Source organism: Apodemus sylvaticus, chromosome 22 (genome assembly GCF_947179515.1).
Source record: "Apodemus sylvaticus chromosome 22, mApoSyl1.1, whole genome shotgun sequence".
Lineage (NCBI taxonomy): Eukaryota > Metazoa > Chordata > Mammalia > Rodentia > Muridae > Apodemus > Apodemus sylvaticus.
The window spans coordinates 33,494,235-33,565,130 of NC_067493.1; the positions used below are offsets into that span (position 1 = coordinate 33,494,235).

The window sequence follows — 70,896 nt, forward strand, 5'->3', positions numbered from 1 at the left end:
GGGGGGAGGGCCCCTTGTGGGTGGTGCCATGGTTAAAAAACTGAAAACACTCTACAATAGAAATACTACTCGTAGCCCATCTCACCCAGCCCCTTACCACAAACTTCTCCAGCTCCTGGGGCTCCCCTCCCCCAGCTTCCCCTTCCTGTATGTGCTCCCTCAGTCCTCTCTGCCTCATCCCTCTCTCTTGGTCGTCTTTGCCGCATCTCTCTTGGCCGGCATCTCTTTCTCCCGATCTCTCTCCTCTCCTGTCCACGTCTAACCTGCTGGCCATATCCAGTTCAGTTTCTCTGCTCCGGACTCTTCCAGAGGCCTCTGGCTGTACTCTCTCTTATCTACAATAAAAGCCTTCCCCACAAGCACGTCTTGTAGCAGTCATGTCCTCTGTTCATACACTGCGGACCCAAACTCAGTCCCCGCACTGGCACAGTCAGCTCTTTATCCACTTTGGGATCTTCCGAGACCCTTGTTTGTTTTTTGTCTGTGTTCTGTTTGTTTGGTTTTGTCATTTGTTTGTTTGTTTGTTTTTTGAGACTGTGACCTCATGTAGCCATGAGTAGTCTAGAATTCTCTATGTAGCCAAGAATGACCCTAATTCCCAGTCTTCCTGTTTGGACCTCTGAAGCACTGGGCTCCTAGGTATCTGCCACCACACGCAGCAGGAATGTGGCATTAAACAGCCTGGTGGGCTTACTGGCCACCAGACTGCTGGGGCTTCACTGGCTCCGTGGCAGGTGGGGGAGTCTGTAAAAGTTAGTCTGCATTCTTTACTCTCTCCCACTGCAAGATGGCGATGACCAGGATGCTAATAATGCTGATGTCACCTGGCAGGCATGAGAGTCAGTGACATCATACAAGTGAAGATGTAGCCCAGGGCCCGGTGAGTCAGAGTTAATTATTGCTTATTTGTTATCCACCTTGGTTCAACCATCACTAGGGTTCAGTCATCCCTATCCCTCAGGGTGGACCTGACAAACCAGGCTGCTTTCAAAGTTGTAGTAACCCTGCTGCCTGTGATTCTCCTGACTGGGAAATGGGCCACACCCTCAGCCCCTCACTGGGGATTCTAGGCAGGGGCTCTACCACTGAGCCAAGCCCCAGCCCCTCCCTGGGGAATTCTAGACAGGGGCTCTACCACTGAGCCACGCCCCCAGCCCCTCACTGGGGGATTCTAGGCAGGGGCTCTACCACTGAGCTACGCCCCCAGCCCCTCACTGGGGGATTCTAGGCAGGGGCTCTACCACTGAGCCACGCCCCCAGCCCCTCCCTGGGGGATTCTAGGCAGGGGCTCTACCACTGAGCCAAGCCCCAGCCCCTCCCTGGGGGATTCTAGGCAGGGGCTCTACCACTGAGCCACACCCCCAGCCCCTCACTGGGGGATTCTAGGCAGCATTATACTGTTGAGCTATATCATCATTGGTCATTTTACTTTTTAAAGAAGTGAATTTACTATTAATAATTATTTACGGGTGTGCATGATGGAGCTGGGGGAGGTGTGTGCGCCTTGGCACCTATGTGGAAGCCAGATGATAGCTTTGTGGTGCTGGTTCTCTCTCCTTCCACTCTATCGGTTTTGGGAAATGGAATGTAGGTTGTCAGGCAATGTAGCATGTTCTCTTCTTTACAGACTAATTTATTTTTACTTATGTGTATATATGTGTGTGTGTAAGTATACCACGTGCTGAGGAGAATAGAAGGCTCCAGGTCCCCCGGAACTGGGCTTTAGATGGTTGTGAGCCCCCAGGTGGGTAGAAACCAAAACCTTGGTCCTCTGCAAGAGCAGCCAGTGCTCTTAACCGCCAGCCATCTCTCCAGCCCCTGCACCAAGTGATTTCTTTTCCCACTGAGTCATCTCACCAGCTTCCATTGTAGTTTTGGAGATAGAGGTCTCACTAAATTGTTTAGGCAGCTTTGAATTCACTCTACAGCACCCACTGGCCTTGACTCGCTGTTTCTCTGACTCGGCCTTATGAAGTGTGGATTAGAGGTCTGACTGCTCCAACAGCTGAGCTCAGTTTCCTTTTCTGTTATAGTTTTATTATGTGTATGTGTGTGTGTGTGTGTGTGTGTGTGTGTGTGTGTGTGTGTCTGTGTCTGTGTGTGTCTGTGTGTTCTGTGGCTACGTGCACTTGCACAAGCATTGTGGGTATACTGGCTGGTTTTGCGTCAACTTGACACAGGCTGGAGTTATCACAGAGAAAGGAACCTCCTTTGAGGAAGTACCTCCATGAGATCCAGCTGTAAGGCATTTTCTCAATTAGTGATCAAGGGGAGAGGGCCCATTGTGGGCTGATAGATAGTCTTGGGTTCTATAAGAAAGTAAGTTGATCAAGCCAGGGGAAGCAAGCTGGTAAGGAACATCCCTCCATGGCCTCTGCATCAGCTCCTGCTTCCTGACCTGCTTGAGTCCCAGTCCTGACTTACTTTGGTGATGAACAGTACTGTGGAAATGTAAGCTGAAGAAACCCTTTCCTCCCCAACTTGCTTCTTGGTCATGATGTTTTGTGCAGGAATAGAAACCCTAACTAGGACAGTGGGGGTCAGAGACCAACTGGTGGAAGTTGGTTTTCTCCATGAGAACCAATTCTGATAAGACCTGGGCATTAAACAGATTGTCATTCTTGACAGCTAGTGGCTTTACTGGCTGAGCCAGCCCTCTAGTTTCCTTTTGAGAGAAAACGGAGTTTCATATATACTGGGATACAGCTGGGTCACTAGTCTGGGGTCACCTCAGAAAGCCTTTTGAGTTACCAGCGGTCTCTTAGGAACCAAGTGAAGCACTCAGGGCCTCTCTGTTCCCTCCCTTGCTGGGTCATAACTGGGAACTCCTGCCTAACCCATCTCCTCAGGTGTGTTTTAGGAAGCCCAGGCCTTTGTTCCCAGCCTCACCCATGCCCAGCTCCATAAATCTGTGGTGAGGTCAGAAGCCTGGGAGGATGCTCACTGGCCCCTGCCTGCCTACCTTAGCCCAGACTGCAGTCCAAGGTGCCCCACCCTAGCTGGTGCTGTCTAATATGATCATGGACGCTTTTAAATGTGACCCTGCTGGGCCCAGCCTTGCTTGGGAGGTGGGGGCTGTCAGCTCTTTGTAGACACAAGCTTCCTTCATCTTGCTTTAAAGCAGGGCAAGGAGAAGTTATTATGATTGATGCCCTAACCAAGAGGGGTTGTGCAATGCGGGGCCGGCACCCCAGACACTCTGCGTGCTCCACCCATCTTTTTTTTTTTTTTTTTTTGTAAATTTTGAGACTGGGTCTCATTTAGCCCAGGCTGGCTCATCTTGAATAATGTCAGAGACTATTCTTTTCTTTCTTTCTTTCTTCCTTTCTTTCTTTTTTCTTTTCTTTTTTCTTTTCTTTTCTTTTTTTTGGTTTTGGTTTTGGTTTTTCAAGACAGGGTTTCTCTGTGTGGTCCTGGCTGTCCTGGAACTTACTCTATAGACCAGGCTGGCCTCGAACTCAGAAATCTGCCTACCTCTGCCTCCTAAGTGCTGGGATTACAGGCGTGCGCCACCACGCCCAGCAGACTATTCTTAGATCTTCTTACTGTTCCTTTGTATGCGCTGGGATTACAGGCATGAGACACCACAGCCAGCTTTCTGTTTTTCAGGAGAGAAATGGTTCCCACCAGTTGTCCCCTGACCATGGCACACACACACACACACACCCACGTGCGCACACACAAGAAAAAAATGTCAAAGCGAAAGCAAAACTTGGAACTGTTAGTGGGCACATGTGTGATTTATACATGACAGCCCGGTGTGGAGCCCGTGAGTCAGTTCTCTCCATCCACAGTTTGGTTTGGTTTGTGTGTATATGTGTGTAGGGGGAGGGGTTGTAGATTTTGGAATTTTGTTTATTGCTTGTTTTGGAGACAGCATCTCCCTATGTAGCCATGTATGGCCAGGAATTTGTTATGCAGAGCAGGCTGGACTGGAACTCACAGAGACTGGTTGGCCTCTGCCTCCTGAGAGCTGGGATCAAAGGCATGTGCCCCCACGCTGGGCTTTTCCCCCTTGACTTTGAGGCTGGTTTCACCTTCCCTGACTCTTCTGTCTGTCTACCCTTTCTATTTTGCTGTAGGAGTCTGGGAATACAGAGTATACCATACATCTGTCTTTTACAAAATTATTTTATATGGATTGGTGTTTTGTCTGCATGAATGTCTGGGTGAGGGTGTTAGATCCCCCGGAAGTAGAGTTGCAAACCGTTGTGAGCTATCATGTGGGTGCTGGAAATTAAACCCGAGTCCTCGGAAAGAGCAGCCAGTGCTCTTAACTGCTAAGCCATCTCTCCAGCCCTAATTAAAATAAATAAATGAGTTTATGTGTGTGTATGTATGCCTGTGTGAGTTCATATGCACCATGCATGTATGGGTGCCTGAGGGTGTTGGATACTGGGAATTGAACCCAGGTCCTTTGGAAGAGCAGCAAGTACTTTCCCCCTCCCCTACCCCAGAGACAGGGTTTCTCTGTGTAGCCCAGGCTGGCCTTGAACTCAGAAATCTGCCTGCCTCTGCCTTCCGAGTGCTGGGATTAAAGGCGTGCACTAGCACTGCCCAGCTCTAGCAAGTACTCTTAACAGCTGATGATCTCCCCACTCTTCTGTTTTCTCTTTTGAGACGGAGTCTCCACACATAGCCCAGGCTAGCCTGGACTTCACTGTGTACCGTAGGCTGGCGTCTAACGTGGTAACCTCTCTGCCTCAGTCTCCTCACTACTGGTCTGACTAGTGTTCATCCAAAGTGTCTGACTTTGAGCTCCTTTTCAGCAGACTGACCTGCCCGTCACAAGGGCGGGGCCCTGGTAGCTCTCTGGAGTCTGAGACAAGAAGCAGGTGGGGGAGAAACTGGGTTTTGGGGTCAGACAGGCAGGGCTGGGCTTGAAACTTGGTACTGGTCCGATAGCCTCTTAAACCTACATTTCATGATCTGAAAACCAGGGCTAATTCATCTGCCTATTAAAACATTCTTTTAAGTCCATTTATTTGTGTCTGTGGTGCGGGGCACGCATGCCATGCTCCATGTTTCGATGCCAGGGGACAACTTGCCAGAGTCGGTCTCTCCTCTGATCATGTGAGTCCCTGGGATTGAACCCGGGTCATCTGGCTTGGCGGCAAGAGCCTCTACCCAATAGTTCTTATTTGCTTATCTTACATAGTTGTGCTGGGTCCCGAATGCCATGAAGTGTTGTCCGGTGGGCTGGCATCTCTCTCGGTGGCCTTCAAGTTTTTATTTCCATTTTGTTCTGTTTGTTTATTTGAGACAGGGTCTCACTCTGTGGCTCTAGCTGACCTGGAACTCACGATGTAGACTAGACTAGACTGGTCTTGAACTTGTGACGTCTTTCTGCCTCTACGTTCCAAGTGCGGACCACCATACCCAGTTTGTGGTCTTTCATTTCCGGCATTGAGGCTTGTGTGCGTTTTCTGACATATTAAAATAGCCTCTAAGGTCATCGTGTCTCAGACGTGCGCTGGGGCCGGAGGCACAGGACCTGCTCTTCTCCCTACTCTGGAGGCTGAGGCAGCTGAGGAAAGCAAAGGCCTGCTGGGCTACAGAATGAGATCGCATCCCAAAATAAAAAGCAAGAAAAGGGGGCTGTGCTTATCTCTGCAGCTATGAGAACTTGTCACTCTTCCGGGGGGCCCTGGGTTCAAATCCCAGCCCCTGACTCTAGCTCTAAGAGATTCAAGTCCTTTTCTGGATTTACATGCCTGTGTGCCCAGACATGCAGGCAGGCAAAAAACACCCAGGCACATAAAAATAAGAAAGGAAAAAAAAAAAAAAAGTCAAAAGATGGCACAGGGGGTATGGCTCAGTGGTTAGAACACCTTTGTATTGTCATGGAGTCTTGGGTTCAATTCCCAGCACTGAAAAACAAAACAAAACAAAAAGAGGATGGGAGACAGAGAGGGAAGGAAGGGAGGGTAGAAGAGAGAAGAGGAAGGTATAGGGGGAGCGTGGTCCAAGCCTTCAATTGGGAGCCAGAAGCAGGCAGGCAGCAGATCTCCCTGAGTCTGAGATTAACCTGCTCTACATAAGGAGTTCAAGGCCCACCAGAGATATATGAAGGAGTGGGGGTAGGCAGCAGAGGAGTGGGGAGGGGAAAAAGAAAAAGGAGCAAGGTCATCATCTAGAGATTTCCCTGAACTCCTCGGCTAACAGGCCATAGCCCCGCCTTTCACTGCAGAGTCTGGGGTTTCCTCCGTGGCAGGGCCCCTCCTCCTCTCTGTCCCCTCGATGTCTGCAGTGCTCTGAGAGGTGAGTGCCTCCTCCCTTTGCAAAAGTGCGAGTTTTTGGCCATGCCAGCCACACCCTTGACAGGCCTCTGCCAGCTGCACCCCCTCCAGCCCCTCCCTTTCTGGCTCAGCCTCAGAGAACAGTCTGGAGTCTTCCCGGAGCTGCCAGGCACGGAGGCCCGACAGCTGATGGATTGCACCAGTCACCGGCTTGACCGGGTCCCAGAAATAATGCACAGTCACCGGTCTAGCACACTGGGCTTGGGGGTATCCGGGGTCCCTCCCAGAACATCTTAACGTGTCTCCCCGGGAGTCCGGTTTCCCCGCTGGCCCGAAGGTCATCTACCCCCATCATTACTGAAGGGGACCAAGGGAGGGGCCAGGTGACAGGACTGGGGAGCCATTCTCCATCCCCAGCTGATCTTGGCTGTAGCGCAGAGAGAATCTGTCTAGCTAGGGAGTCTGGGGACCTGAATGCTTTTGACCTTGGCCAGAGGCCAGCGAATGTGACTCATTTTCTCCATCTGCACAATGAGACTGTTGGACTGGATGTTCTGGAAGTCTCCAGGGCTGTGAATCAAGTTTCTCCTCTGCCATTGCCTCCCCCGCCCCCTGTGCTGTCTGCTTCTTCACTGCTCTGAAAGGCTGAAGGACTGGAGTTATGTATCCAGGCCGCGCCTGACCAAACTTTCCCTAGGCCTGTCTTTACACTCTCTTGTCAAGTTCAATTCTAGCAAAACGGTGCTAAGTGAGTCTTGTGGGGGCCGTGAAAATGGCTTAGTAGGTAGAGGCGCTTGCTGCTAAGCCTGGCGATCTGGGTTCGAGTCCTGGGGCTCACAAAGTGAAAGGAGATAGCAGAGAAGTTGTTTTCTGACTTTCATGCATGTGTCATAGTTTATGTGGTAAACCCACAGGCTGGCACACGAATATATGTCACAAGAAGAATCTAGAATCCTTCTAGTTTGGTTTAGCTCAAATCCTCTTCCTCGTCCTGGTGTTTCTCCTCCTCTTCCTTCATGCTAGCCTTGAACTCCTTACGTAGCTAAGGATAAGCTTGAATTTCTGGACCTCCTGCCTCTACCTCCTGAGTGCCAGATTGATTACAGGCACATCCTGTCATGTCCCTCTCCTCCTCCTCTTCTTTTGCTTTTTCAAAATGGAGTTTCTTTATATAGCCCCGGCTGTCCTGGAACTCACTGTGTAGACCCTGCTGGCTGTGGAACTCACAGAGATCGGCCTGCTTCTGCTTCCTGAGTGCTGGGATTAAAGGTCTGAGCTGCCACACCTGGTACCCTTCTTTTTTTTTTTTTTTTTTTAAGTATTTTATGTGTATGAGTGTCTTCTTGCCTGCGCATGTGTAAGTGCGCTGTGTTTGTTTCATGCTGGAAGAACATATTTGCACCCTGAAAATTGGAACTACAGACATTTGTGTGCCACCATATGGGTCCTGGGAACCAAATCCTCTGCAAGAGCATGGGCTCTTAACCTGTGAGTGACCTCTCTACCCTCCACACCCGGCTTTGAAATAGGGTCTCTTGTAGTCCAGGTTAGCCTAGCCTGGACTGCAACTCTGTAGCTGAAGATGTACATCTCCATACCTGGTGACCTCGGCGTTTTAGTCGTGACCCCACTCGGGATGGCAGGTGCTACACCCAGTTTTACATGGTGTTGGAGATCAAACCCAGGACATCATGTGTGCTGGTCAAGTCCTCTGTCCACTCAGACATAGCTCCCATCCTTCTGCCCTCAAGTCTCTTCTGAAACCTTTCCCGTACTTTAGTCCTAACCCTGCTCCTTGGCCCAATTGTCTGAACAGCAAAGTTTACCCCGCCCCGCCCCCACTGTGATCCTCTGTGTCCACGTGACAGCGTGTTATTTCACAGATGGCATGATCTGAGGCTGTGTCCGACTTCCTCTGCCAAAGCACGCATACATATAAAATAAAATAAAATAAATCTTTCAAAATAATAAACAGGGGGGTTGGAGAGATGGCTCAGCAGTTAAGGGCACTGACTGTTCTCCTACAGTTCTGGGGTTCAAATCCCAGCACTCACATGGGAGCTCATTACTGTCTGTAATTCCAAGATTTCACATTCACATGGACATAAATGCAGGCAAAACACGTGACATAAAGATAAATTAACTAAAAAATAATTATCTACCCTGGTATTGGTGGTGGTGAAACATGCCTTTAATCTCAGCACTTGGGGGGCAGAGGCAGAACCCTGTGAGTTCTAGACCAGCCAAGTCTATATTACCAGTTCCAGGCCAGACAGGGTTACCTATTGAGACACTGTTTTAAAAAATCCAAACAATGTTAAACATTATTCTCTGTAAGGTCCAGAGAAGAAAGGTATGGTAGGAGCTCCCCAAACCCATGAGGCCATAGTCGAGTCTTGAGATAGGTTTAGGTGTCACCCAAGATAGTTCTAAAAAGTAGCCAGGGAGAAGTAGGGGCCCAGAGCCTGGGGCATCTCATTTGGGGGGCATGCTGGGTATATGGTGGCTAGAGCCAAGTTTATTAAATAAATACACTTGTTTTTTGTTTGTTTTCAGACAAGATCTCTCTGTGTCCCACTGGTTGTCCCGGAACTTGCTCCATAGACTAGGCTGGCCTCAAACTCAGAGATCTACCCGCCTCTGCTTCCTGAGTGCTGGGACTAAAGCCACTACCGCCCAGCTGGACACATGTTTTGATGACAGACACAGGCTTGGGAGGGGTGGGGTCCACTTCTGGAAGTACCTCATAGAGGCAAGGATTAGGGATAGCAGTGGGCAGGACCTGATTTATGTGTTACATGGGCTTGGGGGCTTTCATTGTAGGAACTGATTAAAGACACAAGGGAGATAGCTTCATTGGTCAAATGCTAGTCCTGCAAATATGAAGACCTAAGTTCAATTCCTAGTACCCATTCGAAAAGAAGCCAGGCATGACGATGTATGCTTGTAATTCCAGCAGTAAGAAGATGGAGACAGAAGAATTCCTGGGCCTTGTAGGCCAGCCACCTTAGGCTCTGGGCCAGTGAGAGACTGTCTCTTAAAAAAACAGCCGGGCAGTGGTGGTGCACGCCTGTAATCCCAGCACTCTGGGAGGCAGAGGCAGGCAGATTTCTGAGTTCGAGGCCAGCCTGGTCTACAGAGTGAGTTCCAGGACAGCCAGGGCTATCCAGAGAAACCCTGTCTCGAAAAAAAAAACAAATCCAAAACCAAACAAACAAAAAACCCCAACCCAAAGAGGATGTCACCTGAAGAACAACACCCATGATTGTCCTCTAGTCTCCACAGGCACATAGATGTGCACTTGCACACACACACACACACACACACACACGCCTATTCTCTGTTCTCTTGCTGTCGTGTGTTGGGATAGAAACCATGGAGGTGCTTCATGTGAGTCCCATCTGATAAAGATTGACCAATAGAGGAGTTGAGTAGCTACACCCCCAATCCGGAAGAGCTCGTTCCAGGCTCCAGAGCCGCGAGTGCCAAATGCCCGACATCCTGGGGAAGGACGGCCCCGCCCACTCTCCAGGCAACGGGGGCAGGGATCCATATTTCCTGTTTTCGCTCGGTGATCTCGGTCCGCAAGGAATAGAGCAGATGGCAGGCTGAACCTGAGTCCCCGGGCGCGGGCTTTACCTTGCAAATAGCCAAGGAAGTTCAGAGGGCTGGGAGCCTCCGGTGGGGAGGTACCCCCTAAACCACCTTTCCGCCACTCTGTCTCCCTCTAGTGTCTGCTCACTGCCAACAGCCTTATCATTGATTCAGGGCTTCTGGAATTGCTGGGGAGGGGAGACAGGGTTGTTTTGCTTTTGTCTTTCATTCCTTTACCCATTCAATAAACGTTTCAAAGGTATCTTTCCCTTAAGTGCTGGGATTAAAGGCATGTGCCATCACCACCCAGCTGTAATTCATGTTAAAAGATAGCCTTGCAATGTAAACCCCAAATTGGCCTCCAACACCTCCTGTCTCTCTGCCTTCAGAGATTATAGGTCTGCACCACCACGCCCACGATGAGAGAGAGGGCCTTGAATCGCTTCAGAGTGTGCGCACAGGGCCTGTTCTGCTGAGAGGCCGGCTCTTCCACAGTTCCAGGAAACACTTGACTCAACACCAGGTTACAGTCTTGGGCAGTCGGCTCCCTGGCTAAGCACCTGCTGAGGACCTGAGTTCGGATCGCCTGCACCCACTTAAAAGCCTTGGCGAGTGGCAGACATAGCCTTAGTGCTGGGGGTGGGATGGGGTGGGGCGTGCGCAGAGACAGGAGGAGCCTAGGAACTCACGGTCAGTTAGCCCAGCCAATTGGTGAGCTCGAGTCCGTGGGAGAGACCATGACTCAGAGTGGAAAAGCTTAACTAGAGGAAAGACATTTAATGTTGGTCTTTGTCACACACACACACACACACACACAAGCATGGCAATACAATGTACATATGCACTACACACACCACACACATCACACATACACCCTACCCCCACTATACACTACACACACTACACACCCCCACACACACCACACACACAGAAGTTAAAACCCACCACTTTGAGACAAAAAGGGGGCACCCAGGAGGAAGAGGAACAGGATGACAAAACTCAGGAAGGCATGGTGGCCTGTGATTGAAACCCCAGTAATCAGGAGACTGAGGCAGGAAGATTACCGAGAGTTCTAGTCTATAGTCTGGTCTACCAGGCTAGACAGGGTTACATAGTGAGACCCTGTCTCGAATAAACAAAACAAACATGGGCTAGAAGGATGGTAAAGGTGCTTACCTCACAAGCCTGGGGGTCAGAGTTGGGTCTTATACAAATGTGGGAGAGCGCGGACGCCACACAGTTGACCCCTGACCTCCACACACATGTGGTGGCACATGCATCCTCACACATCTTGCACGCGTACACACAATAATTTGGGTGTGTGTGAGAGAGACGGGGTTCCTCTGTGTAGCCGTGGCTATTAGGATTCTGTCTAAGCTCCACCCCACAGTTACCTGGATTACTATAAAAGGGGCTACCCAGCCCCTCCTCCCACATTTTCATCTCTTGCCTCTGTTTTTTAGAGAAGCTGACTTTTTTTTTTCCTGAGACAGGATTTCTCTGTCTAGCCCTGGCTGTCCTGAATCTTCCCTCTCTTATTCTCTCACTCTCCTAACCTCTTCCTTGCCCCCTCTCTCCACGTGGTCATGGCCGGCCTCTGCTTCTCTACTCTCTCCTTCTCTCTGCCTTTCCCTCTTAACTCCCCTCCCCATGCCCTGAATAAACGCTATTCTATATTATACTGGTGTTTGTCTGGTCCTTTGGGGGGAAGGGATGCCTTGGCACGGGCCCCCTGAGGCACCCCTTCCCCCACACCACTGTAGAGCATATCCTCACACCTCTTTCTCTCTCTCTTTTTTTTTTTCCTCTTTCTCTTTTTATGATCACAACACTGGCTGTTCTGGAATTTGCTCTGTAGAACCAGGTCAGCCTTGAACTCACAGAGATCTGTCTGCCTCTGCCTCCAGAGTGCTGGGGTTAAAGGTGTGCACCACCGCCCTGCATCAAACAATAATTTTTTTTTTTTTTTTTTTTTTTTTTTTGCTTTTTTTGGATTTGGTTTTTTGAGACAGGGTTTCTCTGTGTAGCCCTGGCTGTCCTGGAACTCACTCTGTAGACCAGGCTGGCCTCGAACTCAGAAATCCGCCTGCCTCTGCCTCCCAAGTGCTGGGATTACAGGCGTGTGCCACCACCGCCCGGCCACACACAATAATTTTAACAAGTAGCCCACAAACCCTCCATGCTGGAAGGACATGTTCTTGGCCCCATCTTTCTCCCCACTTGAACCTCAGAGGCTGGTGGCCGGACATGAGGGACCTGGTTCCCTTGTGCCACCCACCTCTCCTCCCTGGACCCCTCAGGAGGAATGAGAGCCCCGCTCAGTCCTCCCTGCTCCCTGATGGTTACAGTCACAGAGACCCAGTTGCAGCCTGTCACCCGGGCACCTAGTGTATTTATTACAGTCCAAATGTTTTCCCGCACTGCGGAGAAAGAGGGAAGGGGAAACAGAGAAGGTGGGAACCCGGATCAGACCCCAGACTCCTCCCCCCACCAGAGCCCAGGGCATCTGCCCTATTGGGCCAAGGAAGACTTCGAGATCCCTGAGGGCCCCAGCAGGGGGTGGGCGGGGCTGGGTGCCGCAGAAGAGGCTGGAGGGGGGGAACCACCTCATCCCCATCGCGTTCCAGCTGAGGGCTTTGGCTGGAACCTACCACCCCAGTTCTGAAAGCCTTGACCAAACCTGCCCCATCAAAGCCTGGTAAGGAGGCCATCCTTGGGCAGGCCCCGAAGTGCACCGCGTGTTAGTGAGCTTGTGACCGTGAGCTATCATTTGGCCCATAACCCAGACAGCAGCCTGGACCTGTCTCCCAGGAGCCCTTGACCTGTTTGATCATCTGACTGCATCGCTTGGGCTCATCCTAAAGAGAAATGCCGCTGCTTTTCTACCCGTGTTCTTTCTTGTCTTCTGACCTGAATTCCCAGTCTCTCACTTTTGAGACAGGTTCGCTTGCACCCCCAGGTTGGATTCGAACTCACTATGTAGCCTAAGATGACCTTGAACTTCCGGTCCTCCTGCCTCTACCTCCAGAGTGCTGGGATTACAGGCATGCGCTAGCATGCTCGGTTTTATGCTTTGTTGGGATGGAACCCAGGACTTCATGCATGCTAGGCGAGTGCTCTACCACCTGAGCTAGGTCCTCAGACCCTGAACTCCTCCCTCTGACTTCAGGGTTAGATACAGATGTGGCATGTGCCACCTCTTGTGCTGATGGAGGTCTGGAGGGTGTGGCCTTGATGTGAGGGCCAAGGGAGAGAGGAGACGGGGGCCAAGTGTGAACTTCTCCTGCCTGGCAGTGCGCCAGGAGTTAGGTGGTCCTTCCTTCTCTTTTAGGTCTTGCTTGATTTGTCATTTTCAGATCCACCCCGTGGGAAACAGAGAAAGAGGGAGGGGAAGGTCCCACGCTTGGCACCTTCCAAGCTGTGCAGGGGTCCACTGAGCTCAGGTGAGGTGACAGCCAACGGTGGACTCTTGTGCCTTACACAGGCAATGGGCCCCCCCCCAGGCTGGTAAGCTGGCCTCAAGCAGAAGAGGGGTGTGACGATCTGATCCCTGTGTTCGCAAAGGCTCTTTGTTCCCTGGGCGTGGTGGGTGGGCAGGGCGTGGGGATGGGCACACTTCAGGGGCCGGACAATTTGATTCCTCCTCGTGGGTGGGTCACCCACCCTAGAAGAAGCTCCTCCCTAGTCCCACTTGCCCGCGTGCTGCCCCACCCCCACCCCGGGACCCCTGTAGCAGTATGGGGGGGGGCGCGTACAGACCCCTCTTTCCCAGGTCTCAGGGCCCCAGCCTCTCCTCGTTCCAGGGCCTTCCAACCCTAGATGGGTCCGTCTGGGCTTAGAAGCCCCCACTCTCAGAGCTGCTCCGGCTGTGGTAGCTGGGACTGCGGCTCCTGGAGGCGCTGCAGGAGCGGCTGCGAGTCCCGTGACTGCGGCTGCTGTAGCTTCCATGGCTGTGGCCAGGGCTTGGGCTCCTGCTGTGGCTTCGGCTCGAGTAGTCCGTGCTCAAGCAACTCGAGGAAGAGGAGGGGCTGGGCCGGTAGTAGGGGATGGGACGCTTCCGGGCACTGTAGGAGAGAAAATGCAGATCCTAGCCCATCCAGAGCCCCAAGCTCCGCCCATCCAGAGCCCCAAGCTCCGCCCATCCGTGGCCCTCGTTCTGGCCCCAGTCCCCATCCAGTAGTGGCCAGGGCTTCCTGACTAAGTTCCCCCTGAGTCTTGGCCTCAGGGACAACCCCAATTCCAAATTGTGTGTCCTTTGCCAAATTCATATTGTTTTGTTTTTCCTTGTCTGCTTGCAGGGCAAAAAGCCCAAGTTCTTTATTGATCTGAGTGCGTGTTAAATATTTTCTGAATAAGTGAAGTTTATTGTGGATGTGTGTTTCCGTTTCTCCCGTTCGTCATGCTGGGAAGAGAGGAAAGTGCCTCACAAATGCTTCGTCCACCCGAGGACCTTCCGGAAGAGCAGTCAGTGCTCTTAGCCACTGAGCCATCTCTCCAGCCCCTCATTTTTACTTTCTTAGGAAGGGTTTGATACAGCTCGGGCTGGCTTCAAACTCACTATGTAGCCAAGGCTGGTCCTGAACTCCTGATTCTCTGCCTCCTGAGTGCTATAATCACAGGCATGTGCCACCAGACTTGTTTCCCCCTCTTTTCTTCTTTCCTTTGTTCCCTCCTTCCTTTTCTTCTTGCCTTATTTTAGACAGTGTCACTGTGAAGCTCAGACTAGCCTGTAGCTCTCAGCCTCTTACCTCAGCTTCTGAGTTCTGGGGTCACAGACGTGTGCCCTTAATGCCCAGAATGAATGAAACTAATTTATTTTTTGAGACAGAGTTTCATATATCCCAGGCTAGCCTTGAATCTACAGTGTAGCAGAGGATATCCTTGAACTTCCTATCCTTCTGTCTTTACCTTCCCAAGTGTTGGGACTGCGGGGTTATGTCATCAGTCTGTGGATGAGGACCCTGTGACAGCATGTTTGCGGAATACTGGGTTCTATGCATGTTCTACACACATTCTCATAACGGGGACACATCCATAGACCTTTGAAGGAAGCTTTTAAATAGGAACGACTCATTGAAAAGCTCAACAATAGCTTCTTTCCTTGCAAATGTTAGTAAACATGGCCAAGTCCTATTTCTCTGCCTCCCGCAGCCCTTCTCTGATGAGAATATTTAGATTTTTTTTTTTGCTTTTTTATTTTTTTGTTTGTCTATTTTTTGTTTTTGTTTTTTTTAAAACAGGGTTTCTCCGTGTAGCCTAGGCTGGCTTTGAACTTGGGAGATAGATACACCTAACTCTGCTTCTCAAGTGCTGGGATTCAAGGCCTGTGCCACCAGTGCCTGGCTCTGTGTGTGTGTGTGTAAATTATTATTATTTTTTTTTCTAGACAGGGTTTCCAAGGTTTCTTTCTCTGTAGCCCTGGCTGTCTTGGAATTCTGCAGACCAGGCTGAGAAGACTTAGACTTTTACAATTACTCAAAGGGAACAAGGAGGAGACCCCTGGCCACTGTTGTCTCTGTCCCAGCCTGTCCCCACCTCCCGCCTCCATCCCAGCCCTTCACTCAGCTACCTCCCGCTGGCCCAGAGTTAGTTTGAAGGCAGGAGGCTGTGATCCAGAGGAAAGAAAAGACAGTGGTTAAGGGGGCTCTAATGCCCCGCCACAAGGGTTAATTCTGAGGAGGAAAACCAGCTGTGCATTAGTAGTAGTAGGGGGAGGCAGCCTGGGACAGAGAGGCTGAGGTGGGTGCCCAGCTGGAAGACGTGAAATTCTGCCCATCTTAGGACCCTCGGGGTAGAACTGAACGTATCCGGGATGCTGTCTCTAGTGTGGTGGTCTGACCTTTGGCTCTGAGTAGAAGAGGCAGCCATATTGCTTTCTTGGAGACTCAGATTTTCAAGAACTAATGGGATGGTTCTTGACCTGTGTGGGCCACGACCTCTTTGGGACCTCGTATCAGATATTTTCATTATGATTCATAACAGTAGCAAAATAGTAGTTATGAATTAGCAACGAAAGAAAATAATTTTTATGGTGGGAAAAGGTCACATGAGGAACTGTATTAAAGCGATGCAAGAACCACTGCACTAAGGAGACTTAATTTGAGAAGAGTGTCTTGGAGTTAAAAAGATTCTTATGTATTTCAGCTAATTAGACACCTCTGGCCACTGAGGGCCAGAGAGGTACATTCAGTCTCCCACAGGTGCCTCAGCAGGGCAAAGCTGGCCTCAGAACTCGGCCAAAGGCAATCTAGTTATACTGGGGTAATCCTGGGCCTCAGAGTAATTTTTGATTTGTTGGCAGTAGGGCCTCACACATACTAGGCAGATGCTCTACCGTGGAGCTAGGACCCCAGTCACTGACCATGTGATTCTAGGCAGGGGCTCTACCACTGAGCCACACCCCTAGCCCCTCATGTGGGGGGGGGATTCTAGGCAGGACCTCTACCACTGAGCCACGCCCCCAGCCCCTCCCTGAGGGATTCTAGGCAGGACCTCTACCACTGAGCCACGCCCCCAGCCCCTCCCTGAGGGATTCTAGGCAGGACCTCTACCACTGAGTCACGCCCCCAGCCCCTCCCTGGGGGATTCTAGACAAACATCCTATCAATCTTTTTATTTTGAGGCAAGGTCTTGCTAAGTTCCTCAGGCTCACCTTGAATCTCCACTCTCCTCCCTCGCTGCCCCCATCCTACCTAGTAGATGGGACGAGAGGCCTGAGTCACCAGTCCCAGCTTTCGGGTGATTTCATCGGCTGACCCAGACCCGTCTAGTCCCCTATCACCTCAGCCACAGGCCTCATTCTGCATGGGGTTCCTCAGACAGCTGCCCCAGACACTAGTATGCTGTCCCCTCCGCCAATGCCCCAGGATGTTGGGAGGTTAGTGAGAAAAGGAGACACAGAGAGAAAGCTGACCACCACCAGACTAGCTCACATGAGTATCACTTGGGTTGCCTGTGGAGCCCGGTCCACACGGCCCCCAGGCTGGCCACAGGCCACGCAGCAGGAGGTTCCTTGAGATGAAGGAGAAAAGTACATTGTATCATTGAGGGTGTGACAGACACGGGGAGGGAAGGAGGGGCTTCAGATGGATGACAGGAATCTTCCAGAGCAGGACTCCACGCCTGTGGCTGGCCACCCCGCGACACATGTCCAGACCAGCTCCAATCGAGGGCACCTCTTCCCTCCCAAGGTTGTCACTTCTGTCTCTGATGCTCTGGTACCCTCGTCTCTCCCCAGGTCTTCCGATGACCCCTGGGTCCTGTAGTTTCTCTTCACCCAACCCATCCATCTCTCCTCCCTTCCCCCCTTGACAAAACCCTCCTCTTTGCTCCGTATCAGAATCAGCCCATTCTAGAAGGGCCCCAAGCCTGTGAACCTTGACTCCCTGACATCTCTGGCTACCAGTTAGAGCCGGTAGCCCTAGTGTCTTCTCACACCCGGTCCCCTTTGTACCTGGTGATGCGTCTTGGCTCCATGAAACTGGGCGAGTCCCGGCGCCGCTTTCGGATGGGAGAGTAGCTGCGGGAGCGACGCCGGGCGCGGGCGGCCTCAGCCTCGGCATGCCTCGCTCGGCCTTCGCTGTCCTTGTCCCTGTGGGACCCATCATGGTGAGGGAGGGACCTCCGCCATCTGGGCCCTAAGTCCGGGTTCTTTGCCATCCGCCCGCCCCCACTACACTACTCCGCTTGGGTCACTTACCGGCCAAGAGGTTTCTTGGGCGACGGTGAGAGGCTGGGGCTGCGGGTCCTTTTGTCTGGGGAGCGAGAGCGGGATTTGGAGGGCGAGCGGCTGGAGCTCCAGGACCCCGGATGGGGACCCGGACTGCGCGATGAGCTGTTGCCCTCTGGGCCGCCCCGTCGGCCGTGGACGCCGGGGGAAGGCGAGGTGCTTGCTGGCCGCGCGCGCGGGGGTCGCTCCTTTGCCCTAGAGGAAGGAACGCAGGGAAGGGTTCAGTGGTGTGGGTTCAGAAGAGACACAGGTCATGTGGATGGCAGTAGAGATCCATGTGCCCACCCCAGAGGAAGTGGGGCGTCAAAGGACAATTTGGGGGACTCTCTGTAGGATTGTGAGCAAGGGAAGGGGACTTCTTTGGAAGTGATGGAAGGACGGGGCTGCATGTGGAGTGATAAGGGGCCCGTATGTGGGGTGACCAATGAGGTCTCTGGGGGTGATCAGTGACCACTATTTGGGGTGCTCCTTCCTGTGCAGTGTAGGCAGGAGGCTGCTCACCGTTTCCCGTGTCCGCTGTGACCTCGATCGGAGCCCGGCTCTGGCCCGGGGCCCGGGGCGCCGCCGCCGGAGTCGCTGCTGGAGTGCGCCCCGCTGAGCGAGCGCGACGAGCCCCTGGGCGGCGCGGGCTTGGCACGCCGGCGCCCCCTGCGGCGGGGCGCGTTGGCCGAGGACCGCGATCGCCTCCTCCGCCGCCGCCGGCGCCGGCGCCTGGCTGTCCCTCCCGCCGCTCGACCCCCGCGGCCCTGCGAGGACGGCGCGGAGCGGGGACTCTGGCTGTCCTTCCCACGCGCGGGCGGCGTGGGCGCGGCGGCCGCCTTGTCACAGGCCCGGGGCGAGCTGGGCTTCTGACGGGGAGAGAGGCAGAGAAGGGCACGGAGGGGCGGAGAGGGGGCGAGAGAGGCCGGGAGGGATGCAGAAGGGACCGGAGCAGAGCAGAGAGGGTTGCGGGTGCGTTGGACAGACGCCGGAGGGCGGGAGAGAAGCAGAAGAGGGACAGGGAGGGTGCAAGCGGGGTGGGGAGGTTGGAGAGAAAAAGAGGAGGGGTGGGGGGGGGAAGTGAGAGGGCAGTGGGGTGGGGGGAGAAAAGGAGAGAGGGCTTTCACCGGGCCTAGGCCGCGGGCTGCAGCCCCGGAGCATCGCACACACGGTTCCCGCGCCTGCCCTGCCTCTACCTCTCCTGAGTGTTCACCTTCTGGCCTCAACATAGCAGACCATGCAAGGTTCTCGGCATGCATAACACAAGAGGGGCGGAGCGGTGGGGATGGAGGCTGCAGGGGAGGGGGGAGCGCCAAGGATGGGGCACCAGAGGGATTGGCATTGTCCCCGCATGGGGGACAGACGTTTTCCCCCCAGTAGAGAGAAGAGAGAGGTACAACACTGGTAGGTCAAGCCAGGGCCAGCCCACCAGGGCCAGGCTCCCCCCACCAGGGTAAAGGGCACGGGGTGGGGGGTAGGTTGTCACACGGCACACAGATGGGGGAGGGGGCAAGATAATTGAACTCAAAATTCAACCGAAGAAAAGGAGTCAAAACAGAAATCAAAAAAAAGAAAACCAAAATGATAGTAATAATAATAATAATATTAACGGAAACAAAAATACCACAAATATCATTATATACCCAAATCAAAATGATCTGCTGGGGAACCTGACTTTATTGTTATTATTTTCTTTCTGTTAATATTTGGCTTTGTTTTGGCGACCCTGCCGAGAGCTTGGGGATGTTCAGTAGCTGACCGACTGTCTTTCTGTTTCTCTCTTTTCTTTTTCTTTTCTTTTTTCATTTCATTTCATTTCTTTTCTTTTTTTTTTTAACGTTCTGATTTTTTTTTTTTAAGTCCCTCTTGGTTAACGTCCACTTACCAATAAAGTGGCACTTCCTCCTTTAGTAGGTAAGTTGTGTAAGAGAAGGGAAAAGCGTGGTAGTGTAAGTTCATCATTAGAGTCACAAAAATGCAAGAGAGATAGAGAGAGAGAGAGAAAAACGCAACCACCCCCTCTAGGCCCGAGAGGAGGCCGAGTCACCTCTAGCGACCAGCGAATGTCCGGCTTCATGGCCGTTGGACCTCAGCCGCGCCGCCGTTGGCTGACATCTAAGTAGGGCTGTTAATTGATTTCTTTTCCAAGAGTGAGTTAGGACCAGAAAGGGAACCTGACACCATCCGAGGTCCTTGCTGGGAACTAGCCTGCTTCTACCTCAGCACCACGGACAAGCCCTGGACAAGTCAATATCCCCAGTCTAGGCCTCAGTTTCCCCATCTGCACCACAAGGGTTTTGGCTTTTGCTTCCAATGTCTCTTCCGGGGTGAATAGTCCAGAATTCTCTGGTTGTGCCCTCCCCAGACTCCCCACCCCTCCCTTCACAGAAGAACCCCCCTCCTGACTTTGCACCCCAACCTTGCAAGAGCCAGTGTTACTTACTATTCTCGCCACTATACAGTTTACAGGTCTGTCCCTGACACTGCCACGATCAGTAACCTCAGGTTTGCTTGTTCGCAACAGAGTCTCAACATGTAGCAATGGCTAGGCTAGAGATCCATCTGCTTCTGCTTCCCAGGGCTGGGATTAAAGGCATGCAGAAGCGTGCCAGTGCAGATTCTTTTATTCTTTCTTTTTTTTTTTCTTTGTTTTTTTTTGTTTGTTTGTTTGTTTGTTTGATTTTTTAAGACAGGATTTCTCTGCACATCCCTGGCTGTCCTGGAATTTGCTCTGTAGACCAGGCTGCCCTTGAACTCAAGAGATCCACCTGCCTCTGCTTCCTCAATCCTGAGACTCAAGGCGTGTGCCACCACCGCCACCACCACCACCCAGGTCTTTTCTTTTGCTTGACAGCCTCTCAGGTACTACAGGCTGGCTTGGAATCTAGAATTCAATATGCAGCCCAAGATGACCTTCGACTCAGGATCCTACAGATGTCACCTCTTAAATGCTGGGATTCCAAAAGCACCTCACTATGCCCAGCATGTTTTGTTTTTAGACACGGTCTTACTATCTATAGCCTTAAACTTGAACTCCTTTTGCCTCTGTCTCCTGAATGCTGCGATTACAGGCTTGCCTGCCACCATTGTTGGGCGCAATCTCAATTTTTAGCATAACACGGGACACTAAATCCTTAATGCTATTGGCTGAGGAAGGAAGAATTGGCTTTACTAAGGGCCAATCAGGGAGTCCCAGGTGCCAGAAGGGAGTCTGAGGAGAGTTTGTTCAGGTTTTCTTGCTTTCGCTGAAAAGGAAGCATGATCTCCTTGGCCTGGCTTTGGATATTTCTGGCAGACGGGATGAGGGGCCCAGACCTCTCTTCAGGGCTCCATAGAGCCTCACAAAGAGCTAGAGCCAGGAAGTAGGCCTCATGGACGGAATGGACAGCTGCTCTGTGATTGGTTGTGGTTGGCTGAAGGAATCAGTGAACACTAGCCATGACTGCTGAATACGGTGTGGGAGTCAATGAGCCACGAAGACTTCTCCCTCGAGAGCCGGTCTTTCTTCCACAGCAGTGGCAGGCATAGGTGGCCAGAGTGGGTATGATCTGGTTGTCACCTGTCCCACTAAAGCAATATTTACATCCTGATTAGCTTAGGCTATGGGAACTGGAGGCTGATTTTTTTTTTTTAAGACAAGGTCTCTTGTAGCTGAACTCTGAATTCTTGATCTAGTTGAACTTCTGATTCTTCTGCCTCTGCCATCCGAGTGCTGGGACTAGAGGTATTTTTATGCAGTGCTTCGGATCAAACCCAGGGCTTTATGCATGCATACTAGGCAAGGACTCTAGACTCTACTGACTACCGAGCTACATCCCTGGTCCCATTTTAAAAAAATTCAGACAGGGTCTCATGTAGCCAAGGCTGGCCTTTCTCAGATACTCTATGTAACCAAAGATGACCTTGAACTCCAGAGAATTCCTGTATCTGCTTTGTGTGCCCAGCTTGAGGCTGGCTGTTGTAAAGACACTTTCATTCTTAAAAGGTATCTCCAGAAGAACCCTCAGCGTTTTCCCCAACCCCAGCAGGCAAATAACGTCTTACGGTCCCAGGTCTGTACCAGGGCTCTCTCACTGAATTTCCTTCTAGGGGAAAAATGAGAGCCAGGTCTCTATGATCTTCAAATGCATCCTATGCCTGGGGTGGTCAGCTTGTCAATGAAACAGAGATATCAGGTGAAGGGAGCTTTAGGAACAGATGCACGGTAACTCTCAGCCCAGCGTCACCATGGTCCCCTCCTCTAAGGCTACACTGGTCAGGGGAGGAAGCAGGACCAGGGGTGATGCATTGCATGCTGGGATTGGGACCAGATCGGAATCAGAGCTAGATAGAGACCTGACTCAAGGCAAGGAGCAGGGTCAGGGAGGAGGACCGAGCCCACAATGTTCCCTGCTATAGACAGGCAGGCCCCCTTTCTCCCCTTATCAGTACTACAGCTTGAACCCAGGACCTCATGGATGCTAGGCAAGCTGTTCTATCAGTGAGTTACAGTCCCAGCTCCCTCCTCTCCTCGTCACTTTTTAACAGGGTTCCATGTAGTTCAGTTAGGACTCAATATACAGTCAAGGTTGACCCTGAACATTTTAAGCGTTTGTTTTTGTTTTTAACTAAAATAGGTGGTTGCTTACCCCCATAACAGCTATACCACCATTGCATCGATCGATCGACACATCTTGCCAGATATTGGACTTCTCTTCTTCCTGTCTCACGTCCGCGAGCACCAGGATTACAGATGAGAGCCAGCACGCCCGGTTTATGAGTTGTTTGACTTATAACCCAATGCTTTACGCGTGGGAGGCCAACACTGGCAACTGAGCTAACCATCCCCAGTCCCACACAGATCCATCTCCACTTCCCTTGGCTTGGGGGTGGGGTATTAGGAACAGAAAGGATCTGACTGGATGGCTGAATGCCCCTAAGGTGCTTCTGTCCCCAGCCATTGAGGTCCAAGCCAAGATAGGTGGCTTCCTACCTTCCTACTCTGTCTTGAAGTCTCAGCAGTGTGTTTCCTTCTGAGCCTGACCTCACCCAAGTCCAAGAAGAACGCCTTGAGGGGATTTAAGTTGGTTATGAGAACTTAGAGCTAAGTCTCATACTTGGTGGGCCCTGCTTTCCCGCTGATAAAATAGGGATGAGCAGAATCTTGGTTGGATTGGCCCACGAAGGGATTGGCCTGTATGCTGGCCCCCAGCCTAAAAGGATCAGAGCAGGGGGTGAAGGCCTGGGGGTCAGATGGAGAGGAGTCCCTGCAGCCCAGGATGGCAGAAGATGGGAAGAAGGTGCTGTCAGGGAATCCTTGGGGGAAGTCGGCCACTCATCCCTCCAGAAGCTGTGAAGAACAGGTCACCATGATCCTGCTAGAGGCTGCACCCCATCCTCAGCCTGGCTGGGCCTCCTCCTCCTCCTTCCTAGGGGTTGAGTGAAATCCAGGGCTTATGGGATTTCTCTTTTCTTTCCTCCCTCCCTCCCTCCCTCCCTTCCTTCTTTTTCTCTCTCTTTTGTGTATGTGTTCCTGTGTGTTCCTGTGTGTGTGTGTGTGTGTGTGTGTGTGTGTGTATGTGTTCCTGTGTGTGCAGGTGTGTGTGTGTGTGTGTGTGAATGTGGAGGCCAGCTATCAGTTTTAGGTGTTTTTCTCCAGGAGCCAGACATTCTTTTTAAGTTATATTTTTTAGCAGCTATATATTTTAAATTACATTTATTTATTTAGTTTGTGTGTGTTTGTGCATGTGCATGCACATGTGCACACACTTGAGAGCGCTCAGAAAACAACTTGAGGAACCTGGTTTTCTCTTTGTACTTTGCGAGTTCCAGGAACTGGACCGAGGCCACCGGGCCTGGTGGCAAGCACCTTTACCCACCGAGCTAGTCTGAGGATCCAGGGTTAGTCAATTAAGCTAGGCTGGCTGGCCAGCAGGCCCCAGGCGTCTTTTTGCCTTTGTCTTCCCAGACCTACGATGAGAAGCACAGGCCACCATCTTTGGCTTTCTAATGTGGGTTCTAGGGCTTGAACCGAGGTCCTCTTGCAAACACTTAACACACTAAGTTACTTTCTCCACTCTGCTAGTGACATCCTTTTCCCCCTTGTATAGGAAAAATTTGAGGATCAAGGGCAATAAACAAGCACGAAGAAAGGAGACAGTGGGAGCAAAGGGGACAGGGGACAGAGGCAAGGACACACCTGGAGTGACTTGCCTTTGTGTCATCTCCGCACCCCAGGACCGCTGCCTGCTTGCCTCTAACCCGCTGTCTCCCCTGGAAGTCCGGAAGGGCTGAGTCTCCAAGTCCTCCTCAGGCTGAGGCTCCTCCCACTTTCAGACTCCCAGCCCTTAACCCCCTTGCGAAGAACCACAGTGTCACCTCCCTGCCCGCAAACACCAGTCAAGATAGGTAGAGCATTCTGAGACGTGAGCTGGCCTGACCCTTCTTGGAAAAAACACGGGAGAAGTATCTAACCCTTCCTTTTCCAAAGCTGAAGATGGAGAGTCAGCAAGACCTCGCAGTGGCTACTGCGCAGGGGTTCATACTTCTGTGGTGACTTCCGGGCGGGACCCGAAGCTGATGGGAGAAGGAGAGGATGCTGGTACCCTAAGGACCTGCTTCCGACTGCCATTTTCCACACAGCTAGTTGAGAACTGGAGTGACCATTACAAGTCTCATGTGAAATCATGCTCCTGCTACCTCGAGTCACTCTGGCTATGAGCGATTGCCTCTTCTGGGAACATTCTGCAACAAGGGATACCACTGAATGCTCAAATTCAGACATTCGGCAGAAGAAGGAACACTGGGGACTTGGAGTTCTGGGGGTAAGTAAGCTAAGATTTTATACCGTTCCGAAAATTACCCCAGAGTCTTGGCCAAGTAGGTTCTTAAGGTCTAGTGCCCGACCCCTGGCCGGCTCCAGAGCCTCTGAAGTGACTCTATCATCACATGTTAGTTACAGAGCTACGGCTCTCTGTGGTACTGATGCCTGTTAGTATTCCAGAACCCTGAAGGTTGTACCTCTGAGCTCTATTTTGCTACTATACAAGGACTTGGTCCAAGTCTAGAGTTCATTCCACCTGGTACAGTCAGCCCCAAAGGGTGCCGTGGGACTTAACTTTGAATTTGACCCTCAAGGTTCTCTCATCCCATTCTTCTACTGCTTACAGTCTAGGCGGGCGCTAGAGGACTGACTGGAGTGTGTGTGACCAAAGCTCTTAGCTAGAAGCTGGCAAGGATGAAGATTAGGGGTTCTGCAACCACCCTGGTTCTGCAACCACCCTGGACAGTAGCAACCAAATCGGCCCCACTGCAAGCACAGAGTACAGGAAGAGACAGGAAGATTAGATGCTAGACCACAGACAAGTGCATTCAGCGAACAATGAGAATGGGGGGGAGTGAAGTGGGGCTTGGAGATGAGGGGGAGTGAAGTGGGGCTTGGGGATGAGGGGGAGTGAAGGGGGCTTGGGGAGAGGATCAGGAGGTGGAGAGGAAGAAGCAGAGACAGCTGAGATGGGAAGGAGAGAGGATGACCCTGTGAAGTCATCAGGGTTAAGGATGGAGAATGAAGGGAACCAAACCGTAGCCCAGGGGACAGTTCAAGTGGCTCAGTTTGGAGAAAGGGTGAGTGAAAGGTTAGTTCAAGAGAGAGAGAGAGGAAAGAGAAAAATAATCAACTTAAAACAAAGTGGAGGGAGCAAGGGAGGGAGGGAGGGAGAGAGAAAGAGAGAGAGAGGGAGAGGGAGAGGAGCAGAGAGAGGCAGAGAGAGAGGAACAGAGAGAGGCAGAGAAAGAGAGGGGGAGCAGAGAGAGGCAGAGAGAGAGAGGCAAAGAGAGAGGAGCAGAGAGAGGAGTAGAGAGAGAGAGAGAGAGAGAGAGAGAGAGAGACTGAGATTCAAACTAAGCAGAGTAGCCCTACTTATGTGAGTGGAGAGCCAGGGCGCAAGTGCACAGCTGGGCGGGGCACCTACCTTCTCAGTGGTCAGGGACAGGGATGCAACAATAAAAAGGAAAAAAAAAGGTCTCTGCACAGGGAGTGCAGGACACCAGTGACTCCAAAATGGCTTCTCCTCTGAGCCAGTGGAGGGGGAGACAGCCTGCCCAGTGGCTTCTGGGTGTCACCTCAAGGAATGGAAAGGGCCACTTGCCAGCCAACTGTTAGAGTCATTATTCATTCATTTATTTAAAAAACTTTAACCACAGGGCCCCACAGCCAAGCTTTCCTTAATTCTTTATATAACAAACTCCCCAGAGGGCGTGCATGCAGCAGCGAATAAATGCAGAAAACTACAGGGTGGACAGGGAAGGGGCAGGCGGCTTGGGAGAGAGGCCCAGATCTGGAGGAGGTAGATGGAAAGGGAAAACGGGCACAGAGAGATGGGGCATAGAGAGAGGAAGGATACAGGAAGGCCAGACAAAGAGAGGGAGGCTGGACAGGTGAGGCCCATGGGGAGGATGCAGGGGCAGGGGATGAGGACTGCATATTTAAAAGGAAAAACAACTACAGGCTCCATTTGGAAGATGATCTTGCCTCTCAGATCAGCCCCATGGCTGCCCTGAAATTTTATTTTATTTATCTGCCTTTTTTTTTTTTTGAGACAGAGCCTCACATAGCATAGACTAGCCTTGAACTCGCTATGTCGTTGTGGCTGGCCTTGAATACCTGATTCTCCAAGTGTGCACCACAATAGCAGCTTTCCTGTGGCGCTAGGGATCCAGTCTTAGTACGCTTGTGCGTACTAGGCAGACATGGCCAACTAAGCCCCATTCATAACTCTCTTCCTCCCCCCCCTCACATAGTAGGTCAGCGCCCCACTGCTGAGCTGCATCCTAAGATATCTTTTTACTTTTTGATTTTCTTTCTTTCTTAGACCAAGTTAGTGCAAGTGAGCTTGGCTGGTCTTGGTTTTATGATCCTCTTTCTTTGTATTACAGGTGGACACCACTGGGCCTTGCTCTACCTTTCAGAGACACCAATGGCTTGTCCCCAGACTAGAACAGTGCTTTTCTCTAGCTTAGAATGCCTAGCTTGGAAAACTTTACCTGAGTTAAATTTGCAGTGACCTTTAGTCTCTCTCTCTCTCTGTCTCTCTGTCTCTGTCTCTGTCTCTCTCTCTCTCTGTCTCTCTCTCTCTCTCTCTCTCTGTCTCTCTCTCTCTCTTTCTCCAGTGTTTCTCTGTGTAACCTGGCTATTCTGAAACTTTCTCCATAGACCAGGCCAGCCTTCAACTCAGAGATCAGACTGCTTCTACCGAGTCCTGGGATTAAAGGCCTGACACTGGCTTCCCTGCTTGCCAACAGCACCCAATAAGTAACACAGGAAAAGTCAGTCTCCTTCTCTGTGTGGTCCCTAATTTCTTGCAAGGTCCTCTGTGAACTCAGAAACACCAGTATTGTTTGTTCATTTAAAATGTGAGATAATTTCAGTTCCCTGGGATTAGCAAGAGCGATAATTGCCCCTCCTTATTTAGGAAGGTATATTGGTATGGTTGCTATTTTTTATTTGGAGTTGTGTTCCCTTTTAAATTCTGTTCACAAGAAAGGAAAGAATATAAAGATATGGGCATGACTAATGTAGACTTGAAGTTAAAACACCATCTCTGCATTAGAAGAAAGGTTTCCACAGTAACAGACACAAAAGCAAAGTTCTAGAACACAGAAGAGAGAGAGAAAAGGAAAAACAAAACCCAAAACAAACCCAGAAAGATAGCTCGTATTTCCGTATATTACAAATTGTTTTTTTAAATAAAGAAAAAGTAAATACAAACAAAAAACCAAAATAACAGGAAAAAAAAAGATATAAACTCCCCCACCCTCGACTAAACAAGATATGGAATTATAGTATTACCACGTTTCAAATGGGAGGCTAAAAAACAAACAAAGACATAGGTGGGGTTAAAAATGTTGAGCTTCTGCTTTTTCCATATCTTTCTTTCTCTCTCTTTTTTCTTAAAGATAGTGTCTTAATACTCCCAGTATTTATGCCCAAAGACATTTGAAAATATCTTTTGAAACAGTGAAGGCACCATTGACCCCTCCTCTCTTCATCTCACCTTTCTGGGTATGGAAGAACCAGTCTCTCTAACATCCCCACCCCCACCCCAAGGCTCTTTTTTTTTTTTTTTTTTTTTTGAATAGAGGATCCAAAGGTAGGTTGGAGACCCAGATGGTCTCAGACTGTGCAGGAGGCAAGAGTGAGGAATAAGAGACTGAACTATGATTTGTGATAAAAGTAAACAATGTTCTCAGAAAACTCCTGTGACCATGTGAAAACTGGGTCTTGTTTTGGGCAGGAGATACAAAGTACTGCCTAGACCAAATGCTGACTCAAGCCATTTGATACAAGCCATCTAGGTACTGTTGCCATTTTGTCAGTGCTGCAGGCATCTGGTTACTGTAGCCATTTTGTTTACACATGCACAGTACCCTTGCAAGGGGTTGTGGGCATGGAAGTTGCTCAGATTTCCAAGATCCCACAAAAGGGATCAGAAATGGGATGAGACCTGGTTTGAAAAAAAAAATCATAAAACAAAACAAAACTGTGTTTTGGGCTATCTCAGGTCTTTTGTGCTTTAGAAGTTTGGGGGTGGCCACGCTACTCTGCAGGTTACCTCACCAGTTCCAGTCCCTGCTGGGCTGCGATACCCCTTTGTTCCCTCTCCCATACCCAAGACAGAACCAAGGGACGTGTGTCTTCACAACTGGTGGCCTAGCCACAGCCTTAGGAGACGGGCCAAGAACCTGGCATTCTTTCCTGGTAGGACAGCCTAGAGTCAGGTTCATCCACAGAAATCCTGAGAACGAAAGCTTTGTGCCTGTTTCCCATTCGCCTTCCTCTCTGACACCACAGGAGGAAGAGTATTCCAGAAAAGGGAGGGAGTGAAAGAAAACAACCAAAACCAAAAAATCAAAATGAAACTGACATGTACAGGTTCCTGTTTGCTGCAGAGACCTTAAGTGTGGGGAGGGGCAGTCTGCTGCATTGATCTCGGGTAATGCATGGCTGCTGTGCTATCCTACCCCGTGTTCCTGAACACACCCAGAGGCCCCGTCAGCATTGCAGCACCCTCTCCCTTAGAGGCCTCAGCCTCACGCTCTGATCGACAGACAGATGGGGGTCCATAGACCCTTGTGCGGACCATGTTGGGAGGAAAAGGTCTAGTGTTTTCTTTGGGCTCCTACGATCACATCACCTGCTTGCAGATGTAGAGGGGATTGTGTCCCTCCTGACGATGGGTGGGCACAGTTTATGGTGAGGGTAATAATGGTAGGAGTGTTATAGTTGTCTCAGTCGTGATAATCCTGGGAAGAGAGGCTCGCAAGTTGGAGACACTGGTCCAAGGTGGACAATGCTGGGACCAAGTACAAAAGAAGCTCATAGCAGGGTCCCGAGAAAAGTGGGAAGGGTTAATGGGAGGGGCTAAGGGGAGGGAAGGACTCAGTGAAGGGGTGAGGGCTTGGGTGTCATGTGACGCCCGCTGGAGTTTGAGTCATTTCTCTCTAGTTCCTGGTTGATGTGTTTACAGTCTGCGCCTGCTCGCTGAAGGCAAGAAACCTCGGTTCATTCCCCAGCAGCATATCTGGACTATCTCTACGGTCAGGCCTTATCTGACCTTCACTTTGCCAAGCCAAAAGTAGCCCAGGCCTGCAGGTGCTCACGCACCCCCAATCCCTCACCAGACCACCAGGCCCAGGTGGGAACAACATCCAATCGACATCCAGCCGAGCAAGGCACCCGACACTCCTTGCGGAGCACAGATCAGAGGGGAAGGGAACAGGGAGAACAGGGTCACCTGGAGACCCATCACGGCCCCGCCCCTTCAGCTACCATGCCCCACCCTGCACCGCGCAGTGCAGTCCGCGCACGCAAGCGGAGTGACGAACCCTCCGAAAAGCCAAGCGTACGTACATCGGGCGGGCTGTGCGCCGAGCCGGGGCGACCCCCGTGCGCTCCGCTTCGCTGCCTGCTGCCTCCGTTCTGCTGGGGCGACCCCCATCCGCTACCGCCCGATGGGGACGGCGACCGGCTCCCGCTGGATCGCTGGCTGCCTGTCTTCCGCCCGTCATCTCGATGCTTGGCGCTCAGCCTGGGGGAGCGGAGGGATGGGGCGGGGAGCCGGCGTGGGACGCCCCCTCTGCAACTGACCTGGTTCCCAACTCGCGCTTTCTAGGCGGCGAGAGCACCCTGTGCGAGCCAATCCTGCACTACCTTGATTTCCCATTCAAGTTCTTGCTCTAGATGGTCACCAACTTGCTTCTGGCTAATGAACTTTGGTTCTGGGCACTGCCCTCCGCATCCCAACCCTTAGGGATGGGACGCAACAATCCTCTCCACTCCAAGTTGATACACACACACACACACACACACACACACACGTAATAGATCTTTTTGAAGATGATCTCATATAGCCCAGGTTGGCCTTCAATTCCACATCTAGTGTAGGATGACCTTGAGCTTCTGTTCCTTCTGCCTCCATCTCTGAAGTGCTGGGATTGCAGGCATGCACTAGAACCACAGTTGTTCTGGGGGAGGGGTGTCAAACTCAGAGCTTTGTGCACACTAGGCAAGCACTGTACCAGCCCGCCCTGAAGCATTGCCTCTGAGCCCACTCCGAGGGAAGGCTTCAGCCTACCTGCTGGGAGATCCCGAATCACTGTAGTGTGAGGACAGCGAGGGGCTGTGGGAGCTGACGCTGCTATGGTGGTGCGACCTTCGGCCTGGAGACTCAGTGTGAGGCCTGGAGTGGGCAAGAGGAGACAGCTTGATGGAAGTGTCATTTGCCTTGACCATGGTGTAGCCTGGTCTGACCTCAGGGACTTGGGGTAGGTAACTCAGAAAAGTCACTGTGGGGTCAGTCTCATCCCCAGCAGGTCTCTTATATAAATCATCTGGACCGGGTATAGGGTCTCCAAATCATCTCCGAGAGTTAGGGGAAAGCAGTTTTCCTGGAGACAGCCCCAACTTCCAAAGACCATCTCGTCTCTTACTTGGTCTTGGAATGGAGGTGTGTGTGGCTGAAAGGGTCAAGGGACAGAAAGAATGTATGGGTGTCCAGGCCTTCCTCATTGAATCTTTTTTTGTTTTGTTTTGTTTTTGTTTTTTCGAGACAGCTCTGGCTGTCCTGGAACTTGCTCTGTAGACCAGGCTGGCCTCGAACTCAGAAATCCACCTACTTCTGCCTCCCAAGTGCTGGGATTACAGGCATGCGCCACCACCGCCCGGCTCCTTATTGAATCTTAATCTTTCCATCTGGCACAATTAGAGGGCTGCCCTTTCTAGTTCAAGTTGCCCTTGGAGGTATGATTCAAGGTGAGTTTAAGAGGTTGGTTTGGGGTGCTAAAAGGTTTTCTGGGGGGTGGGGGAGCAGAGGGTGTGTTTACCTCTTTCGCTCTTTGTTTTTTTCTTTTCGTTTGCTCTTGAGGCTTCTCGATCTGCAGGGAGCAGAGACCAAGTCTGAGAAGAGCCAGGCGGGAGAGTGATTGTGTAGAGCGCTGGAGCTTCCCTGGCTGAGAGAGACCTGGCCGTCTCACCCCATGGGGTACAGCCAGCCTTCATGAAGAGCGGGTGTATATGCATTTGGTGCTGGCGGGCACACGTGACCAGGAGCTCTACCACCGAGCCATGCTCGGGTCTGTCGCATTCTGCTTTCTAGTTACCGTTTAGTGATCTCATTACATCTCCCGTTTCCCTCTCTGATGCCGCCAAATCCTTTCACGTCCCAAGCAAATATAACAAACACGCAAATGTACTTCTTACAAGAGAGAAAGGAATAGGAAAGGACCTGGGAGGGGGGAGTCTTCTGCTCGCTTTCGGGCCTCCGTTTCACCTTGAAAGTAGATGTACTAACATCACAGGTTCAGTCCTAGTCAGAGGGGCTGTACACAGCATGCGGCCACTAGGGGGCAGCAGAGGCCCATGCTACCCATCCACTCTGGGAGGGAGGGGAGGAGCAGAAACGGGGTAGGAGAGGTGTTGGGGGCGGGAATTGGGAAAATAAAAAGGGTGGGGTCGGGGAACTGTATCGGCTTTTCTACCAGCAAGTACAAATGGCCTTTTGTAAATCCCACCAACGGAAGGGCCTGGAGACTCTACAGCTGCTCAGGACAGCAGGGAGGGAGTCTGGTTTCCAGAGTAAGGGCCAATACCTTTTGATCCCTGATACTGAGCTTTCTACTGGCTTATGTCTGAGTCCTCTCTTCTCCCTTAGCCAACCCCGATGCCAGCGCCATGGCCCAGCAGTCAGGCCTGTAGAGAGCTAGCAACCTCTATGCCAAAACTCCACCTACAGCCCTAACCTGGGCATCCCACCTTCTATGCACTGAACCAACGCGGTTCACAGAGATGCTCTGGCCTGGCGCGCCCCATTCTATGCACTTCGGGGTCCTGATGTTTTTCAGCTTTCAAAGAGGGTACCTCCTGACACACCCTCTGGACACAGGAGTTGCAACTCCTTCTGGAAATTCTTGGGGCTGAACTGTGAGGCAGGCAAAGGCAGTTCTGGGGCCTGTCTTTCAGTCTCACTTGCATCCGTGAGAGAGCCCCTGGAGGGGGAGCCGGACAGGATTCCGGGACCTCCCCCCTCCCGCTTCTGTGACTTTGGTCCCTACAGGAGACCCGGCCACCTCTGTATGCCCATTGAGGAAAGCACAGCTCACCTGTATCGTCTCTTCCTCCGGGACCCAGAATCAGACCTGTAGGGTGATAAATCCCCCTGAGCCTCTACGGGAATGGTTGCTGAGGGGCCCCGCTCAAGGAATGGCCGGCGCCGCGCGGGTGCTGAGCCCAGGGAATGAGGCAGGCTGCGGGGGTGGGGGTGGGGGCGGGGGTAGGGGGTGTGGAGAGGGCAAAGTACCGATCTCGGCGGTGTTTCTTCACACTCTTCTTCTTCTTGCGCAGGGGGGAAGCGCTCCCACAGCTGTGGAAACGGGTGGGCACCAGTGAGCTTGGGGGGGGGGAGGGGAGAGCATGTGTGTGGCTGGTGGGGCTCCAGGTCTGGAAGCTGGGAAGGGGCCCCAAGTTATGAAGCCCAGAGACCCTTAGCTTATGGGTCAGACTGGCAAAGACCCCTAAAGCTGACGCTAACTGCTTGCTTCTTCAGTCACCTCTTTTGCTTTCATTTGTGTGCACAGATGCATGTATGTATTCATGTATGTAGAGCCCAGAGGTCGGCCTCGGACCCCTCCCCCCATATATGTATCGTGTGTGTTTGTGTGCACATGGCAGGGGGAACACATGGGGTGCAGAGAAAACAAAAGGGCCTTTGCAAAGTTCCCTCCTGCCACCATGGAGGTCCCGGGGTCTCAGTCAGGACTGGGGACTGCTGAGCCTTCTCACCAGCCCCGTGCTTTCTGAGTCATGGTCTTGCCCTGGCTTCTGGGACTTGGCTTGGCTAGGCTAACTGGCCTAGCCCTGGGAATCCATCTGTGTCTGCCTCCTCAGTGCTGGGATTAGAAACCTGTGTGTGTGTGTGTGTGTGTGTGGTGTGTCTGTGTGTGTCTGGTGTGTGTGTGTGTGTGTGTAATATGTGTGTGTCTGGTGTGTATGTGTGTGATGTGTGTATATAATGTGTGTGTGGTGTGTGTGCGTGTGAGCATGTGATGTGTGTCTGTGTCTGTCTTATCTTGTGTGTATATCTTTTTTTTAAAATTTTTTTTATTCGATATAATTTATTTACATTTCAAATGATTTCCCCTTTTCTAGCCCCCCACTCCCCGAAAGTCCTGTAAGCCCCCTTCTTGTGTGTATATCTTGTGTGTGTGTGTGTGTCTGGTGTTTGTGTGTGATATTTGTGTAATGTGTGTGTGGTGTGTATGTGTGTGATGTGTATGTATAATGTGTGTGTGGTGTGTGTATGTGAGATGTGTGTGTGTGTCTGGTGTGTGTGTGTGTCTGGTGTGTGTTGTGTGTCTGGAATGTGTATGTGTCTGGTGTATGTGTGTCTTGTGTATGTGTGTCTGGTATGTGTGTGTGTCTGGTGTGTGTGTTTTGTGTGTGTGTCTGTCTTTTTTATTTTTTTATTTTTATTTTTTTGATTTTTTGATTTGGTTTTTTTTTGAGACAGGGTTTCTCTGTATAGCCCTGGCTGTCCTGGAACTCACTCTGTAGACCAGGCTGGCCTCGAACTCAGAAATCCACCTGCCTCTGCCTCCCAGAGTGCTGGGATTACAGGCGTGCGCCACCACCTCCTGGCATGTGTGTTTGTCTTGTGTGTGTGTCTGGTGTGTGTGTGTCTTGTGGGTGTTTGTGTCTGGTGTGTGTATGTGTGTCTTGTGTGTGTGTGTCTTGTGTGTGTGTGAGAGATTCTAGGCGTCCCACTCAGATGTCTATGGTTTCAAGGAAAACATTCTCCTGTCTGAGCTATCTCCTCTGAACCTTTATGTTGTTTGCTTAGTTATTTTTGTTTGTTTTGGAGACAGGTCTTGGTGTGTAGCCCAGGCTATCCTTGCGCTCATGATCTTCCTACCTTGGCCTCCTGAGTGGTGGGATCACAAGAGTGTGCTTTATATCATGAGAGGAAGGGGAAACATTTTTCTTACAATGCTGAAATTAAAACCCTGGGGCCTTGCACTAATCAAACTCACTGGCTCTGAGCTGTCGCCAGCCCTGGGATCTCTGTGGTCTGGGTATGAAAACACTGGCACCAGAGAGTCCAGTGTCCACCCCCTGGAGGGTCAGACCTCCTGTGCCTGGAAGGTGGCCTGGCCTTGGGTTGTGTCCCCCGCCTCGGGCTCCCGCCCTCCCCCCCATCCTGCCCCCCTCCTCCCTCCCCCCCCCCCCCCCCCCCCGTTCCTGTCCCCTTCATCACTGACCTGCATTCTGACTCTAGCCTCCTCTTTTTGCTGAGGGTGATGTTAGAAAGAAAGGACAGACAGATGTCTCGGATTAGCTAGTGGCCCTAGCTTGTACCTCAGGACGGGAGGGGGGAGGGGGAGGGTTGGGAGGTGGGATGGGGGTGGGGGAGGTGGGATGGGGGAACAGGGACATAGAGATGGGGGAGTTGTAGTTAAGGTCCAGTAATGACCTCCTTCCCAGGGACATACATACTTGGGATGGTGTTACCTGAGTCCTGGGAGGACGGTACTACCCAGTGGGGGCGGGACTTAAAGCGGGGCGGAGCTTAGGGAATGGGCGGGACTAAGGGGAGGGGTTAAGTTGCTGTGTACGAAGGAATTCAAGAAAGGGAGAGGGGCAGGTTTAAGTTTGCAGATTCCAAGTGTAGCACCTGTGTCCCGCGTGAGTCCAAGATGGGAACCCCAAGGCCCTCCCCACCTCGCCCTAGGGCCATGCGCCACTCTCACCGGCTCCTCCGATGACTGCCTTTCTTTTTCTTCTTCTTCTTGGGAGGGGGCGATGCGGAGCTGCTGGACCAGTGCTTGGTCCTGAGTGAGAAGGGGCGGCAGCGGGAGGTGAGGGAGGCGGCCCCATATTGCCCTCCCCTCCGCCGCGGCGGCCGCTCACCTGTACCCCCGGTGCCCGCGGTAGCAGGCGACCGGGCAGTCGCAATCCACCGGGCCGTCGTCCTCATCGAAAGGTGGGTACTCCAGGCCTGGCTCCAAGCCCTCCATCCGTCGCGGGGTCTCTGCCATGCTAAGGAGAGACAGAGAGGCTGCCGGTCCGCCTCTGAGAGTGGCCTTCCCGCTGCTGCAGCCTGCCTGATGCCCTCTCGGTTAGTTGTGGCTGGGAAGAGGGGGCTGTGCTTGTAGACCTCGGGGCTTGCCATCCCCAGCCCTGGAGGGTGTGATGAAGATCTGAGTAACCCAAATTCTGGGGCACTGGTTTGCAAAAGGGAGAGAAATGCCAAGCCAGGTAGAGTAGGCCGGTTATTTCAACTACTAGGAATGCTGAGACAGGAGGTTTTCAAGTTCAAGGCTTGCCTGCTCAACCTAAATAAGATGGATGGATGGAAGGACGGACGGACAGACGGATGGATATGGATGGATGGGTGGGTGGATGAATGAAGGTCTCGGGATGCAGCTTCGAGGGAGAGCACTTGTAGAATTACCCGGGGAAGAGCTTGGGGTCCAGAGCTCAGTTGTATAGCACCCGCCTATAGGGAAACCCTGGGTTCCATTCCCAGTAACACACACACACACACACACACACACACACACGGGAATGCAGACTTGACAAAGGGCCCCACCTCGCCCATCTGTAACACCTAAGCTGGCTGTGGTAGGGCACACCTCAGGAGCTCAAGGTCATCTTTTGATGCTTAGGGATGTTGTGGCCAGCTGGGATACATGAGAGTCTGTCTCAAACATCAATAGAACAATTACACACATCCCACTGATCGAGCGACTCCTCACCCCTCCACAAGTCTTCTCCCAGTGACAGTCAGCCTGTCCTATCCTGGTGTCCCTACTGGCTTCCCTTTCCCTCCCCCATGGCTGACATCTGCCTTTCCAGATCCCTGCGCCCCCCCCCCTCTCTTTGTGCCTCCCCTCCCCCCTCTTTTCCTTCAGCCTTGGCCTCAGCCTCTGAAATATTCATAGCCTCTCCTCAGCCCCCTCCCCTCCGAAGCCTCCAGAGGCCTCTGCACTTCCAAGCTCCAGCTGCCTGCTGCTTCATCAATCACGGTTAGCGCCAGAGGGTGTGTGTGTGTGTGTGTGTGTGTGTGTGTGTGTGAGAGAGAGAGAGAGAGAGAGAGAGAGAGAGCTCTCTGCTGTCTCCAGCTCTATATATCCACTCCCCATCCGTCTCTGACAGCCTCCCCACCCGCGGGTATCCTCTGCTGCAGATGCCTGGTTTGTGGATGCCTGGTTCCCAGCGATGCAACGGTGCTGTCTGGGCACTCCCCTCCCCTCAGGGACTCACAGGGGTCTTTATCATGATGGCTCTGTCCCTACCCTGGGACCTGGGACCTGATTAGGTCCCTGGCTGAGCCTCTTCTTCAACATAATTCTTAAAAAGGTAATTGGATTGTTAAGACATTCTTTTAAAAAATATTTATTTCCTGACATATGTGTGGGAATGGGGCTCACGTATGCCACTGTGAATGTGGAGGTCAGGACATGGCCTGCGACCATCATTTCTCTCCTTCCGCCATGCGGACTCTGGGGATCAAACTCTGCTTAGTGGCAAGCTCCTTACTCTCTGTCTTTTGGTAGCCTACATTTCTTTCCTTTTTAATGGAACAAGCCTATAAATGATCTTTCACAGCCATGGGCTCCAGGGTGACAGACCCTCCTCCTCATCTCTGCCTCCCTCATCTTCCATTCTGGGGGGACAGTTTCCTGGCCTCGGAAGAACACCCTCCAGCCCCCACATTCACACACACACTCACGTGCACACACACACACACTAACACACACACTCACTCACACTCATGCACACACATGCACGCACACACTCACATACGCATACACTCACACACATTCACACGTGCACACTCATACGCACACGTGCATGCACTCACAACACTCTCACACACGCACACTCACACACACATGCACACACACTCACATGCTTGGGGGCTGCCTGCACACAGTCCATCCTTTCCTGTACCAAGGAGAGAGGCCAGCACTGCACCGGCACCAGCTTTGGATTCCCAGATGGATTTGAATCCAGAAATGACTGTGCTGGCTGACCCTCAGGGACCTGATCTCCACAAGAAAAGAGAACCCCCTGGCATTGAGCAGAGGATTAAGTCAGATTTGTCCTCTGAAGCACCTCACACCAAGCTTGGTCTGTCACTGGAGCATTACCCAGTACTGATTACTTGGCAGGGGTGTGGCTGGGTATCTGCTGGCTTACACATCACAGACGCCTCTTCTTGGAATCGATGTGGGACCAGCACATAAAAAAATGGAGGGAAGGGAGACTGGCTGTGGTGACATGGCTAAGGGAAGACTTTACAGCAGGCATGGTGACACACACAATCCTGGCACTCAGGAAAAGGAAGCAGGAGGATCATAGATTTGAACTTACTACATAGTAAGTTCAGGGTGAACTTTTCATAGAAACCCCGTCTCAATAACTAAATAAATAAACAAATAAGGAAAAGCTGACAAAATGGCTCAGTGGGTAAAGGCGTTTGCCTCTGAGTATAACAACCTGAGTTCACTCCCCAGAACCCACATGGCGGTAGGTGAGAACTGACTCCTGCAAATTGTCTTCTGACCTGCACACATACACTGTGAGGTATGCTTTCTCTAACCTCTTCTCTTTCTCTTTGTCTCTCTCAAAATAAATAAAAAGTAAGAAATAAAGGAGCTGGGGCTCAGCAGATGGCCTGGTAGAGAGCTCAGTGCACAACACAACCATAGGAGTGGAGCTCAGACCTCCAGCATCCACACAGACAGGCGCGGCGGCGGCGGAGGCATCCACCTGTAACCCCCGTGGTAGGATGTGGAGGTAGGAGGAGCCCTGGACATCCATTGGTCCAAAGTGGTGAGTACCAGGTCCAGAGAAACTCTGTCTCAAAAAATCAGGTAGAGCCCAGTTGTGGTGGTGTATGCCTTTAATCCTAGCATTTGGAAGGCAGAGGCAGGTGGATTGTTATGAGTTCAAGGCCAGCCTGGTCTACAGAGTGAGTTCCAGGACAACCAAGACTACACAGAGAAACCCTGATTCGAAAAACCAAAGAAGAGGGGGAGAAAGAGAGAGAGAAAGACAGACAGAGAGAGAGAGAGAGAGACAGAGACAGAGACAGAGACAGAGAGAGAGAGAGAGAGAGAGAGAGAGAGAATGTACTATTGTCTTCTGACTTCCATGTGCACACACACATATATATATACACATGAGTAAGTGTACATACTTGCACACACGAATGCACATGTATATACCAAGACATGCACAAGATAAAAATCAAAACCCTAGGGCTGGAAAGATGGCTCAATGATTAACAGCATTTTCTGCTCTTCCAGAGGACCAGAATTCAATCCAGTTCCCAGCACCAATGTCAAGGAACCCTTAACTACCTCTAACACCAACTCTAGGACAACATGTTGTCTTCTTCTGACCTTGGCAGGTGCTTGCACACACCCACATATCCACATGCACATCCACATGCATATCCACATACATATCCACAGAAACAAACTACAGTCAGATGTGAGGTTGTTCATTTCAAGTAATTATTAACTAAATTCTGTGTTTAAAAGACAAAAGCCGGGCTGGAGAGAAGGCTCATCAGTTTAGAACACTGACTGCTCTTCCAGAGGTCCTGAGTTCAATTCCCGGCAACCCATGGTGGCTTACAACCATCTGTAATGGGATCTGATGCCCTCTTCTGGTGTGTCTGAAGACAGCGACAGTTTACATTAATCTTAAACAGGAAAGTCAAAAGCCCAAGGACCAGGTAGGTCTGCGGGTCAGTCAGGGTCAGGGGTCAGCACACGTGAGGCCCGGGCCTTGATCTGCAGCGCCGCACAGGCAGGTTTTAAGCCAATGGGTTTCCATCAAGATACCTACTCTCTTATATTTTTTATATATTATATTTATTTCTTTATTTTTTCAAAAGAAAGAAGAAGCTGTGTATGGTGGGGCATGGCCCAGTGATACAAACCCCCCTTTAGTGCGAGACTTTGAAATTAATTCCTGGCACATTAAAAACCGATAGTTATGATCCAGCTTGCAAAAACCCTGACAGCCTTGGGGTCAGCACGTGGATGTCTGGGAAGTTTTTTTGGGGAGTGGGCGGGATGTGATTAGTCTATTAGATCATTGCCTGCACAGAACCAGTCATCCCCCCTCCTTTAGTTCACATCTCTCTGCTCTTCCTCATGCTGAAGCTGCTGGCTCCATCGCATCTGTCCTTGTCTCCCTCCACACTGACGTGTCCAGCCCCCTGGAGTTCTGGGTCCATCACATCCCACACAGTCCCTCAGCCACACAATGCCTGACGTGTAAAACACAGTCTTTAGTGGAACTGTAAAGTGTAGGGACATCACATGTGAGTTGTGGGTGAGCTGGTGGGAGGAGGGAACCTCGGTTGATTCAGACTTGAGCACGATGAAGCTTGGATACAAAATCCAATCGCTTCCTTTGGGCATTGTCTAATAGACCTTTCCAGACTGTGTAACTGCCCGGTTAGGTTGACCACTGATATCCTTCATGCACGCCTTGCTCCATGCTTCTTCCATGTCCCCTGCACATTCCTTCTCGGATGGCTGCATCTCCAGGGTACCTCTCTCTATAACTCTCAGCTTTATTTGAAGATACTTTATATGTATGATTGTTTAAGTGTATGTGCACCATGTGCATGCAGTGCCTGAAGAGGCCAGAAGAGGGCGCTGGATCCCCTAGAACTGGAGTTACAGATTGTGAGCCAGCATGCCGGTACTGGAGTGGATACTGGTTCTCTGCAAGAGTAACTAGTGCTCAAAACCATCTCTCTAGCCCCCCACACCCTCCCTTAGGTTTTGGAGATGGGAGTCTTCACTGAACCTGGAGCTAGCTCACTGTTGGAACTAGACTAGCTAGGCAGCAAAGCCCCAGCATCCACAGGGTTCTGCCTGTCTAGTGCTCAGCTGCAGATGCACGCTAGCACACACAGCTTTCATGTGAGTACGGAGAATCCAAATGTGGCTCCTCCTCTTCCAAGCAAGCATTTTCCCACTGAGCCATGGCCCCGCCCTATTTATCACCAGCACATTTTTTTTTTGTTTTTGTTTTGTTTTTGTTTTTTGTTTTTGTTTTTGAGACAGGGTTTCTCTGTATAGCCCTGGCTGTCCTGGAACTCACTCTGTAGACCAGGCTGGCCTCAAACTCAGAAATCCACCTGCCTCTGCTGGGATTAAAGGCGTGCGCCACCCCCGCCCGGCTCAGCACATTTGTTTTAACTTTTACTTTTTGTGTGGCTATGGCCTCACAGGCTGAACGCCAGACTTACTTAGCATCATTTGTTCTTAAATCCAAGTTTGCTACCTAGTCAATGCTTCATTACATCAATGGAATATGTCCATGGGGATGGAAGGATGGAGTGTCGTCCTAGCATAGAGGTGACCAGCTCAGGCATAGACAGTTGGCTATGAAGTGAAAAGGTGTCTCGGAGGCCAGATGCAGTGGCGCTCACCAGCATTTGGGAGGTGGAGGCAGGAGGATCAGAGGTGAAGGGTAGCAGGTTGGAGGCCAGTCTAGGCTACATGAAACTAGAAACGGAGGGGGCATGGGGAGATGGCTCAGTTGGCAAAGTGTTTCCTGTGTAAGCAAGGGGACCTGAGTTCCCTCCCAGCACCAAAGTAACAAGCTGGGTGTAGCGATGTGCCCAGGGATGTGCCCATGTGATCCCTGTACTGAGGAAAGAGAGACAGGACGGTTTCTGGATTGTGCTGGCCAGTCAGTTCAGCTTAATGGTGAGTTCCTAGCCAGTGAGGGCCTGTCTCAGAAAATAAGGCAGACAGAAATTGAGGAAGATATTCAGTGTTGGTCTCTGGCCCCCATATATCTGTACACACACAGACACACAGACACAGACACAGACACACACACACACACACACACACACACACACACACACGAAAGACTGCCTCTCACTGGATGTTCTTTATACCATTTTTTTAAATCAAAAAGAGACTTTGTAGAGGTCTGAGGGTGACTTGCTGGATAACCTCTCTGTCCACTCTGCGAATCCCAGGGATCAAACTCAGTCCACCACTGGCTAAGTCACCTCACTGGCTAGTGTGTCAACACGTTGTTACTTAGCTGGTTTTGTTTCTCTTTAGCCAGGAGCTTATTGGTCCAATCAGCAGACGAGAGCCACGGATGAGAACCGTGATACTGGTGAGATTCTGGGCAAAGGGTCTTCTCTTTCTGCCATCACGCCCCCTGGCCTCACGCAGGCCTTGAACGGTGGCAGGAACAGGAAAGAACTGGATCTGCATTCTTTTATCCCATGCCTCCCAGTGCAGGGCAAACATTGATCCTATGTCTATTATGATAATTGCTAGTGAGGGTGCCAGACAGTATTTCGAGCGCGTTCCGTGTATTTATCTCATTTAACCATTGAATATTCAGAACAAGCCTTTGACATGGGAACCGTCATTAGCATTCCTGTCTTACAGATGAAATGATGAGGTTCAGAGAGGCCACACCACGTCTAAAATTAGGCGTGTTGAGAAAACGACTAGACTTTGTTCACACTGTGTTAGGAAGTAGCTCGTAAATCTTGCCTCTGTAAGCCTGCTTTCCCAAACACTTTGGTATGTCATATAAGCATGAAACTTTTGAAACAGAGTGGCTGGCTGGTGACATGGCTCAGAAAGGCACTTGGTTGGCAAGCTTGGGGACCTGGGTTCGGTTAACATGGTGTCCATGTGGTGAAAAGAGAGAGCTCATTCCTGCAAGCTGTCCTCCACATGCATGGCATGGAACATGCACGTTTACACACATACACATGTACACGCACATGCACACACACATGCACACACACACACACACACTAGAGTGTGTGCATGTGCGTGTAAAAAAAACAAAAAGCAAAGTATGAATAGGTAGGCCATGAGGCCGTGGTGGAATTTTGGGAGGTGGGGCCAGTAGAAGGAAGTGGTGCATTATGGGGAATGTCTTCGATGGACACGTCTTGTGTTTTTCTCCCTTTCTGTCTCTCCAGCAGTTTCTGGCCACAGTGATGTGTGCCATCAATTCCAACACGCTTCCTCTGCCACGGTGAATTAAACCTCTGATACCATTAACCAGACAGCCCATTTTGTCTGTGTCATTCGTGTACTTTGACTACAGGTCTGGAAAGGTCACAGACATACCGTGGTCCCACCCCAAGGATCCATCATCCACAGGGAACCATCTCCAAACAGCATCCTGCTTCCTGCAGAAGCCTTCTCCTGGCTTCTGGCTTTTGTAGAGTCATTTCTCAACATGACAGCAGTATAATATTCTGATGGCAGTCCGGGGAGAGGATTGTCCGGAGAAATGACCACTCTTTTTTTTTTTTTTGTTTGTTTTTTGGATTTGGTTTTTTTCAAGACAGGGTTTCTCTGTATATCCCTGGTTGTCCTGGAACTCACTCTGTAGACCAGGCTGGCTTTGAACTCAGAAATCCGCCTGCCTCTGCCTCCCACAGTGCTGGGATTACAGGCATGCACTGCCACCACCCAGCTTTAAATGACCACTCTTGTCAGTCAGTTAGCACACGGGCAAAGAAGGATCGTTCCCTAGGGGTGATCCGATCTCTGTTAGGAAGCCAGTGTGAACTTACAATGACCCCCGAAGACTCGCAGGGTAGGGACCCTTCAGTATGGATCTGCTTTCATGGTTTGGAAAAAATTTTCCAATTAGATTTATTTTATTTTATTTTATGTGTTAATGTCCTGTCTGCCTGCTTACAAGAGCACTGTGTACACACTTGTGCCTACAGAGGTTAGAAGAGGACATCAGATCTCCTGGAACTAAAACTGAGGATGTCTGTGAACCACCATGTGGGTGCCAGGAATTGAACTTGGGTCTTCTGGAAGATGACAAGTGTTCTTAATCACTGAGCCAACTCTCCTGCCACCTACTCGTGTTAACGGTAGGGGCTTCCAAATTTGGGGGTGAGGGTGTATTTATATGGTAGAGAATTTGCCTAAGCCCAGAACACTGGTCTATAATTTGCGGGATGTTAAAATCGGAGTCTGGATGAAACCCAAGACTTGGCAGGCAGAAGGGAACCAGACCAGTGGTCGAAGTACACTGCACAGACAACTGGGCTGTTTTGTTAACGGTATCGGAAGTTTAATTCATTGTGGCAGAGAAACCATGTTAGACCTCAATGGAAATTGAGCAGTTGTCGATTGAAGTCAATTATTGAAGACAATTGAGCACATGTAGGTGATTGTCATGGTCACCTGGCAGCGATGTGTGCTGGCTGTGTGCTGGGTATTAATCCTCACACATTTATTTATGTTTTTCTCATGCTAGGGACAGAAACCAGAGCCTCCTGCATGCTATGCAAGGGATTTACAGCTGAGCCACGTCCCCAGAGTCTTACTGGGGCGGGGGAGGTGGACCTCGGCAAGCACTCTACAGCTAATTCATACCCCAGCGCTTCATGGCGGGTCCTAGGCAAGTGCGCCTGCATTGGGCTAGCCTCCTCCTATATTGGGCTAACCTCCAGGCCTAACAAGTCTAGGAGGAGGGTATCCTACCTTCATTTTAAATATAAAGTTACGAAGAACTAGGGAAATCAAGGGTCTGCCCAATCACATGGCTTGGGCTGTGGTGCAGCAGGGACCCAGAGGCCAGGACACGTGGATGGAGCATCTGGCTCTTTCTCCTATACATCAAAGATGTATAGCACCTGGCTCAGATGCTAGGTGCAGAGAATGTGTGGCCAGGCCTGCCTCACCCCTCTGTGTGCATCCCGGCCCAAGAACAAGCTTGGTTTCAGCACCATGGATAGCTGCGCGCCTTTGGGTGTGGTTGTTGCAATTCCTTTATTAATGCCTTTATGGCTGATGTGTGTGTGTGTGTGTGTGTGTGTGTGTGTGTGTGTGCAGTGACTATGCATGTGGGATGTGTGTACGTGTGTAGGGGTGTGTTGGTGTTTGAGTGCATGGGTACAGAGGTAGGAGGAAGACAACCTCTTGCTCTATCACTGTGTTATCTTCTTGAGTCAGCCTCTCACTGAACCTGGAGCTAAGCTGGCAGCCAGCAGGCCCCAGAGAACCTCTCTGCCTCCCACAGTGCTGGGATTCCACGCATGTGCCAGCACACCCAATCTTTAGTGCCATTATACTCTCCTAGTTAGAAGGCTTTGGTTCAGCCCCCCTCCCTGCGTGAATGAAGAAACGGGAGCTTTGTGCAAACTTGGGAGGGCTACACCGTATTAGGGATCACGAGTATAAGCAGTCATGACCCTGTTTTCAGGCTGGGAATGAATGTCAGGTGGATCAAATACATGTTTACCGCGCATGTATGAGGCCCTGTGTTCTATTCTCAGCATGGCATGAGCTGAGCATGGTAGTGCACGCCTGCAATCCCAACACTCTGAAGGCGGAGGCAGGAGAATCACACGTTCAAAGTCAGGCTGGGAAGATGATTTAGTGGTTAAGAACCCTTGCTGTTAATCCCAGCACTTGGGAGGCAGAGGCAGGCGGATTTCTGAGTTCGAATTCTACAGCCTGGTCTACAGAGTGAGTTCCAGGACAGCCAGGGCTACACAGAGAGACCCTGCCTCAAAAAAAAAAAAAAAAAAAAAAAAAAGCCCAAACCAACCAACCAACCAACCAACCAACCAAAAAAGCCCTTGCTGTTCTTGCAGAGGACTGAGTTTGGATTTGGTTTTTTCAAGACAGGGTTTCTCTGTATAGTCCTGGCTGTCCTGGAGCTCACTCTGTAGACCAGGCTGGCCTCGAATGCAGAACTCCACCTGCCTCTTCCTCCCAGAGTGCTGGGATTACAGGCGTGCGCCACCACTGCCCGGCTTTCTCTCTCTCTTTTGAGACAGGGTCTTACTACGTAGCTCTGGTTATCCTGGAACTCCCTACATAGACCATACTGGTCTTATCTGCATCTGCCTCCTGAGTGTTGGGATTAAAGGTATGTGTTACTGTGGGAAACTGCTAAAAAAAAAGGAATAAAAGAAGTTCAAGGTTATCCTCAACTACATAGCAAATCAGGCCATCTTGGGATACATCTCTCTCTCTCTCTCTCTCTCTCTCTCTCTCTCTCTCTCACACACACACACACAATCATTGTTATCTTTCTTTCCCTTCTTTCTTTCTTTCCCTTCTTCCTTTCCCTTCTTTCTTTCCTTCCTTCCTTCCTTCCTTCCTTCCTTCCTTCCTTCCTTCCTTCCTTCCTTTCTTTCTTTCTTTCTTTCTTTCTTTCTTTCTTTCTTTCTTTCTTTCTTTCTTTCTTTCTTTCTTTCTTTCTTTCTTTCTTTCTTTCTTTCTTCGAGTCAGGGTTTTTCTGTGTAACTTCTTGGCTGTCCTAGAATTTGCTCCACAGACCAGGCTAGTCTCCAACTCACTCAAACATAAAGATCTGCCTGCCTCTGCCTCCCAAGTGTTGGGATTAAAGGCGTGTGCCACAATCACCCTGCATCAGAAAACATTTAAAAATATTTGTCATTTTTATTTATGTGTGTGTGTGTGTGTGTGCGCGCGCACGCGCGCGCGTGTGAATGCATACCACATGTGTACAGGTGCCTGAGACCAGAAGAAGACTTTGGATCTCCTAGAGTTGGAGTCCCAGACAGTTGTGGGCAGCGCAACTGACCTCATTCTGTAGAGCAGTCTTGTCTCTTACTGAGAAGCCATCTCTCTAAACTCTGATGTCTTTTTTTTTTTTTTTTAACCCAATGTGTTTCATTAAGGTTGCACACAGGACCAAGAGAAAAGAGAATAACTTAAGAGTGGCTATGTCACTAAAGAAAATGTTTTTCCCCCATGGGCCAGCAAGACGAATCAGTGGGTAAATGCGCTTGCTACCAAACCTGAAGATCTGAGTTCACACCCACATGGCAGAAGGAGAAAATTAATTGCCAGAAGTTGTCCTCTGACCTCCACATGCACACCCTGGCATGCATGTGCACTAACTCACGGTCACACACATGCACACACAGTAAGTAAATAAATGTTAAAAATAATGTTTCTTCCCCAGCAACTGCTCATAGAGCCTTGGAAACTATTTTCTTTTTTTGAGACAGGGTCTTTTTCTATATCCCAGGCTGGTCTTGAACTCCCTGTGTAGTATGATAATTGTCCCATTTGAGAACCTAAAATCATTAGTTAGGTTTTTGTGAACCCAAAGTGGACAGAAGTCTGGAGATTCAGGAAGGCATCTGCTGCTGAGCTGGGCCCACTGCCGAGAGAAAAACCAAGAGCCTTTCTCCAGTCTCGTGCGTAGCCTCAGTGCTGGGCAGGGAAAGGACCGTTAGCAAGGTGGACACCCTCTGAATGTGTGCCGGAGGATTTGCTGAGTACACTGTCAGGCTCAGCACTGGGCTACCCTTTGCGATCTCTCCAATTCAGCCTGTTCCGTTTTCTACACAGTTTTTCCTCCCACGCTGAGGCTTGCATTTAGGACTCCAAGGCTGAGCCCCAGCGCCGTGCTAGAGGGTTCAAGGCAAACACTCTACCACCAAACAACACCAGCAGTCCCTCCCTGGGGTACTCTAGGCAGGGGCTCTACCACTGAGCCACGCCCCCAGCCCCTCCCTGGGGGATTCTAGGCAGGGGCTCTACCACTGAGCCACGCCCCCAGCCCATTTACATTTGGCTTTGTACAATGTAGGACACATCACATGCTTATTGTGGAGTTCATTTTACAGGTAGGAATAACTGACCCATTGGCTAACTTGTAGTTTGCCTGTGGTCACACTGTCAGTTGGTTGTCATATTGAAGGACTGAACATTTCTGAAGTCCCCTGGCTTGTAGCCCATAGACAGGACCCAGGTGGGTAGCAAATAGCCCTCAGGGATCCTCCGTTGTCTATACCTTGCACTCTGGGCCAGGCCAGAGCTTCCAGTGAGCAGAGTCCACAAAATCTTCTCACCCCATCCCCTAACGGGCGCGTCTGAACAAGCCCTCTCCCCTCCCCCGTCCCCATCCAGTTGCAGTGGAGATGCGCCCTCCCTTACCGTCCCTCAGGCAAATACTCACATGTGGGCCCCAGGCCGGTCCTCCCTGGTCAGTACGCCTTCCTTCTCCATCAGCATCTGCCGGAAGGTCCCGACCTTCTGCCGGATCTCCTCCTCTGAGTACCTGTGGGGAAGAGGGAACGAGGATTTCACTGTCAACTCTAGGTCACTCCTTCAGTGCTTTCCCACCTGCTCTCCAGCCCCGGATCACTGCGCATGCTCCAGTGGCGTGTGTTTACTTTTTATAAGTTTGTTATTCTATCTCATTGTTCCCTCTCCCTCCCCATCTCCTCCCCTCCCCACGCCTCCCCACCTACCTTCTGCTTTCATTCAGTCCCCTCCTCTCCCTTCCTCCCCCCTCCTTCTTCTCTCTATTTTATATTTCTCCCCCTCCCTTCCTCCTTTTCTTTCCCTTATTTTATTTATAAGGACACTGTCGCTGTCTTCAGACACCCCAGAAGAGGGCCTCAGATCCCATTACAGATGGTTGTTTTTTGGATTTGATTTTTTCGAGACAGGGTTTCTCTGTATAGCCCTGGCTGTCCTGGAACTCACTCTGTAGATCAGGCTGGCCTCGAACTCAGAAATCCGCCTGCCTCTGCCTCCCAGAGTGCTGGGATTACAGGCGTGCGCCACCACTGCCCGGCTTACAGATGGTTGTGAACCACCATGTGGGTGTTGGGATTTGAACTTGGGACCTCTGGAAGAGCAGCCAGTCTTCTTAACCACTGAGCCATCTCCCTAGCCCCCTCCTTCTTTTCTTAATATTGTTTTTATTATTAAGCTCATCGTACAAACTGTACAGAAGTTTTAATTCTTACTCGATGTATGTGTGTTTTGTCTGTCTGTCTGTCTGTCTGTCTGTGGACCACATGTGAGCCTGCTGCCCAAGGAAGCCAGAGCAAGGCAAGAGGAGTTACAGATAAACATCTGTAACTGTGAACCACGGTGAGTGCTGAGAATCGAACCCGGGTCCTCTGGAAGAACAGCTGGTGCTCTTCACCGCTGAGTCATCTCACCAACTCCTTTTTTTAAACAGAGTCTTGCTATGTAGCCCAGGCTAGCCCGTAACTCACTTGTCATCCAAGCTGGTCTCTACCTTTTAATACTCCTGCCTCAGTGTCTCAGCGCTGGACTCACAGGCTGCCCCTCAGGACTGCGCACACATACTTCCGTGCCTGATGTAGCAGTAACGGTTGTCTGTGGCTGTTAGTGAGTGAGCCTTGAGTCACGACCTCTAGGGTTTTCACTCTTTAGAATGGGAGACAAGGTGACAGAATAGAATGGGGGAGGGCAGGGGAGGGTCTTCTCTTGCTTTGCCTTCTGCTCAGGAGCCACACTACCTATTTTACCTGCTCCTATAGCAGGCACAGCCTTCAACCACTCTGCTTGTCCATGGAAATGGTATATCTTTCCCTCTCTTGTCTCTTATTTATCGACAAATATTTTATAGAAGATTAATTTTGCTTTTAAACATTTTTTGTTTGTTTGTTTTTCAAGACAGGGTTTTTCTTCATAGCCCTGGAGGTCTTAGAATAATATGCTCTGTAGACCAGGCTAGAAGAAGTCATTAGACCCCTTGGAGATGGAGTTTTTGTAAGTCCTCTGAAGTGGCTGGGTTTTGTTTTGTTTTGATTTTTTGTTTTTTGTTTTTTGTTTTCTTTGTTGTTGTTTGAGACATGGTCTGACTAGGTAGCTCTGGTGTCCTGGAACTCTCTCTGTAGACCAGGCTGGCCTTGGACTCACAGCGATCCACCTGCCTCTGCCTCCTGAGTGCTGGGATCAAAGGAGTACACTCTCATTCCCTGGGTCTTTGTTTTTGAGACAGGTCCTTCCATAGTCCGGGTTGACCTCAATCTGGCTGTGTAATCAAGAATAACCTCAAATTCCCCATTCCCTCTGTGGAGCTGGGATTGTGGACACTGTACCACATCACATGGTCTTCGGTAGTGCTGGGAATGGAATCCAGGGCTTTAGCCACGCTAGGCAGTCCTAAACCCCATCCCAGCCCAAAGTCTGGGTCTTGTTGACATTTGAAGAGTCTCATATGACAGGGGCCAAGGACTCTCTCCGGAGCCTGTAGATCCCAGGCAGGTTTCCACATTCAGGCCTGTGTCCATCGGGAGTAGCAACGCCTCACTAAACTAACTTGGCACTAAACAATTTTAAACGGTTTTTAAAAAAATTTATTCATTTATGTTTGGTCAGGCATGGTTGCACTCAGAAGGAAGAGCCGGGAATCTCATAGTTTGAGGCCAGTCTGGTCTACATAGCAAAGTTCCAGGTTAGTAAATTATTATATATTTAATGTGCATGCATGCGTGCATATCAGGCCCACACATGTATGTTTGTGCATGCACATGTCTACGTATGTGTGTGTGCATGTGTGACAGAGGATAGGAGTGACTTCTGAGTCCAGGACCATTCATTCTCAGTGATCAGATTAAGGGGAAAACCACAGTTTAAAGGTCATGGCGACTTTGCAGGAAGCCTGGTTACTAAGAAAAACCTCTGTGTTTTCTTGCCTGACTAACTCGGCATCTCTATCCATTTTAAAAGATTGTGGAAACTGAGGCCTTGGGTTGTCATCCTGTTTGTAGGTCTTTATGCTTTCGACACTGGGCGTATCCAGGGCATGGGGAATGCATCCTACTGGCTTCAGAGAGTTGGAGCCTAGTCTAGAGTGTCAGAGACAGATGCTGCATTGTCTGAACTAAAGAATAAACGAAAGGTCGGGTTTGTGGCCCCATTTAGCTGGTCCAGACCCTGCCTCCGTGCTGCACTAGGCTGCTGATTCCCAGACTCAGCACCAGGCTCCAGCCCAGGCCCCCTCTCTCCCTGGACACTTCTGCCCTATTCCAACCCTGCCCTCACTCTGTCTGAAGTTTTTTGTTTTTTGTTTTTTGTTTTGACCCCACCAAGGCCAGCACTGCAGACTAGAATCAACGTTCCATCAGCCTCATCAGACGTGGCACCTGCCACCAGCCCGATCAGGCCCTGGCTACATCCCAATTTTGCTTCTAGATCACCATGCCAGGCTAGGCTCCCTGTTTAGTCCTGGTCTCGTCCACACCCCACCCTGTTGCACCAATATCCTGGGTACAGCTCCATTACATCCAGGTCAGGTCTCCTGCATTAGGATAGCCACGCCCCGCAGCCCCCCAGCCCCCGAACTCCTGAGTGCAGCCCAAGCTCACGCCCATCTCAGTCCTGGCTCCACCCCATGCCGTCCTCACCCCACGTTGCTCTGCCACACACAGTCCCTGGGCATAACTCTGCCACTGCCAAGTTCTCAGACAAATAGCCTCGTACCCCTCCCGGAAGTAGAGCTTGACCATTCCCTCTAGGCGCCCCTCTGGAGGGTTTAGCTACACCCCTACTCCGCCATTCCTCACCATCCCTCCATACTTAAATCCACACTCTTCCTCTGGCTTTATCCTACCTTACTCCTGCCAGACACTATGCCTAGCCCCGCCCCTCCCTCTCCACCCAGCCTCTGTGCATGCTGGACCGCTGCTCAGACTGGCTGTGCCCATTACAACCACAAAGCAACCATACCCCCTGTCGGGCCCCGCCCTTGCCCACTTCTCTGAGCACAAAGCACATCCCAACCACGCCCCTACTCTATCTCCTCCTCACCAGGTACTCAGTCTCGGCTGCTCTGATTCCGCCTACTATATTTTCAGCCACGCCCCTTGTCTGCCTCTACCCTGCCTCTCTGCACCAGGCCCCCCCCCCAGCGTAGCGTAACCTCCGCCCTACCACTCCTTGCCCTAGCCACGCCCCACCATGCTCACCACGCCCTAGCCCCGCCTCTGACAGCTTCAGCGCCAAGTCCTGAACAGTTCGGTCTCGCCCCACCCACGTCTCTTCTGGCCCCACCCCTCCCGCCACGCCCTACTCACCCCTGCTCCTCCATCATCTCCTGCAACTCCATGCACTTGAGCTCCACGCGCCGCTTGCGTTCGTGGTCCAGGATCTCTCGGTGCGCGCGCTTCACCAAGCCGGGCTCCGAGGCGCGCAGCTCCTCCTCCGCGCGCGGCCAGGACCCGGACGAGGCGCCGGGCTGCGGGAAGCCATTGGCAGCATCCGGCGGAGCTGGCATGCCGGTAGCCCCGTTGTTCACGGTGGAGGACATGACACAGGTCCTTGGCGGCCGGCCCTGCGGGACAGATAAATCACAAGGTGGGGTGGTCACTCACCTCTCGGCCATTGGCTAAGCTCTTTCTCTGTGACTTAATCCTGGAGGTTTAGGGCCCACTCGCGGCTCTAATCCGCTTGTTCTCACGCTGTAGAGGGAGGGGCGGGTACCATCACTTCAGGACGTGAATGTAATTCACACTAGTCTTTCCCCATCTGTACAGTGGGTGGGTGCAGGCCAGGTCTTTGTATCTTGTTTTTCCTTCGCTTTGTTTTTTTTTCTTAGATAAGGTTTCCTATAGCCCAGCCTGATCTCCAACGGGCTTTTGTAGTCAAGTGTGATCCTCCTGCCTCAGTTTCCTAAGTGTTGAGACTTACAGGCATGCACCACTACACCCGGTTTATGCCGTGCTGGCGATGGAGCCCCGGGCTTTGTGCATGCTAGGCAAGCGCTCTACCCGCTATGCTCCAGCCCCTCCACTCCCAAATGACTTTAGAAAAAAATCTTATATGAGGCTAGTGACATGGCCCGGAGGGTAAAGGCACTTGCCCCCGAGCCTGATGGCTGGAGTTCAAAGCTCAGAACACACACACACACACACACACACACACACACACACACACACACACACGTGATGGAAGGAGAGAACCGACTTTTGCAAATTGTTCCCTGACCTCCACATACCGGAACTGTGGCACATGCTCACACAACCCAATAAATAAGTGAGCACAAACTTTTTTGTTTTTGTCTTTTTTTGATTGCTTGTATTGTTTTGTTTTTCTTGAGACAGGGTTTATCTGCACAGCCCTGGCTGTCCTGCAGCTCTTGCTGTGGACCAGGCTGGCTTCCAACTCAGAGATCTGCCTGCCTCTCCATCCTGAGTGCTGGAATTAAAGGCACACACCACCATGCCTACAGGGCCTATGAATATAAAATTTCAAAAATCCTATTTTCTGGTGCTGGGATGGAACCCAGGACTTCATAAATGACAAGCAGTCTACTACTGAGTTACAGCTTTTGCCTTTTTTTTTTTTTTTTAAGATACTGCTGGGTAAACTGGGCGGTAGTGGTGCACACCTGTAATCCCAGCACTCTGGGAGGCAGAGGCAGGCAGATTTCTGAGTTCGAGGCCAGCCTGGTCTACAGAGTGAGTTCCAGGACAGCCAGAGCTATACAGAGAAACCCTGTCTCAAAAACAAACAAACAAACAAACAAAAAACCCAAATCAAAAAAACAAAAACAAAACAAACAAACAACAACAACAACAAAAACAAGATACTGCTGGGTATGCGGTGGGTGACACATGACTTTGGTCCCAGCACTTGGGAGGCAGGGGCAGGCAGATCTTTGAATTGGAGGACAGCCTTGTCTACAGAGAGAGTTACAGGACAGCCAGGCTACACAGAGAAACTCTGTGTTGGAAAAACAAAAACATCTAAGATAAAAGGATATTAAGAACTTATTTTCTTTTATGTGTGAAAGTTTTGCCTGCATGTATGTGTGCACACACATGTATGTGTGCTTAGTTCCTGAGTTGGTCAGAAGAGGATATCAGATCTCCTGGAACTAGGTTTATGGGTAGTTGTGAGCCACCATCTGGGAATTGAACCCAGGTCCTCTACAAGAGCAACAGACAAGTCCTCTTGACCACTGAACCACCTCTGCAGTCCCACTCTAGTTGTTTTGTTTGCTCGCAATGCTGTCACTTAAACCCAGGACCTGGTACCTGCCGGGTAAGTGCTTAACATCTTAGTGGCCTCTCCAGCCACCGGGCTCAGTTTAAAGCAGCCATAGACCAGGGCACCGTTCTGGCTTTGTTCAGCATACTTCTAACTTCCAGTCTGCATTCACAGCAACCCTGCAGGAATGGGGGTTCCTCCGGTTTCAATCTCCTCCTACTCTGGGTGTAGTTTCAGTCTTCACTGCATCTGGCTAACTCTCCCACAGCTAACATTGCAGGGGGAAGTCTCAATAGGAGCACCTCTCCTTTGTTCTGGAAATACTGCTCCCAAGGACTGTCCAAGGTGACATGGAAAAGTAGCTTTCCAGAAAGCCATGTCCTCTTGTGTGCTAGGGATAGGGCAGAGGCACGGTCTGGAGGCAATAAGCCTTGACACTTTGGTAGGCCAAAAGTAGACACACACACACACACACACACACACACACACACGCACACGCACACGCACACGCACACGCATGCATGCACGCACGTGTGCGCGCATACACACACACACTCAACCTCTATCTTAACAGAGAACTGCCTCCTAAGCTATTTCCGGGTCCTTTCTCCAAGGCTCTGCTAGTTGCTAAGCAACTGAAGGTCTCATTCTCAGGGTGTGGGATGCAAAGGCTAGAGGAAAGGGTTGAGCATGTATAGATTGGAGTCATTTCAGCAACGCTCTTCCCTCTCACCCCTCTGGGGATGGAATTCAGGGCTTTGTGCATGCCAGGCAAGCACTGTACCAGGCTTGACCTATAGCCTCAGCCCAGTTGGCTTTTTCAAAAATGGCCTGGCCAACTGGCCTGGACAGATATCTCACTAACAGGGTTCCAGACCAGCCTCCCCTACTCTTTGCTGTGTGACCCTGACAATGTTACTGCCCATCTCTGAGTCTCTGATTCCCAGCTGTGGCTAGGAACATCATCCACATTCCTTATGATGGGTGTCCTCCTCAGGGACACACACACACACACATACACACACATACACTCACACACATATACACACAAGCATATACACACATATACACACAACACATATACACATACATACATATACATACATATACACACATATACACACACAACACATATACACATACACTTACCCACCACATCTACATACATACCCATCCACATCCACACACACAAAACACACATTCATACATATACATAAACATACCACACATACATACACACATATATACACATACATAAACACACCACACACACATAAACACACCACATACACCATACATACACACCCATACACATACACACACACATCTACACACACACATACATACATCTACAGACACGCATGCACGCGCACGCACACGTGTGTGTACACACACACACACACACTCACCTCTCTCCTCACCATGGCTGTCTTTCATTCACTTATTCTCTCCCAGGACATCATCTCCATCCCCCATCTCAGCCCTCATCTTGCCTGGCCTCCCTGCCCTCAGACCCCATCATCCATGAACAGTGTGGAATATCAGCCCAGGCTACATAGGCCGACTCCTGTCTTGGATTGGACTCAAAATAGCCTGTTCTATTTGTTTGTTTATTTATTTATTTGTTTATTTATTTATTTATTTTGGTTTTTCCAGACAGGGTTTCTCTGCGTAGCCCTGGCTGTCCTGGAACTCACTCTGCAGACCAGGCTGGCCTCGAACTCAGAAATCCACCTGCCTCTGCCTCCCAAGTGCTGGGATTAAAGGCGTGTGCCAACACTGCTTGGCAAAATAGCCTGTTCTGTTGGCATATCATTGTGGCACAGCCTTGCCCTCACGGTCCACCACACATACCCTCCCTCTCTCTTACCTCCAGGCCTGCTAACTTGCAGCTCATGCTTCCCATAATGCTCTTTGTTTTTTGAGATAAAATCTTACTCCATAGTCCACACTGATCTTGAACCACCACGTCTCCCAGGCCGGCCACTGTCCTCTTTCCGTACCCTCAGCCTTCTGGGTGCCTGAGTTTCAGGTTGTAACCGCCATACCTCACTTCTAGGACGCTCTCTCTACAGACTCCTGGCCAACAGTCACAGGCACCGTCAACGTCAACCCTGATGGCCGGTGACACCCTCTCCAATCTCCTGCCTCTTGCAGTCGTCACCGTGGATTTACAAGCCTAGGGTAGCCTTGGAGCTTCTGAATCTTGCTATCAGTCAAGTGCCTACGTAAATGGAGCTCAGTGAATGGAACTGGAACAAATCAAAGACCTTTACAAAAGGTGGGCGGGATAGGAACACACGGCACAGGCGGTCCTGCTGTCTGCTCACTCTCCTTGGTCTGCTTTTCCTTAGTTCTCCTTGTGCTGGGAATGGATTTTAGGTAAGCTGTCTACTACTGAGCCACGCCCCCAGCCCCCGCCCTGGGAGATTCTAGGCAGGGGCTCCACCACTGAGCCACGCCCCCAGCCCCTCATTAGAGGATTCTAGGCAGGGGCTCTACCACTGAGCCACGCCCCCAGACCCTCACTGGGAGATTCTAGGCAGGGGCTCTACCACTGAGTCATGCCCCAGCCCCTCCCTGGGGGATTCTAGGCAGGGGCTCTACTACTGAGCCACGCCCTAGCCTCTCACTGGGGGATTCTAGGCAGGGGCTCTACCACTGAGCCACGCCCCTAGCCCCTCACTGGGAGGTTCTAAGCAGAGGCTCTACTGCAGCGTTATGTCCCCAGACACTCACAGGCAGATTGTAGGAAAACACTCTATCACTGAGCTACTGCCACCTTGAAATGTCATCTCTTGCCACATTCTGTTCTAAATCAGCCCTCAGTCTCTAACTCCTATATTTGGTCATTGTTCAGGTAGTTCAACTGGGTTAAAATTTCTGTTCTCATCTTTTCCACCTAAAGAGCTTCTATTTATCCTTTGGAGTCCAGCCCAAAGGTTACTTCCAAATGTTATGAGAGAGTTTTGATCTAGGTTGGAAGTTTGAATCGCCCCCTGCAGTTTTGACCCGCACGCCTGATTTGGGACACTGTAATTCAGCGTGCTTGTGTCTGGACACCATTCCTGGCTGTGAGCCCTTGTAACTGGGGGAGCACTGCCTTAGCTTCTCAGAGCAGATCCCATACCCACAATATGGAGGGGGCCAGAAAGCTGCAGAAGTTTTGAGACTGCAGCCCCTGGAACCTATCTTTACAGTGCATCTTTTTGAGATGCTTGAAATAGTCTTGCTCTGTAGTCCTGAGTCTGAAATTCTGTATGTGATCCAGGTTGGCTAACTTGCACCAATCAATCATGCCTGCCTCAGCCTCCCAAGTGCTGGGATTACAGGCATGGATCATTGCACCTGATTGACAGACATATTCATCTCCCCTTACCCCATAGAGTCTCCTGTAGCCCAGACTTGCCCTTAAAACCATGTGTGGCCGAGGATGACTTTGAATTTCTGATTCTCCTTCCTCTGAATGCAGAGGGCTGGGGTTATAGGTACACACCACCATGCCTGATAGGCATCATCTTTTACAAAGTCATGTGAGACTCAAGAAGAGCGCACTGTGCTGATGTAATAAGCTAAGACCTCTTTAACAGCCCCAATCCTAAAATCTAAAACATGCAACATTTTTTAGAGGGTGGGGTCAACACGACCTTTATAGCTAGAATCATGTGACAGACTGCAGAATAAACACAGAGACACTAAAAATACTGTTTAGAATCGCCTACGAGGCTGGCCAGGTGACTCAGCAGGTAAAGGTGCTTGAGGACAAGACAGATGCTCTTGACTTTGAGCCTTGGAACTCACATGGTGGGAGGGGGAGCCTCCAACGCTCTCAACTTGTTCTCTGATCTCCACAGTCACACTGTGGCCCGCGTGCATGGGCACAGGCAGACATTAATTTAAAATGGAGAATAATCTATGGACTATGTGCATAAGGTGTACATAAAACAAATAGCTGGGCATGGTGGTGCATATCTGAAATCCCAGTGTGGGTACGTGTGTGTGTGTGTGTGTGTGTGTGTTTGTGTGTGTGTGTTGGGGGAGGGTGCTAAGACAGAAAGGTTGTGAGTTCAAGGCTGATTTGAACTATGTAAGTATATAAGAGTACATGGTTTGCCTCAAAAAAGCAAGCACTCTATTAACTGAGCTTGGTGATAACGCGACGGGTGGAGTACTTTCTTTGTAGGCACGATGACCTGAGTTAGATCACATAAAATAGATGTATTAGTGTGCACTTCACTTTCTGGGGAAGGTAAAAATGGAGTTCACTAGCCACTTGATGATCTCCAGGTCAGTTAGAGATCCTTTCTCAGAAAACAACAACAATCAGCCAAAAACAAAGAAACAAAACCCCAAACCAAAGTGGACAGTGCTTAAGAAATGACACAAAAGGCACACATGGCTTCCATACACATGTACACACACATGTACACACACGCACACACATGCACACATACATGCACACATACATGTGCACACACATGTGCACACCACACACACACACACACACAGTCTCTCTCTTCCTAAGTCTTGGAATGGAGATGTGGCTCAGTTGGTATAGTACTCACCTCACACGTGTGAAGCCCTGGTTCTATCCCTAGCACCATTCTGCCACTTGGGAGATGGAGGCAGGAGGATCACACATTCAAGGTCATCCTGGGCTAGTAAGTTCTAGGCTAGCCTAGGATACATGAGACATTGTCTCAAAAAGGCAGAGTGGTGGTGGTGGTGGTGGCCGTGATGGTGGTGGTGGTAGTGGTGGTGGTGGTGGTGGTGGTGGTAGTGGTGGTGGTGGTGGAGAGATGGCTTAGAGGTTAAGAGCACTGGCTGCTCTTCCAGAGGTCCTGAGTTTAATTCCCAGCAACCACATGGTGGCTCACAGCCATCTGTAATGGGATCTGACGCCCTCTTCTGGTGTGTCTGAAGACAGCTACAACATACTCATACATAAAATAAACAAATCTTTAAAAAAATTGATAGGTTGGGATATAGCTCAATGGCAGAGTGCCTATGTAGTAGTCTGCATAAGGCCCTGAGTTCAATGCTCACACACACAAAATTCTAAAATCTGCAAAAATATAATTGAAACTGGAAACACTTCTGGCCCTTAGCATTTTTGATAAGGAATCTATACCCTATCTTTTGATCTATTATAACTGGTTGATTCGTCTGTACTCAAATTAGATGCAGGTATCTGTCAGAGGACCACTCTGTCCTTCCCCACATGCCTGCTTAGTGAGTGGGTGATCTAGTTAGTGCCCTGAAGATCAGATTCACCGAGGACACAGTCTGGAAGAGCTCACGAATATAGTTCCAGCCCCAAATGGCTGAACAGATGGAAACAAGGGGCTGAATGTATAAAGGTAGAAAAGGGATTTTGAGAAACAGAAATGGCGCATGTTGAATCTGGGTCCCCAAACTAACCGTCTAAAGTTGGGATGGCTTAGACCGAGTTTAGAAGAGATATATTTCAGGAAGCATTGAGGGATTTTCAATGGCTATACACCCAGTTTAAGTCAGTATGACAAAGAGGCTGCCAGAGTCCAAGCTGTCTTCAGCTGCATCAACAAAATATGATCCTGGGAAGGAGGGAGAGTGGGAGGGAGGGAGGGAGAGAGAGTGGGAGAGAGGGAGGGAGGGTGGGAGATACAGGTGGCTAGACGCCATGTCTCTGCGCATTGGAGAGCTGGAAGAGGATTCGGGTCACACCTGGCTGAGACTTCTGCTAAGAGCTGTGAAATGTTGTCAGACTTGGCAAATAAAAACATGGGCTCCCTAGTTACGTGAAATTTGAATTTCATGAAGTTCGTATTTGGGACAGGCTTCTAAAAATTATTCGAGGTTTCTCTGAAGTTCAGATCTAATTGGGTGTCCTATATTTTATACGTCAATCGACCTGTTCAAATCTCAGGTTCAAATCTCTGGAGGTGGGATTATTGTTGTTACCTAGGTGATTCAGTTTTGTTTTCTCTCTGTGTGTCTCAGTTTGTCTCTCTCTGTGTCTCTGTCTCTCTGTCTCTCTCTTCATCTCTCTCTCTGACTCTCTGTCTCTCTGTGTCCCTCCCACCCCCTCTGTCTGTCTGTCTGTCTGTCTGTCTCCAGAGCCTCATCATGTAGCCAAGCATAGCCTAAAACTCTCTTTGAAGATAAAGACTTTGGGACTGAGTCTCACGTGCCCAGGTTGTCCTTCAGCTCATCAGTTTTCTCCGGGATTATTTATGGGGTTGCTTTAAGTTTAGACGTGGCGCTTTCTGCTTCAGACTCCAGAGCAGAGACCCCGTGCACCCTGCCTCTTCATCTGTAAAACAGGCCTTAATATGAATCCTTCCTCTCGAAGAGGTTATGGAAGAGAAGAAACTGATGAATGTACAACTCCTGTTCCAGCCAGACGATGGACACCTATAGTCCCAGCCTGTGGGACGCTGAGGCAGTAAGATCATGAGTTCAAGTCCAGCCTGTGCTATATAGTGAGTTCCGGGATAGCCTGGACTACAGTAGAGTGAGACCTCGTCTGCCTCCCCCAACACGCGCGCGCGCGCGCGCGCACACACACACACACACACATGCACACACACATACATACGCACACATTGCACATTGCTGGCAATGTAGGTCAGCGCCACGCAAAAAACCCAGCATTGCATAAATGGATTGTGCTGTCTGACACACACCTGTAATTCCAGCACTCAAGAGGATCAACTGTTCAGTGCCATCCTCAGCTACACAGGGAGTTTGGGGTCACCCTGGGCTACATGAGATCCTGACTTAAGGAGAAGAGAAAGAGGTGGTGGTGGGGGAGGTGGGGGAGGTGGGGGAGACCCCACAGTGAGCGGCAAGAGCTAGACACCTGGAGGAGCTGGTGTCTCCCGGCAGTGAGAGGGTTACAGCGGCTTCCTCCTGGCCTCCTTGGAGTCTCTGGGGAACAGCCTGAGCTGCTGTGTGTTACCCAACACTCCAAAAGATGCTGCTGCAGCTGGGAGGGAAAGAGACCAAACAGCCTCCTTTCAATTATTCAGTGGCTGCTGGAGCTTCCTGCGGCCCCGGCTGGAGCCTGAGGAAAATCTTGGCGGAAGCATCTTGCAATAGGACTGGAGCCAAGGTGGGAGCCCGGTGGGGGCGGGGAGGCTGATGCGAGTGCTGGTACCTCAGTGCTGGCCACATGCTCCACGGTCCCTTCTGTCCTCTCCTGTTCAGTCCAGAGCTCTCGGTCGGTCCAGCCACCAGGGCCGGCCTGGGCCAGGGCTTGGCTTCAACCCTTCTCTGCAGCCTCAGTCTGTGGTGACGAACACAGTGATGCTGACCCAAGCAGGCAGAGAGGGTGAACACGCGCAGCCCAGGGGGAAAGCACAGGCTGTTTGGGTAGCGTGTGGGTTTGGGCAACCTGTCCAGCCTCAAGCTAGCTCCCATCTCTCCTGCTGTATTCCGCTCTACTCAGAACACACTCGCCTTCACTGTTCCTTGAGTCTGGAATGGAGTCCTCCATTCATTCCACCAGAGTGGACAAACACCACCGCCAGCGGCTTCCTAAGTATGTCGCCTGGGGCTTGTGCCTCTTGGGTCACCTTATCACTTCTGTTCTTGTTCCGTTATGTTCTGTCTCTGGCTGAGTGACAGGTTTTTGTTTTTTTTTTTTTATTTGTTTGTTTATTGTCTTATGTACCCCATGCTGGCTTTGAACTCCTTCTGTAGCCAAGGATGAGTTTGAACTCCTGATTCTCCTGACTTAGTTCCTGAGTGCTGGAATTTCAAGCACCAATCAACATGCCAAGTGTCTTCAGTACTCAAGATCAAACCCAGGGCTCTGTGCACCCGACCAGCTAAGCCATATTAATATCCCCAGTCATATTTTTAAGATACTGTCACAAGGTAGCCCTGGCTGCCCTAGAACTCATTATGTAGACCAGGCTGGCCTCAGACCTCACAGAGCTCCACCAGCCGCTGCCTCTCAAATACAGAGACTAGATGTGTGTGCCGCCCCACCTAATTTTCCATACTGCACTTGACTTGTGATTCTTCTGTCTTAGCCCCTTGTGTGCTAGGATTACAGACATGCTCCGGTCCCCAGCCTGTCAGTGGTCTCTCTGAGGAGTTGAATTCATCTATCTTCCTATCTTTAGTGTCTGGTGTGGGCTGTCACACTGGGCAGCCATCTGTGAACAGCTCAGCACTCGGAGGCGGAGGCAGGAGGATCGATAGTTCAATGTCACCTTTGGCTACCTAGTGAGTTCAAGACCTGCCTGTGCTGCATGAGACCTTGTGTCAAAATAAACACCAGCGGCAAAACTCCAACCTGGGGCAGGCAAATGGCTCCGTGGGGATGGCTGCTTGCCACCAAGCCTGAAGACCTGGGCTCAGACCCTGACTTACACAGTGGGGTCAGAGAAGTGCCCCCCCCCACTGTCCTCTGACCGCCACATGTTTGTGTCATGGTACACACCCAATAAACAAACAAAAAACCAAACAACTGTAATATACAGTTAGCCTGTGTTTGCAATGGTAGCGAGCTCACTTCCTCTGTCTGACCACTGTCATCGTGTCATCTTCAGAGACTTCAATGGACGTCGTCCTTGCTCCCAACACCCAGTCTGTGTCCCTTTGACATTTGCATAAACTACATCGTCATCTCTTCCCAAGCCCTGATGTCCAGCCCAGTCTCTGACTGAGCTGGGAATGACTTGTCTTCTACCCAAGCTCCTCCCCCATCCTAGGGTTTCTAACTTGAATTCCCAGATCAAAGCCTGGATGGCAGGTTCCCGAGCCAAGGGGGCCTCTGTCACGTGCTTGTTAAGGAGGAGACTGGGCCATACAGCCAGGATGGCTTCGGTCCAGAGCTGGCTCTGCAGAGCTTTGCATGGGACAGACCCCACAAGCGATGAGTTCAGACTAGCAATGTCAACCAAGGGTGCCGGGCACCTCACACTCTAGGCTTACAGACTCTGGGATAGACCAGAACAGGCAATAATGGCTCTCCCACTCCATAGAAAGCAAATCAGTTCACAGCTATGGAAACCAGAGCTGAGGTCTGAGGATGTGGCTCGGGCGTTACGGCGCTTGTCTAGCATGCACAAAGCCCCGGGTTCTGCCTCCAACACTGCCTAAGTTCAGAGTGATGATGTACACTTGTAGTCCCAGCACTTGGGAGGTGCAGGCAGGAGGACCAGAGTTCAAGGTCATCCTCAGTGGGCAATCAGGAAGACTTAGCAGGCACAAGCATTTGCTGCCAAGCCTGATGACCTGAGTTTGGTCCCCAGAACCCACACATGGTACAAAGGAGAGAAATAACTGTCCTCCTCTGACCTCCATGTGTAGGCTGGGCTGTGGCATGGGCACATGTGTGTTTGCACACATGTTCATATATGTATATGTGCATGTACAACATAATAAATACATGCAAAATAATCTTTTACCAACAAAAAGACAGCATCAGCTATATAGCCAAAGCAAGGACAGCATAGAGAAACGAGGGCCTAGCTCAAAAATAAAATAAAATAAAATAACGGCTAGAGAGATGGTTTAGTTGGCAAAGTTTTTGGTAAGCAGTAGGACCTGTGTTCTAGCCTCAGCATGTTCTTTAAAAGTCAGGTGTGGAGCTGGATGGTGGAGGCACACGCCTTTAATTCCAGCATTTGGGAGGTGGGGGTAGGTGGATCTCTGTGAATTCCAGGCCAGCCTGGTCTACAGAGTGAGTTCCAGGACGGCCAAGGCTACACAGAGAAACCCTGTCTCAGGAAGAAGAAGAAAAAAAAGTCAGGAATGGAGCTGGACTAGTAGCACAGAGGTTAGCAGCACTTCCTGGTCGTCCCAAGGGCCAGAGTTCTGATCCCAGCACCTGTACCTGCAACTCCAGTACCAGGGCATCCAATGCCTCCAGGTAGCTAGTATCTTCTGGCCTCCAAAGGCATCCATGCACAAATAAACACACACCCATACATACACACAAATAGATTCTTTAAAAAAAAAATCTTAAAAGGAAAAGCTGGACGTAGCTACCAAGCAGAGGTGGCGCACACCTTTCATTCCAGCACTCGGGAGGCAGAGAGAGGCGAGTTTCTGAGTTCGAGGCCAGCCTGGTCTACAGAGTAAGTCCCAGGACAGCCAGGGCTACACAGAGAAACTGTGTCTTGAGAAACAAAACAAAACAAAACAAAACAAAACAAAACAAAACAAAACAAAACAAAATTCTGGGCAAGGTAGTGTGCATTTGTAATCCCTGGATCCTTCTAGCCAGCTAGCCAGGGTCAGTGAGACACTGTCTTTAAAAATAAAGTGGATACCATTTGAGGAACAAAACTTAAGGCCCTATAAGCCAGATAAGCTAGTACACACACACACACACACACACACACACATACACACACACACACACACACACTGAACAAATAAAAGTTGGCAGGTAATGCATCAGCTATGGTAGGACAGCTGCTCTCTCCCACTGGGGAGAGTGTTGGGGCAGGGTGTGTGTGTCTGGGGCAGATGCCTCTTCTGCACCGCACAACCTCATTATGGAAAATTCCCTTTATTGACTTGACTCTAATCAGGCAGTCTGCCCTGGGCATCCCCCTCAGGTTCCTGCTGGGCCAGCTGAGATCAAAGAGAGAGTCAAAGAGAGTCTGGCTGGGGGCTGGAGCATCGCCCCGCCAGCCTTTCCCATCGATCCAGATGTGCCTGTCGTTGCTAGGCAACAGCCTCCAGTCTCTCCTGGTCCTTCCTCCCCCGGGGGCTGCAAGATTGGGCAGTAAAGGGAGTGAGAGACAGAAAGAGATACCATGTTCACTCTCTTGTTTTCCCGTTCCACACTAAAATCTCTGTTATCAAGCTTGGAGTGTCTTTTCCTGCTGGGGAAGCACTCCTGTATTGGGAACTCCGCCCTCTCACCAAATGGATCCCTTTATCTTGTCACATTTACATGCATCTCTGGTATCCTAAAATTCCACACATCCACTGCACCAAAGAGGAGCTTAGTCTCTTAGGAAGAAAGACAAGAGACTCACGGGAAGGTCCAGAAGAGGGGAGTGGAACCACTAAGGGGTCAGCGAGAAACTCAAGGCTCCAGGAGGGGCTGGCACACACATCTGTATTCCTCGCGCTTGTGACATGCAGGGAGGAGTGCCAAGCCTGGGCTGTCAACGAGGCAAAACCCAAAGAAAACTCATGGAAGGAAGACCACGGACTCCTGAGTCCCAGTGCCGCTTTGAACATGGATGTGATGTGGGAGCCATTTGATTTAGGGAGAATGTCTCTAAAGACAAATTCACACTCACATTTTTGAGTGGGTTGGCTTTTTTTTTCTTTCTTTCTTTCTTAAAACGTAGGATGCATTTCATAGTAATATTTCCTGTTGTTGTTTCAAGTGCTGTAATCTAAAACAGTTAAGTCATGTTTTTTCAACAGGCATTGAGATGTACGGCGGGCTTGCGGGGCTGAAATTGATGAAATCGCGCCAGCTGCTCCTCGCCATCTCGGCTTCACTCTTCTGCGGGTTCCATCAGCCCCGTCCTGCTCATCTTTCCTGGGTTCTCATCTTTTGGTTTTTTTGAGACAGGGTTTCTCTGACTGCCCTGGTATTTGCTCTGTAGATAAGGCTAGCCTCGAATTCAGAGATCCACCTGCCACTGCCTCTAGAATGTTGGGAATAAAGACATGCACCACCGCCACCCAGCAATTTTTTTTTTCACTTTTCTGGGTTTAGAAAAATTGGTCATGGGCTGGAAAGATGGCTCAGTGGTTAAGGGCACTGACTGCTATTCTGCAGGTCCTGAGTTCAAATCCCAGCAACCACATGGTGGCTCACAACCATCTGTAATGAGATCTGACACCCTTTGGTGTATCTGAAGACAGCTACAGTGTACTTACATGTAATAAATAAATAAATCTTTTAAAAAGTTGGCTATGTGTGCCACACCCTAGCAGTTGTTATATGATGACCTACCTCTATTACAGCATAGTTAGAATTAGGTCTCTCTTCAGGAGGACTTTCCTGGTAGGTGGAGGGAGGAGAGATTTCCTCTTTCCATTGGTTCCTTTTTCTGTGGTGGTGTGTGTGTGTGTGTGTGTGTGTGTGTGTGTGTGTGTGTGTGTGTGTGTGTGTGTGTGTGTGTGTGTGTGTGTCTGTGTGGTCTGTGTGTGTGTGTCTGTGTGGTGTGTGTGTGTGTGTGTGGTGTGGTGTGTGTGTGTGTGTGTGGTGTGTGTGTGTGGTGTGTGTGTGGTGTGTGTGTGTGTGGTGTGTGTGTGGTGTGTGTGTGGTGTGTGTGTGTTGTGGTGTGGGGTGTGTGTGTGTGTGGTGTGTGTGTGTGGTGTGTGTGTGGTGTATGTGTGTGTGGTGTGTGTGTGTGGTGTGTATGTGTGTGTGTGTGTTCCGGTGAAGGTTTGCCAGTGGAGGCCAGAGATCGACCCCAGGCATCGTTCCATAAGCCATCCACCCTGGGTTTGGAGACCTACAGCTCATCAGTAAAGCTGGGCTGACTGGCCAGGGAGCCCAGGGAGCCTCCTGTCTCTACCCTCCAGTGCTGGCTCTACAATTCTGCACTACCATGCCCAATTTGGGCATCAAAAGCAGGTTCACACACATGCAGCAAGCACTTTACAACAGACCCCTTCTCCCAAACCTGCCTCCCACCTCAATTCCTTCCAAATCTTTTCTTTCTTTGAGACACTGCTTCCCCTGCAGCCTCCAAACTGTGCGGCCCAGGACCACATCAAACTTGTGATTCTCCTGCCTCAGCCTCCTGAGCACTCTGTCCACTTGTCAGATCCTTTTTGTTTTGTTTTATCTGACGCTGGAGGACAATTTTAATATGGTTTTGAGCAAAACTAAAGAACAACACACAACAGGGCAGACTAGCTCACAGCTCAGCAGCTGCTGGGTGGGGGGTGGGGCTGGGGGTAGGGAAGAGGAGAAAGGCCATTGTGTTTTGAGTTAGGAGTCAAGAAAGCAAACTGTCATGGATGACACGTGGATGTCCGGGGACAGCCTGAAGGACTTAGTTCTGCCCTTAGTTCTATGTAGGTTCCCAGAGGCTTGAACTCAGGCTTGGTGAGTGCTTTTAACCACTGAGCCATCTCGACAGCCCCCAACCCTTCTAGACGTAATGCATCCGAGGGAGAAGAAGAGGAACTGTAGCACTCAAGACCTCAGCATGGTAGACAGAAGGGCTCTGTCCCAGGGTGGTTCCTGGAAGCCCTTGGCCCTGGCCCTGCCCTGCCTCAGCTCTACACTATGATGCCCTCCCGAGACCTCTGCCCAGTACTCGATGCACACACTTCAACTCTGAGAGGCACGGCTTTCCAGGGTCCTTGACAAATGGTAACCAATTAATGTCAATTAATCTGATTATCCTAAATCGTCAAATAAGCAGTTAATTAGCAACATCATTGACAATAACCCCTGAATCCCTCAGGACTGGTGAGTGGGGCTGTGAAGGAGGCTCTCGGTTCTCTGGGAGGGAAGGGGTGAGTCTCTTGGTGCTACGGCAGGAGAGATGGACATTCTTGTCTTCCCACACATGAGTCCACGTGTTTTTCTTTGTCATCAGCACAGGATCCACTCCTGTACTGAGTCATAGAAGACTCTGCCTAGGGTGGGAAGGGTGATATGGGCTGGATTTGTTTAGCACAGGTCTGTCATCCCCAGAGGACCAATTACTCCAGGCTTATCCGGGCAACTTAGTGAGACTGTTTCCAAATAAAAAGCAAAAATAGGGTGATGGGGGGATATCACTCAGTGACAGAGCTTTGGCTTAGAATCCCTTAGTGAGGTTACTGGAGCTCTATCACCTGCTTTGCATGCACAAGGTCCTGAGGTCAATCCCTAGCAGAGGAGACCTCTGTAGGAGAGAGGCCAGGACGGGAAGGGAAACTGTGTCGGTGTGAGAGACGGCTCTAAGGTTCCAGAGATCCTCTGCATCTGCTGCCTCCTCCTTCCCAGACCGCCTGCTTCACAGCTTCTCACCTTCAGCAAGGCCATGGGACCCTCAAGCTACACAGCTGTCCCGGATGGGAACACCCAACTCTCAGGACACGCCAAAGAGGAGGGCATGAGCATCCAATCCTACACCAGCCCCTGCAGCATGGGGACCTTTGACAACACAGGGCACAGGCCCTTGCCCTTAAATGGCATCGAGCCTGAGAACCTGGGAACAGGGTGATGAGAGGAGAGTGGGGCGGGGGCGGGGCTGGGGGAGCGGGGGCGGGGCTGAGCAAGGAGTGACTGTCTGAGCAGAGTGTGGCGATGAAGGAGGAGGAGGGGAGGACACAATGATGAGGAGGAGGAGGAAGAGCAGGGGGAGGAGGAGGAGGAAGAGCAAGAGGAAGAGGAGGAGGAGGAGGAGGAGAGGAGGAGGAGGCATTTCCAGCAGAGTGGATCACATGTGCAAGGACAAGACCATGGTCCTCAACTCCATACGAAAAAGAACTTGGTTTTACAATGCTGGGGCTGGAACCCAAGGCCTGGTGCGCGCTAGACAGGTGCTCTACTGCTGACCCACAGTCCCAGCTTTTTAATTTTTATTTCAAGACAAGATCCAGGCTGGCCTTGAACTCTCTTCCCTCACTTGCCTAAGTGTCGGAATCATTCCTTTACGTTTTGATTTTTCTCTTAGTTTTCCGGTTCTGGAAAGCCAGGGCCTTGCTCTGCTGGGTGAGGGGCCACCACTGACCCCACCTCCAGCCTGGGTGATTCCCAGCTCTAGCGTGTCCTGGCATCTGGGCGCCTTTATATTTGACCCTCGCGCCTCATACTCAGATTCTGAAACCCATTCAGATTGGGTCCCTGGAATTTTCTTATCACAGATTCTTCTAGAAACAAAGAGGTAGGCATGCTGCATCATTGGATCACACTGTGGTGAATTTGGATGTCCCTGGTTGGCCCCGGTCACGTGACCCATGTCCTGAAAACACTTCATCACCTTCCCGGTCTCCATCTGTCTGAATCACGCTTACCTGTCTTCAAACAGTTCTGTCTGGGGGTCCCGCTGGGAGCATCCTTGGTGTGCTATGCTGCCTGCCTGAGAGAGCTGGAGCCTCACATCCTCATCTGACAAAGTCTCCACAAGCTGCCTGTGTCTCCTGCTGAGTCCCAAGTTCCTTGGCCCTGGTTTTTCTTCAGGTCTTTTCCTCCCTCAGGAGTGCCGTTTGTTCTGGCAGACCTGCGTGGATTCTGTGAGGTCCATCTGGGATGCTGGCTCTAAAGTCCCGCAGCCAGGCAGCCCAATCTTGCACCAGAGCCCTGGCCCACTCTCAGACACGCCCATCTAAGCCACGTGGCCTGCAGAAACATTACCAACTCTAAGCAAAAAGGATACTTTGTATTTGCTGCTCTGGTGCGGGAGCCTCCCGCTTGGGTGCAGGCTAGACAAGCAAGCATCCTTCCACCCGGTTATGCCCCGCCTCTCACTGGGGGATTCTAGGCACATTTTCTGCTGAGGGGGGCTTCAGTGCTATCATGGCTCTGAATCTAACTTTATCCAGTATCCAACATGGGGCTGAGGATGACAACGATTATGAAACTTCTGAATCAAGAACCGCACCAAGCTGGGCTGGGGAAATGGTCCAGGGGTTAAAGACACTGGACGCTCTTCCAGAGGTCCTAAGTTCAATTCCCAGCAACCACATGGTGGCTCACAACCATCTGTAATGGGATCTGATGCCCTCTTCTGGCATGAGACATATATACACAGAACACTGTAAATTTAAAAAGATGTATTAAAAAGAAAAAGAAAAAGAAGAAAAAGAAAAGGAAGAAGAAGAAGAAGAAGAAGAAGAAGAAGAAGAAGAAGAAGAAGAAGAAGAAGAAGAAGAAGAAGAAGAAGAAGAAGAAGAAGAAGAAGAAAGAGAAAGGCACCAAACAAAGGCGTGGTGAGTGACGGATGCTGGTAGGAACAAGCGAATCTGCTGTCAGATACTCTAGAGAAGGGGATCTGCAAGGAAGAACTCGAAAGGCAGTGGAGAGCAAAGTGTGTTTGCGCACACCTGTAATCCTAGCACTCGGAAGGCAGAGGTTGGGCGATCAGGAGTTGAATACAGGCCTTGGCTATGTGTCAAATTCAAGAGCAGTGTAGGATACAGGAGATCTTGTCTTCAGAATGACAAACAAACAAAGCCATTAAGAAAATAAATAAAAATACAGAGTTGGTAAACAGCTCCTCAGGTAAAGGCACTTGGTAGCCTGAGTCCTATCCTCGGGATCTAACTCCTGAGAATTGCCACCTCTGATCTCCACTGGGGTATGTGTGCCTGAACACAATAAATGAAATTGTAAATTAAAAAAACCCAAACAAGCAAACAAACAAAAAATGGAAACAAAGCAAAACCAGACACTAGGATGGAAGGTATGGCTAGGGATGAGTTCAACCCCAGACCCCTTGTTTTTGTTTTGTTTGCTTTTTTTTTTTTCCAAAGAGAGAATGCTTATAATTCCAGTGCTAGTAAGTAGAAACCCGCAGATCCCTGGGGCTTCCCAAGCACCAGCCTCAAGCACCCCAGCCTCGCCTACTTGGTGAGCTGTAAGCCAGTGAGAGACCCTGCCTATTAATTAGTAAATAGCCGGATAAATAAGACGATGCCTGCCATTTCCCCTCCCTCCGTATGTGCGTGCACACATCTGCGTATGCACACACAAATACACACAATCGTTCACATGCACACACACGTGCACCCTGGTAAGCTCTCAAACACACATATGTGTGTGCACCCACCCCCCACACGCATTCTCATAAAGAGAGGCGTTCTGCAGCAGATCCTGAGAGTATAGGTAGGACCATAGGTAGGACCAGATGATGGGAGGTGGGGGGGCACAGGACTGACCATCAGCAGGGCCAGTCGAGTATCCCAGCTTCCATCTCTTCCAGGATACTTCTGGTGCCTTTCTGGGCTGGCTCAGCTGAAGCCCACTCTGCTAACCAGGCGTCTTTGTTGGCTGCTAAGGGGTATGCTACTGGCTGGGGATAGGCTGAAGGCTCTACTCCTGGCTTTCTTCCCACCCACTTGCTCTCTAGAAGATTCTAGTCTGGGCACCCGCATACCCATCCCTGTCTAGTCTCCCGGGGACTCGGGACCTGTCTGCCTTCAGTTGTGCAGGCACCTCTTGCCTAGGTGAACAGTGGCTTCTCCTTCAGTGGACAGCAGTTCCTTCCTTCTTACTACAGCCCTTTAGTGTCTGGTATATTTCTCTTTCCCTCCATCTCCCCATCCCTCCCTCCTGCTCTCTATTCCAGACTATGTGCCCCGAAGCTGGCCTGACACTCTAGGTCAGTGTTTCTTGAACTTCCTAATATTGTGACCCTTTAATACAGTTCTTCATGGTGTGGTGACCCCAACCATAAAATCATTTTTATTGCTACTTCAGATCTGTCATTTTGCTACTGTTAAAAATCATAATGTAAGTATCTACCTTTTCCAATGGTCATAGGTGACCCCTGTGAAAAGGTCTTTCGACTCTGCCCCCGTTGCAACCCCTCCCCCCCAGGATGAGAACCACTGCTCTAGATCCCTCTGCCTCCTCCACTGGCTCTGGCTCATCAAGGACTTTCTGCCTCTCCATGTGATCACCCTTGCTGTGCTGGGTGCCACTCCTCCACATCTTCCTCATCAATCTCCAGGGACCACGGGGACCACGGTCCCCCGGGGCTGCCTCCTCCTGTAGCCCATATCTCTGTAGATAGCTTCCGTCTAGCCGAACCTCAGAGGGTTGTCACTGTCAGTTCCCACAACTGCTCTGGGGAATCTTCAAGGTGGAGGTCAGGGTCAGATTGACCCCTGTGCCTTCACAGCTCACACAGTGCCCAGGAACATAGAGATGCCCACCGTGTATAAATTATATTGATCCAGATGGTGGTACATACTGGATATAATAATAAATAATAATAATAATAATAATAATTGACAGACCAAGCTGGCCTCGAATTCAAAGAAATCCTCCCGCCTCTGCCTCCCAAGTGTTGGTATTAAAGGCATACACAACCACTCAGCCGGGATTTTACTCTTAAGGAATTCTGTCAAACTCATCTCCTACCACTTCTCCTTGTGTGCCAGGGGGCAGATCAC

The 70,896-nt window shown here is 50.6% G+C and overlaps 1 protein-coding gene across 2 annotated transcripts; it reads right to left on the minus strand.

Annotated features, from left to right (window-relative positions):
- Positions 1-12,214: 12,214 nt before the first annotated feature.
- On the minus strand, positions 12,215-51,178 carry Srrm3 (serine/arginine repetitive matrix 3). 2 transcript variants are annotated; one of them, XM_052167971.1, is made up of 15 exons: positions 50,946-51,178; positions 47,063-47,164; positions 34,979-35,107; positions 34,819-34,899; positions 34,330-34,359; positions 32,373-32,435; positions 32,176-32,211; positions 30,901-30,951; positions 30,153-30,257; positions 29,429-29,606; positions 18,064-18,410; positions 17,533-17,757; positions 17,287-17,424; positions 16,766-16,844; positions 12,215-13,897 (listed from the first exon to the last, which is right to left on the minus strand). In XM_052167971.1, exons 1-15 carry the CDS (start codon positions 51,176-51,178, stop codon positions 13,685-13,687), a joined length of 2,010 nt encoding a protein of 669 aa, XP_052023931.1. In that variant the 3' UTR covers positions 12,215-13,684. The 2 variants fall into 2 exon arrangements, with proteins under 2 accessions (XP_052023931.1, XP_052023932.1); XM_052167972.1 differs by lacking the exon at positions 16,766-16,844.
- Positions 51,179-70,896: the final 19,718 nt, after the last annotated feature.

What these genes read in the sequence shown, in the direction of transcription:
- Srrm3 (XM_052167971.1), bottom strand. Translation starts at nt 51,178, where the DNA reads ATGTCCTCCACCGTGAACAACGGGGCTACCGGCATGCCAGCTCCGCCG. An exon ending in GAGATGATGGAGGAGCAGGG is followed by an intron (nt 47,165 to 50,945) that starts GTGAGTAGGGCG and finishes TCTTCCCCACAG; the next exon opens with GTACTCAGAGGAGGAGATCC. An exon ending in CGCGGGCACCGGGGGTACAG is followed by an intron (nt 34,900 to 34,978) that starts GTGAGCGGCCGC and finishes CTTCTCACTCAG; the next exon opens with GACCAAGCACTGGTCCAGCA.